The sequence below is a fragment of the Apodemus sylvaticus genome, chromosome 20 (assembly GCF_947179515.1).
Source record: "Apodemus sylvaticus chromosome 20, mApoSyl1.1, whole genome shotgun sequence".
Taxonomy (NCBI): Eukaryota; Metazoa; Chordata; class Mammalia; order Rodentia; family Muridae; genus Apodemus; species Apodemus sylvaticus.
The window spans coordinates 28768555-28840643 of NC_067491.1; the positions used below are offsets into that span (position 1 = coordinate 28768555).

At 37.1% G+C, this 72089-nt stretch overlaps 1 protein-coding gene across 1 annotated transcript; it reads left to right on the forward strand.

Moving 5' to 3' along the window:
* The first annotated feature begins 6801 nt into the window (after positions 1-6801).
* Slc6a15 (solute carrier family 6 member 15) lies at positions 6802-35238 on the forward strand. The gene is made up of 11 exons (XM_052165627.1): positions 6802-7090; positions 11179-11336; positions 11684-11810; positions 13228-13409; positions 19463-19573; positions 23408-23649; positions 23751-23943; positions 27689-27881; positions 29452-29611; positions 33551-33713; positions 34867-35238. Exons 1-11 carry the CDS (start codon positions 6802-6804, stop codon positions 35236-35238), a joined length of 2190 nt encoding a protein of 729 aa, XP_052021587.1.
* The last annotated feature ends 36851 nt before the right edge of the window (positions 35239-72089 follow it).

Consider the following 72089-nt stretch of genomic DNA (forward strand, 5'->3'; position numbering starts at 1 on the left):
CTTAAAAAGAAACAAAACTGATTCTACATATCTTCTTTCAGAAAATAAGAGAAAAATCATGACATAAAAAGCTTTTTATAAAAGCATTAAAACTATAAAAGCAAAATATAAGAAAAACATTACAAATTCATGTTCTTGAAAATATCTGTAGTAAAACATTCACTTGTCTGTGTTTCTGTACTTATGATCACAACTTATTAGGAGGAGAATATTCTTTGGTAGATGTTGTACCCACACTTATCTGTGGATGTAAGGACACAATTTAAAATGGAGTAAGGAATTATTCTGTTCTAGTAAAGTGGCCATACTACGTTCTTCTCTACAGTTGATGACCTCACTAACCCCAGAAAGCTGGCTAGTACTGGGCCTGATTTTCCCTCCTGTTGAGAAGCCTCAAGTCCAACTAGACTGCATTTATTATTATTATTATTATTATGATGATGATGATGATGATGATGATGATGATGGTGGTGGTGGTGATGATGATGATGAAAACTTGTGAGTGTCACACTTGCTTCTTTGTTTGTTGTGGTTCTTAGGTACTACACCTATGTAGGACTGTCAATCACCTTCCCTTAAGTCAGGGAAGCAATAGCACTTCTGGAACTGTGGGAACTAGATCCCAAGTGAAAAAGGTTTCAAGTGAGGTACAGCTCAAGTCATCTGCATCTTGTATCCTACGGGTTTGGTATGTTTAGCAGTGGATGTCAACTCTCAATTTCTAAGAGGAAAGCAATGATGACATAGATGTCTATATTGTTTTGAGAGTAACTTGAACAATCTTGATTAACCATTTGATAGAAGGTTTCTTGTGCCTGGAAACAATGCACAGATGAGCAGTTTTTGGAGAACTCTGTCCCAAATGATAGGTCAATATCTTGGTTCCTGTATCTATGGTACAGGGGACACCACAGAAAAGGAGGCAGAGATATTAAAAGAGTCAGAGTACTGAGCAGTCTCATCTGAAACAGTCTTTCCCAGAAATAGCTGCATAAACAAGACTGGAGCAAAGACAATATCCATGGACATGATAACAGAAGTGAGTAGATTTTGTGGGGTCCTACCTCTAGACAAGAAACTGCTAGGAGGAGAAGCCAGTCTCTTCCAGGCATGAACCCCCTTAATGGTTATCAAATTCAGAGTTCAGCCTTGAAGTCATATACACAACAAAGAGAAAAATGAATTCAGAAGACTGTATTTATATTTGCATTAGCTCCTGCAATCCCACCCCCACACACTCACAAATATTAATCAGACAAAAAGAAGCTATCCTATCTTGAGATGGAACAGGTATGAGAGAGGCTGGAGGAAAGAAACCGAGAAATAAAATTGTTACAATTCACTTTCAATTAAAATATATTAAAAAAATAAAATATGCTAGATCCAAGTCTTAAAAGTAATTTTCACAGACTTACTTTGCATGCATTAAAAATGGAAACTAACTAGGGTATATCTATCAAAGGGTATTATAAAATATTGGGAGAAATGATGAATAGTCTTGTAAATGTAGTGATAGGTCAAGCTAATGAACTGGAAAATCCAAACTTTCGGTTGCCATTGTTACCAAATAAATTTATGTAATTGATGTAATACTGTATAAATAGCAGAAAATTTAGTTTTACTTGAGTGCTTATGTTTAAAACTTTTATTTTACAGTTCTCTCTCTCTCTCTCTCTCTCTCTCTCTCTCTCTGTATGTGTGTGTGTGTGTGTGTCTGTTTCTTTCTCTCTTTCAATCTGAAGATGTGTATGTACACAACACCACTTACATGGATAGATGAGAGGACAGCTAGTATGCGTTGGTTCTCTTCTTCTTGAATGTGGGTCTTTTATAACAAACTCAGCTAATCAGCTGATGAGGCTTAGTGGAGAGTGCATTCACTAGCTAGGCTCTCTCACAGGTTCTTTTGCTATTTGGTAGACCTTGATAAGCTGATTTCAATACATACATGGGACAACAAAGACCCAGAAGAGTTAAAACATTCGATAACACCAAGAAAATTTAAAGTAATTGTGTTGTAAATATTTAAAAATGTTTTAGGTCAAAATTTAAATGTTTCAAAGGAATTTTATACTGACAAATTTTATATGAGCAATATTAATTCAATTAAAAAATGCAGTGATGGGAAAATCTAAATATAAATTTAAACCATGAAGCTCTCAATCTGTTTTACAAGTGGGTCTAATACACAGATTAAAATAAAGATAAAATAATTTGATCTTTAAAAATGCTGTGTCATTTAGAGTTTGTGTTTGCAGGTGGTAGGAAGGGATGCTAGCAAAGAAACAAGTGAACAACAAGAAAAAGATACTGGCGCAATGTCAGGCCTCATAGACACAATGGGGTGCTTGGCAATGAGGTGGAAAGGGCAAAGAATGAAAGAACCTCTGAGAGTAAAATAGCAGGATACATGATTTTAGAAGCACTGTGTTCTTCCCAGGACATCTTTGCTGGAACTTACGGAGCCAAACACTTTTTGATAATGTGGTGTCCCATTATTTACAAATAAGGAAGATAACCAAATAGGACAAACCTGGAGCATCCTTTTCAAAGACAGTCATGGTAGCTTTTTCTTCAATGGTCACACTTCAGTTGTAACTGTATTAATTAAATGTTGTTTCCTGTGCTATTGAAGTTGTGTTAAGGAAGTTCTTGTCTGTAACTTGCAGGCCATTCCCTGTTTTGCTCTAGAAGCTTCAGTGCTTCAGATTTTAAATAAAGGTCTTTCATCACTCAGATTGATTTTATAGAATGTGAGAGATATTTAAATTTATTCTTCTGAAGGCAGATATCCAATCTTGTTAGCACTATGTGTTAAACGGGCTTTTTTCCACTTTCATCAAAAATAACGTGGCCACGGCTATGTGTGTGTATTTTTGGGTCCTCTGTTGTATTCCATAGGACTAGATATCTATCTTATTCAAATCCATGTGAATTTCGTTGTGAGCCTGGCAAAATGACTAATGAGTCATTTTCAAATATGGTGCAGAGGCTTATAGGTATTTTTTTGTTTTTGGTTTAATCTTCTGTAGGATAGAGTAGGTAGTCTGTGTTTACAATTTAGACAGTGGGAGGTCAATATCTTGGAAAGGCTACATCTAGTACAAATACAGTGATTTGAATGCTAGTTTGTTGCCTGACTGGTTGAAGTAGAGAAACTCAGGCCACTATATTGGAGGTCATTGTGCAGGAATATGGAAAGTCAACTGGTGCAATGACTGTCTATGAAAATCTAGCTCACATCAGTGGACCAACGAATCATCACAGTTATGCTAGTGATTCAACATGATAAGTCATTCATCATAATGACTTATCTGTGAAGATAAGGGAGGGATTCTATGTTGGCATATAATTTTAATAAAGAAAACATTATCATACAATAAAATATAAGTGAAATTGGCTGGGTAGGGTTACTTCTGAGACTAAAGTTTATGCTTTAGAAGAGAAGTTGGAAAGCATATTTTTGGAAAAGGGTTCTTTGCAAAATTCATGTTTTGTTCATGTTCAACACTTGCTGTGTTTGAAATCAGTAAGTTTGGAAGTGATCCAGTATGTGGAAATAGAATATCGTATTTAGAAAAAAAAAAACAAAAAACAAACAAACAAAAAAACAAAACAGCTGAAATATGGAGCTTTTATCCTGAATGTGCAACATGTTAATTATAGGCTATTACGTTTATTTTTGGTTGTGAGCCTAGCCTTAAGGGCTGAGCCATCTCTCCAGGTCCTTTGAACAGTCATACTTGTAAAAATGGGCATCTATTGCAGCTTATCGTGGTGGTATTTCCACAAGAACAAGAAGGGGAAGATCCAATTTCTGAAGGCCTGTTTTTTAGAAGAAAATTTAAAAATTATTTTGTTTATTTATATTCCAGATGTTGTTCTGCCACCTCTTGGTCCCCTCTCCCAAAGCTCCTCATCCCACTCCTCCTTCTTCTGGTTTCCCCACCAACCAGGCCTCCCCTGTCCCTGGGGCCTCAGGTCACTCCAGGTAAATCTTCTCCAACTAGATGCACCTTCTCCAACTAGGTGCCTCTTCTCCAACTGAAGACAAACCATGGAGTCCTATATATGTGCAAGGGGGTTGGGTGTGTGTGTGTCTCAGACCACCTGTGTATGCTTCCTCGTTGCTAGCTCAGTGTGTGGGAGCTCCCTGGGGTCTAGGTAAGTTGAGACTGCTGGTCTTTCTATGGGGTCTTCCTCTCTTTCAGCTTCTTTAATCCTTCCCCCAATTCAACCCACGAGTCCCCAAATTCAGTCCAGTGCTTGGGCTTAGGTATCTGCATCTATCTCAGTCATCTGCTGGCAGAGCCTCTCAGGAGAGCCATGCTAGGCTCCTATCCCATCTCTTCTCCATTTTTTGTCCCTGCAGTTCTTTTAGACAGGAACAATTCTGGGTCAGAAATTTTGACCGTGGATTAGTTACTCCCTCCTTTCATTTGAAGTCACATCTATGCACTGGAGGTTGACACCTAAAGTTTTTTCCCCCCAGTGTTGGGCATTTCAGCTGACGCCACTCCCACTGAGTCCTGAGAGTCTCTCACCTCTTGGATCTCTGGTACTTTCTAGAGGGTTTCCGTCCCCCAAAGGCTGCATATTTCCATTCACTCTGCTGGCTCTCTAGGCTTCTCACCTGTCCTGTCCCCTAATACCTGATCCTGTACCTCTTTTCCCTTCTTCCTCCTCTCTTCCTCCCATACCCCACCCTCCATTTCCCATGATTATTTTCTTACCCCCAAAGGCCTATCTTTATACACTAGATTTAATTGTTTGACACTAATATGTCTCTTCCCACGGGCAAATCAATTTTTATAAGATTCCTTTATAATAAAAAGAAAGCTCATATGAGACCATGAAGAGAGGAAGACGTTGAAGTCAGTATTTTCTTTTGGGTTACAAGTGCCCTGGGTAAACAGTCCTATCTCTTGAATGAAGTAACAACAGCATTTTTTACACATTTATTTCTACCTTATTCTTCTCATTTTACTTCCCAATTTTGATACCTTATTTTACATTTTAAACTGTATGTAATTCTATAAATTATAAATCCTATTTCTTATTAAAGTTCCGGCTTCTGTACGACTTTTTATTATGGGTGTTTTCACTTTTGTTTGGCCAAATCTCATGATCCTGTAAACCAGTTTCCTCATGGGCTGCTACACAGGAGTCCTCCCTTGTCTGACAGACAGGAACATTTGCCAATAGCATTCATAACATTGATGACAAAGTAATTTGTGGTTGTTTAAATGTGATCCCGCCTCTCTCATTTGTACTTCCATTCTATATTTTTCTTTGTGCTTCTGAATCTTCTTCAAGTTCTAATTGTCTCTTGTGTCTATAAAATACTATTTCATTCATCATAATGACTACTGTGAGGATAAGGGAGGGGTTCTACATTGGCATATATTTTTAATAAAGGAAACATTGTTGTACAATAAAATATAAGTGAAATTGGCTGGGGACGGTTACTTCTGAGACTAAAGTTTATGTTTTAGAAGAGAGGGTGGAAAGCATATTTTTGGAAAAGGGGTCTTTGCAAAATTCATGTTTTGTAAGTCATACTAGCAAGTCTTCTGTTATTCTTCTGATAGTAAATAAGTGTTAGACAATACTTACAATTGAAATAATTTGGGATGTTGGATGAAACAGATATTACAGTTGTGCTGAAATGGAATAAGGGCATACCAAATGTAAGGGACAGTCTATAAATAGGGGCAGAAAGTTATGACATTTGTGGCAGATCCCCTACCCTTTACCACTTCATACACCAAGCAGTTTTACAGGATTCTTATTTAAATGTATATGCAACATTCCCTATCCCTTGTACATGAAAAATCAGAAGAAAAGTGCATATAGCATATCTGTTTGTAAACAATGCTGACCTCTTTAAGGATGACAATATACGAGCAGTTTTCTTCAAAGATGAACAGACAAGGTTTATACTTTTGTCATTTACTGCTTCAAAAATGTAAATGATAAAATAACTTTAAATAGATTAGAAGAGAGAAAAGCTAACTCACACCAGTGTAGAGCATTAATGAGTAAGACAGATAATTGGTTTTTGTTCATTGTAGCAAGTAGGTGAAATCTTATCTAAATACTCTGTTGTTTATTTACTTAAGATATAGTTTTCTCTTTATTCATTAGAAGATCCCTTAAAAGTAGGCACTGCACGGTTCTTTATTATAATTTATAGGATAGCTTCATAGTTAATAATAAGCACATTAATGGGCTCATTGTAAGTAATAAGTCATTGGAGGAGATGGCTGAAGACTGATTTACAAGGTAGACTTGAAGTTCATATATATATATATATATATATATACACATACATATATGTGTGTGCTTATATATGTGTGTACATACATATATAATTTGTAATAAGAAAACAATAGATGTATAGTAAAAGAACTTCTTGAATTAAAGTATATTTTTCAAAGAAGGATTTAACTAAAAGAAAATGTGTGTGAAACCCATACACGTACTAATAAATGCACTTTTGAAACTATTAAACTTGGAATTACCAAGATCAATCAAGTTTTATAGTTTTAGAAAGAGACTCTATCAGAAAATGAAGAAGAAAGGATGTTGAATTGTTTATATTTCTCATTATTAAATATCACATTTCAATTTTTTATTTCATAGGTGCATACGGAGTATTGGGATAAGATCCAGGATCCATAGGAATTTCTCAACTTGAATCAAGGACTTACATGATATTCTTCTCAGATTTACTTTGTGTTAAATAGCATTTAAAATATATATTTGCCTCAAGGGCATCTTTAAGAAGAGTAATTTCCAATGCCTAAGAATAGCAAAGTGGTAAAGAGAGATTTGGATGATGATGTTATTGAATCTGTCAAAGACCTCCTGTCCAATGAAGATTCAGTGGAAGATGTTTCTAAGAAGAGCGAACTAATTGTTGATGTTCAAGAAGAGAAAGATACAGATGCTGAAGATGGATCTGAAGCTGATGATGAAAGGCCAGCTTGGAACAGTAAGCTGCAATACATTCTGGCCCAAGTTGGATTTTCCGTAGGTCTGGGGAATGTGTGGCGGTTCCCATACCTCTGCCAAAAGAATGGTGGTGGTAAGTTACATTCTTTTGCTTTAACCATGAGTTGCTACACCAGTAAACGGCAATCTGTTATTTCAGGTAGCTCCCATTATTGCTGTAGTCTCATTAATTCTGAAATTATGAATTCCATTGCAAAGCTAGGGAGTTACATTTGTGGGAAGTCAGCCCAGCTCTGTGTTCAGATGAAGTTTCCATAGGAACAGATTGGCGTCCTACAAATACTCAGGGATTGCTTAAGGTAACACATTCTCAAACTTACTCCCTGGATACTGTAAACATTGCTGAAGTACTGACAGGATTTTTTTTTTAAAAAAAAAAAAAAACATGTGCTATTTATGCATGCCAGACTTTTGCTTTCAATAAGAATCTAAAGCCATCAACACTGAAGGAACATGGATGTTCTCTCCATGACTTAAAACATCTGAATTTTAAGTTGTCTTATTCTTTTCCAACAGCAGAAATAACATGTAATTTAGAATGATTGTGGTCTTTAAATTAGGGCTCGCACTTTTAGAACTCATGAGAAGAAGTTTAACCAGATAATTACCATAGTGCCAGTTATTCTTTGTCCTTAGAGATTTTACACATTAATTCTAGTCCTGTAACGCAGCTTCAACAGATACTTTAAAAAAGAAAACATTCTTAATTTTAAACAAAGACTAGTCCCATCATTATCAACACTTTATAATGCAAATATGGACACATAATTATCAACATTTTTAAGATAAAAAATGCAGTCCAAAAAATCCACTGGGGGGAAAAAAGTCAACACAAAGGAAGAAATCCTTATAACTCTGTAGTACAACAACACCCCCCCCAAAGAAACCAAAAACCAAAAGCCAAAACCAACCAAACAAACAAACAAAATCCATAAGGAAGCTCTTCATGTGTTTGAGTGAAATGCTTTTCTACCACACATGAAATCATAGATTCAATTCTCAGCTCAAGGGTGAGCGGATAAAGAAAGGCAAGTAGTTTTAAGATTTTATAACATGTGCATATGAAATTTGTATGCATAAAGTAATATGTGGATAAAAGTATATATTCTGGTTGATGAAGATGGCTCAGTAGAAAAAGTACATGGTATGTGCACGCATGAGGAGCTGAGTTTTGATTCCCAGAACCCACATGATGGCCACACCTAGTGACTTGCATCTGTAACTCTAATGTTCATGGCAGGCAGTCCTGTGAATCCTTGGGACTTGCCAGCTCGCCAGTCAAACCAAAACAGTAAATGCCAATCTCAATGAGGGACTTTATTAAAAAAAAAAAAAAAAGCAAAGATGCCTTTTGATAGGCAAAGATGCTTGAACTGGACCTCCACCTCTGCACGCTATCATGCCAACACATGGAAAAAACCCAAACTGCATATTCCATAAGGTACACAGTTCATCATTCAATCTTAGAAGGATTATTTTGATATTTTATTGGGTCTGTGATAGTTGGGTTGACTGAAAACATATATGGTTTTATTTGACTATAATTATAATCCTCACACATCATGTCAAATGAATAGAAGTACTCACGTGCATTTTTTTCTTAGTTGCTAAGATAAAATGCTAAGGTAATATGGTGATTAAAGTGTGTTTGAGATGGTAGGATAATTCCACGAGGAACACAGAAAACTTTAACAGATTTACCTGCCTGAGAGCCAAGAATTTAATTTTACATGAAGCGTGTCACATACCACTCATTGCTCAGAAAACAGTATTTCCCAACAAACTGATAATATCACATGGGAATTATTTATGGTGTCAAAGATTAGCACCTGTGTAGAACTTTTTTTTTGTAACAAAAAAATATTTGTTTGCCTCCTTGGGTATTTTTTATTTGTTTGCTTCTTTCTTAGTTACTTAATGTTCATTTCATCGGCTAAGACTGGCAGAAGTAAATTCTGATTTTGAGACATTCCACTTTCTACATCTTACTGGATGTTCTGTTAATGAAGGCAGCCTCAGCTTAGGGTCAGGTTTTATTCCTTTTAGTGTGACATCCACCTTGATGGAAAGTGATTACAGAGTTGGCATATAGTTATTAGTTATTAGCAAGAGAAATCCCTCTATTCTCTTGATCAAATAAGTCAAGATATTTTTTCTACCATTGATTTCTTGCCTAGAAGTGAAAATGAAGAACAATATTGCATGTCTTGTGAGACAGGCTGGATTGAAAAGGGACAAAGAGTGTGTATCATATTTTCTAGAAATTGGTGAGTCTCTTTAAAAAGCACAAAACAACTGAAAAACCTTATTCACAAATCATTTGAAGCATTTTGTGAATAAGAGGGAAAATAAGAAAGAGGTCTAACATATATGTTGATTTATGTAGATGCTACATTTAATTCACAGGGCTGAGCTTAATAAGTCTTAGGATACAGAGGATTCCTCTCATTTTGCAGTCACTGTGACAGATAGACCTGGCTCTTTTCCATGTTTCAAGCTGTGTGAACTTTTCCATATCTTGCTCATTTCTTCAGCCTCAGTTCCTATGCATATAAAATGGGACTGGCAATTGTAGCACACTATATTTGCGTGTGTGTTCATGTGTGTGTATTTGTGTGTGTGTGTATGTACATGTGCGTGTATATACATGTATGTATTTGTGCATGTGTGTGATGTACATGTGTGTGTATTTGTGCATGTGTGTGCTAGTGTGTATGTGTGTGTGTGTGTGTGTGTGTGTGTAGTCAACTGGGCATTTGTATAGGTGCATGTTTCTGTGCACCTAGGAAAGTAAAAGAGCACATTCAGTGTCCCACTTTGTCTGTCTGCCTCATTCCTTAGTCACAAGGTGCATTCGTCAATGAACCCAAAGGTAGGCTGTCAGCCTAGAAATCTGAATATATGATGTCCAGTGTGTAGGTCATTTCACACTAATTTGTGATGTTTTCATATTCAAATGTATGCACATAACTTTTTCTCACCAATTAAATATAACAAAGAAATTGTCAAGCTATTCAATTGATTTAGATTAAAAAAACAGTTATTTGCTCATCTGTGGGTGTTTTACTACAAACATAACAGCACATACTTTTAATGAGAGAAACAGTGCATGTTAGTTTTACCTCCTAATCCCTCTAAGCGTGCTTTCTTTCAATTTTGGAAACAAAAAGAATATGGTTCCTGAAATGCACTTTTTATGTGTACTTTTTATATGAAAACAAATCATATTGTGTTTTTAGAAATGCTTTGTTTTAATTTTTGTATCTTCCAGACTAGGTATTTGCTCTTCTTTGGTATTACTTTATTTATAATTCAAAAACAGTTAATCCTATCAAATGCCATTGGTCTCAATCTCTGCTTTTGGAATGCAGGACTTAAAAGAGTTTAGGTTAGTATTTAGTAAATAACATTGTAAACACCATGTTAAGATGGATTTGAGTTTGTGAAGTCTATTGACAAGAAAAGCTACTTCAAATACCTGATCCTTTATTTTCCAATGAAGCTAATTAACTTTTCAACAAAATAATAGTCGGATTGTGGGGGCTGGAGAGATGACTCAGCGGTTAAGAGCACTGACTGCTCTTCCAGAGGTCCCTAGTTCAGTTCCCAGCAACCACATGGTGGCTCACAACCATCTGTAATGGGATCTCATGCCCACTTCTGGTGTGTCTCAAGACAGCTATAATGTACACACATACATAAAATAAATAAATAACTCTTTAAAAAAAACAGTCGGGTTATTTATAATTGCCTTTTAATAAGAATTATTCTACCAGGAACTACAATTTAAAAATTTTAAACTTTGCTATTATTGCGTATATGTGTGTTTGTGTGTGGTACATGTATGCATTGGGGGAATATGCATACAGAGTTCAGAGGAGATTTTAGGAGTCTGTTTTCTCCTTCCACTGTGGGTTCAAGGACTTGAACTCAGGTCATAAGACCCATACAGCATGAGCTGACCTGTGGAGTCACCTAACTGCTCTGAGGAACTTTCTAGAGCAGTCCAGTGTAGGATTCAAAGTTTTGAAAGTTTAAAGGTTAGTTATGTATCATAAAAAAAGCTTCAAATATTGTCTTTCATGAAATGATTCCAGTCAATGTACATTCTACTATCACTATTGAAAATATGACCCAGTCTCTTTGTTCCTGTCTCTCTAGGTGCATATCTTTTGCCGTATTTAATCCTACTTCTGGTGATAGGAATTCCACTCTTTTTCCTGGAACTTTCTGTGGGTCAAAGAATTCGGAGAGGCAGCATTGGGGTTTGGAATTACATAAGCCCTAAACTGGGTGGGATTGGATTTGCAAGCTGTGTAGTAAGTTTCTTTCTGCTCTTACCTGGGCTGATTTGGATTGATATAATCTTGATCTCTGTAAACTCCGAGTCATTGTCTGCAATCATGTTCTAGAAGCTACTAGGATATAGAGTGTTTACTATGCAAAACTATCTATGACTACAGATAACATCTGGATTTGATAACACATTTTAAAAGTTCAGCTCAGAAATATTGTTTTAAAGAAAAGATCATGCCTTTCAGTGACAAACAAACCAACAAAAAATAAGATGAATACTTAAAAATTGTTAGGTGGGGTGAATTCCACCTGAGGTTTTAACGGGAGTGACAGAGGGTGCATGGTGTAATCACATCCTTTTCTTTTGCAGGTGTGCTATTTTGTAGCTCTCTACTACAATGTCATCATTGGCTGGACATTGTTTTACTTTTCTCAGTCTTTCCAACAACCTCTTCCCTGGGATCAATGCCCCCTGGTGAAAAACTCATCTCATCATTGTAAGATATATGCTATATTGTCTCCTTATTTTTAATGTTTTAAAGATTAGTAGAGGCAAAAACTTTCTTTTCTGCTTTTTAAATTCCATGGTGAGAGGAAACAAAACCCTTGAAAGGAACATCACAATAGGATTTCTTCTGCATTTGGAATGACCACTTCAGAGAGATAAAGTGGACATCATTTAATTTTACTGACTCTTTTCAGATTAATTTAATGCACTTAAGGCTTTAGGGTTTTAGGTTAAACAGTTTTGCAAGCTTTTTGTTGTAAACCCTGAATATCCCGGGTAAGCCTCATATTTATCAAAATCTATGAACGGGAAACAAAAGACCGATTGAACTGAGGTTAGCTCTACTGTTTTCTAGTTTCCATTTTTTAAACCTTAGAAAGTAGAGAACCATTTTCTATAGAATGCACCTTACTCTTGAACTTAAAACTTTTCTATTAGTCATACTGAAGAAAGTAAAATGTAACCAGTGAAACATTTTATCTAGTATATAGAAAATATTACCATTTGAACTTGCAATGTATACAAGTATTGTTTTGTTACCATTACAATTTACATTAATTTTTCATGCAGCAGTTCTGAGGCTGCTGTTAGAATTTTACACTAGAGTGCATATCACTTTATTCTAATTTTTTAACAAAATCCCTTTTTACCAGCAGCTCCCGCATCTGACTGAGTAGGATTAGTTTGTCTGATAATTATGGTTCTGGGAGTAGAAACATGAATTATTTGTTTTAATTATTTCTCTAAGCAGTTCACGTATATTTTAGGAATTCTTAATACATATCAAAGAGGATACCCATTTACTGATTTTACAAAGTTTGCAAATTTTTGCTGCTCATTGCACTCTGGATTGCTGTTGTGAGGTTGATGTTTTCCTAGGAAATGCTAAGACCTGTTGAGTTGGTCTGCTGCTATGTGTTATATGGTCTGCTTAATTCTGTTCCCGAAGGGCTGGGCCTACAAGTGCCTTCTCATACTTACAAGCTTTTGTTGTGTAAACCTTGTTCCTCTATTCAAAACTATTGGATAAATAATATTGACTCCAGCCAATTGCTGGAGACAGTAGAGGTTCTTTGGGTTTGGTGTCAACTTGTTGGGGGTGGCGAGAGGTGAAAGGAGAGCAGAGGAAGCCATCATGTGGGGAGATGGACCATGAGCACATGGCCAGGAGAAACAGCGAGTAACTAGGGTACACTGCTGGGCAGGTAGCCAGGCCAGCAGTAAGAAGAGCAGATTAGTAGACAATTACCTCCCAGTAATAACCATGGTCTGAGTCTCATTTATGTGCAAGCTTAAATTGGTTATAGTACAAAGAACTGGCTAAAGAGCTTGCTGAACACAACCCAGTATTACTCATTACTCTAGTTTGAATGATAACATTTTGTCTTTATTTTTTGCCTCCACAGATATTGAGTCAGAATGTGAAAAGAGTTCTGCCACCACCTATTACTGGTACCGGGAAGCACTGGATATCACCAGTTCCATCTCTGAAAGTGGAGGCTTGAACTGGAAGATGACTGTCTGCTTGCTGGTTGCCTGGGTCATGGTTTGTCTGGCCATGATTAAAGGCATTCAGTCCTCTGGAAAAGTTAGTATGTTAGAATCCCTACTGATTCTGCTAAGTGCCATTTATGGGTACTGTCAATCCCTTTCAGCTATACCCCCAGATTTAAATGACAAACTGCTTGACTACTTTGTCTAGGCATCTACAGATTGACCAAAAGCAGTGCTTTTAAAAAAGTCTCTAAAAATGCATAAGTAACAATTAAAGTGTTTTATAGTGACATTTAATATCATTTATAATAATTTTTTATTCTGGCACTTAAAAGTCTGTTTATTTTGCTACTTATTCATTATCTGCTGCTTTAGCTCTCTGGGTACAATCCAGTTCAGTCATGGAAACTGCGGTAGTGAAGAAGTTCCTTCTTTCTCTTTGTTTATTTTTATCATTTCCTTCTTTCAGATTTTGTTTTAAGAAGTAATTGTGCAATGAATATTCAAACTATGAACGATTGTGTATTTCTTAAAGTTCTTGCTCTCAAGTAGTTGGAGTAATTCAGATCAGCAACACAGAATAAATGAAAGACGACAAGGGCGCGCCTTCCAGCCCAAATACAGATTTAAGAACACTGTGGTTGAAAAGGACTTCAGTGGAAGTGTGAAGCCTGTGTGGTTTGCTGCTTTCACTTTAAAATGATGCATTTGTTTTCAAAAGCTTTAGAGTCCTGTTATTATCACTGCCACGGTTTTAAAGCCCGTTTCATGTCTCAGCTGCTTCATAGCGAGAATTCAGTGTTGGTTCTTCTTGCTAGTCCCTGATAGTGTGTGTGTGTGTGTGTAATACATTTTCTTTTAAAAGTGTAGCTGTAATTATTTATCTTTACAGTCTAACTAGACATCATAGGTTAGCAGCAGTAAAAAAGAATGACAATCAGACTACTATTATCAATGATAAGAAAAGTAATAATAATAAAACATGCTGATAATTATAATAATAATGATGATGATTGACATCAGCACAGGTGAGTTGAGGAAAACCAGTATTAGGCACTGATGTTCTTAGTCCATGGCTTTTTGTTCTGGGAACTGTAATGGTTTCTATTTTACATAATACTAAAAGCTCTAAGATGTAGTTACTACTTCCAGAGCTATTTTACAGATTTTTCGAAAGAGACTGGAGAAATTGAATACTTAAAGTTCTTGTGAAATCAGTCTGAAGACTTGAATAGGCACATACATATGGAAAGGAGAAGAAAAGGAGAGAGAGAGAGAGAGAGAGAGAGAGAGAGAGAGAGAGAGAGAGAGTTAGAAGAGAAAAGAAGAAAAAGATTGCTTTTTTGTATTATTGATTTTCTTTCTTTTATTGTTTTTCTGAGACAGGTCTTCCTATAGAGCGCAAATTTTCTTGAACAAGGGTCTTCCTACCATCAATGTAGTAGTAAAATAGCCATGTGTCACCTTGTTTTGCTGCCTTCTGTCTTTAATTGAAGAAGCTGTGGGGTAGGACACTATGTCACTTCTTAGTATATTTATTTCTACCAAATGCTAGCTTAGTAATGGGAATGAGGATGGACAGAAGTTGGTCACTTTTGCCTGCTGTTAATTTAATTTCAGTAAGAAATATTGATGCCATTTTAGCCTGTAAATCACAGTTTACAGGCTAAACTGTCACTGTCCCTGTATCTGTCTCTCTGTCTCTCTGTCTCTCTCTGTCTCTCTGTCTCTGTCTCTCTCTCTCTCTCTCTCTCTCTCTCTCTCTCTCTCTCTCTCTCTCTCTCTCTCTCTCTCCATTGTGGCTCTATATCATTTTGCATGGCAGTGGGTAACCCAACTAAGTGTCTTTAACTCTTTAGTTAAGTGTTACCAACTTAGTAATTTTAGACAGTGCTTTGATTGAGTATACCTTGACTGTGTAGGAGTCACTGAAGTTAGATTATAAGTAAAGGAATAATCTGTTAAACCATATCTAATCACATGCCCATAATTGCCAAGGTAATGTTATATGGGAAGAAGAGCCACTTCCAGACAGACACAGACATCGAAAATCTGTCATCATTATGTTCACTAAGGTTTCCTGAGTTTGTGTCTTATTGTAACATAAAGAATAATTTCTTCTTTTAATGAATATACTAATTTCTTCTATCCTATATTTATACATTTACAATTGTATACATGTATGAACTGCAAAGTTGATGCTATAATTGTGGAGGAGAATGTATGGTAATTCAAACTAATTGACATCTCTGTCATATTAAATATTTAACAGTTTTTATAATGAGACTATTTGAAATTTACTCTCAGTAATATTGGTGGTACTTTCTTGTTTTGTCTTTGATATCAAGTAATATAAATGTATTAGTAGAAAGGGGTAGAATTTACATAGTACAGGTGATTTACTACTTCACTGAGAGACCCTTAGGGAGAGAGTAACATTGAGGCAGAATTTGAAACAAGGGCATGTTGCATTGTACAGGATGCTGTAGTAAAATTCTAGTGGTCTCTTCCACTGAACCATTTATACTTATCCAGAAATGATGGTCCAGATGGGCGAAAAGCTAGTAGTGTTTAAATGCACACAGTTCTTTCATATGGAATAATAGGAGGAGCATCACAAACGATGAATATAAAGCTCTGTATATGCATTAAACAACCAGGCAAAAGCCCAGAGAAATAGTTATGAAAGAATTGGGTAAAGAGGAGTGCTAGAGTCTGGCTTGTGCAAATTGTCCCTGCCAAAAGATGAGAATTTGTTATATAGTTTCTTAGACATGCAAATACATGCAGGGCGTGGAGGTAGGGATACTAACTGAAGCTTGAGGGACAAGAGTAGGAGGTTGGCTCTGGCTATGTAAACAGGTCCCACATGCAACTGCACCACCGACTTCTGATAGCTTTTATTTTCTTGCCTTTACTAGGGAGAAGAGAAATTGTTGGTCTGTGATCACAGTCAACAATCATAGTCACCTGTCTGAAATCTAAAATAGATGGAAAATGTAAAAATGACAGTTTTTACATTTTAACTTGAAATATTTCAGTTTTTCCTTAAGAACACACCAAATTCAGATTAGTGTATTTAAGAACATAAATGTATATTAAACTAATAGAAACAGAAATAATTGGGACCAGTTATTAAGAACAGAATTTTAAAATATTTTACAACAAATATATCACATTTTAGAAAGCTTAAACTTTCTATAACAAGTTTCTCTTTTATTTTATTTATAGTATTTTTGAGTACAGTATTTATTTAATGTAGAGCATTTTTGATGATCTCCTGTAAGCTGTACACTAGTGAATACTAATATTAATTGAGCAGTCTCTGTCCTAAAAAGGCCATAGTGTAAGGGGCCTGGCAGACAATTGCTGTACTAAGTATAATAATGGAGACAAAGGGTACATCTTTTGGCAGTTATGAAATGATCCTGGAGTCTGGGAGGCTTCATGAAGAGGGTAATTGGGGAGCATTGCTGAGACTGTTGGGGGAAAGTTACTAGAAGGTTTAGAGACAGTTCACTGTAGGTGCAGAATCAAGCACGCATCAATCCAAGAGGATGCCAAATGCTCCCCTGTGACTCTGACAGTCTGAGGAGTGGGAGGGAGATAAAGCAAGAATTGTAACCTGGTTGCTGATGGACACTGACGTGTCTGCAGAAACTCGTCAAACCATGGGCTGTTATATAACGAGCACTGTAAAGATCTGAAGATTTTAAACAATTCAGCAAACAATAACATCAGACTTCTAGAAAACTTCCTACAGAGGAGCTGTGGATGTTGGATCTCCGGGATGCAGAGGGGAGCTGACAAGCAGAGTCTGGAGGAAAGAGGAGCAGGAAATACACTGAGAATCAGGAAAGTCTTCCAAGACAGTTAGGAAGCAGCAAATTGAGTTTGCTTTAAAAATGTGCAGGGATTTCATGTTTTTGGTAGCCGCGACATTGTGGAGAGCTATGATCACACGAGACCCAGGGGCCTTGCAGATTGAAAGTATGCTATTCATCAGAGACAAACTGAAGAGTAACTCCCAGTTCTGAAATCACCTTAACAAAGAGAAACTAAGAAATGAAATTATATTATCAAAGCAGAGGACAATCTAAGATTAATCCAAGATTATTAGAAAGATGCCTGTTTGTACTAATGAAAATAGGTAAACATTGGCTTTCTACTAACTTGTTCCTGAAATCTGCACCATGTTTAAGTATGACTTTCAGAGGGTAAACTACAGAAGAACACACAAGCATCTTGCTTTATGTTGCAAGATCCTTAGAGTTACTCCATTCACACACTCCCTACTCCAAGGCTTCCTGTGCTTTGAGAGTTTCCCTTTATTCCCCCAGCTTCCCTTCCTTTCTACTTTACACACATTCATATCGTGTATCTATTCTGTGAATGCAAGTATTTTAGGCGTTCAAGATCTGGTAGTGACCCGGAAAGGCATGGTCTCCATTCTCACAGAGCTTATATAACAGTTTGATGGACAGAGTATGATAAAACGCAATCAAGGTAACTTTGGCAGGGCTACATTAATGTCACAGAAAAAACTGCACCTAATGGTAATATCTCCAAGGTGATATCGCCTCGGATTTGGCATCAATGACAGCAGATGGTGGATTCGGTTTGGAAAAAGAAGTGCTCAGGATGACTTCTGGGCGACGATGGTTCTGACTGGAGAAGACAAACAGGCTGTATGCATTCAGGCTGTGGCTGATGGTGCTGAGCCTACCAGGTGGCAAGAGCTTGAGGACCTGGGCTCTGCAGCAAGAAAACATATCAGGTTAAAGCTTTGCAGGGATGAGGAGCAATTAGCAATTTGTTCAACGCTATTAGAAACACGTAGGTTTAGCAGAAAACAACACAGCTCGTATGCTGATCTGGAAACCATGAGCATATCACCGATTGTCTTGGAAATTTATGCATCTTTGACCTCGGCAACTGGGTGTGTAGGGCCATTTTCTGAAATGGAAGGGCCACAGTTTGGAGAGAAATTTCAGAAGTTTGCTTTTCCAGTGGGGAAGTTTTAGACATATTAGATCCCCATGTGGCTATTTCAAGAAGATAGTTAATGTCTAGTAAACGGTTTCCTTTGGGTGTTAGCAATTTCCCGAGTTCCTCAGAGGCAAACATTGCAGAAACAAATAGATAAACAATTTACAATGAATTCGAAACATACAAATTACTCAGTACATTGGGAGCTTTACAGATTCTCCATGAAACATTATTCAAAATATGAGTAAAACATTAACCAGGACTTGTTAGGAAATTCATGACATTTCTTTCCTAAATATTGCTTTCAAATATGCATTACAGACAAGCAGCACCATTCATCCTACATATTTCTGCACTAACTGAAGGAAAAGTAAGTCAGTGTTTCTCTGTGCAGGCACACAACCAAATGCTATTCAGCCATTGAGCAAAATTCAATCCTGCTGTTTGAAGCAGCATAGATGATAAACATTTTATATATTTTTAAAAATTCTGCACACACACACACACACACACACACACACACACACACTACATATTATTCATCTACTAAATGGGGGTGAAGTCCTATAATTTAAAATTTACAGAAATGTATGTGGAACATATCTTAGGTGAAGTAAACCACTAAGAATAAGCTAGATTCTAAGTGTTCTTCTGTCTGGATGCTAAAGAAGTCTGTAACATAAAATTAGAGGGCAGAATAGTGTTTATTCTAGAGGTGGAGGAGGGAAAAGAAGGATAAAAATCTGTTGGGATCCAAAGGACAAAAGAAAGAATACAGTTTAGTATTCGGTCACAAACGGCAGTGGATATTATTTGGAACATTTTACTGTGCATCCTAAAATAATTACAAGAGAAGAACTTAAAGGTTCGTCTTGAAATGTTAATTATCCTAACATTGCTGTTAAACATTTTATATATTTATTGAATTATGCTGCACCCATCAATATAGGCGACAATATGAATAAGTCTAAACAAAGTTTTGTTTATGTCTCAAATGAGATTTAAAGAAGGCTGAATTCAGAACAGTCTTCTTAAAAAAGTCCTTTAGAAGTTGTTATCAATAGTGTTAAGCAGACAGTAGCTATCAAGAGGATTGCTTTAACTATTAAGAATGCTCACTAGACTGTCTCAACTACCGCCATGTCCCTTTGTTTTCAGATCATGTATTTTAGTTCTCTGTTCCCCTACGTGGTACTTATGTGCTTCCTGATAAGATCTCTCCTTTTAAATGGTTCAATTGATGGCATCCGACACATGTTCACCCCTAAGGTATGTATATCTCATTTTTCATTACATTTATTGTAAAAATGTCCCCATAGCATTGTTTTAGCATCAATATATTAGATTTCTAAAATATAGTATGTTAACCACTCCAGAAAAGTGGCCTTTCTGTATTATAAGTAGATCCAATTGGATCTACTTCTGCTAGACCAAATGGACCTACCATTCTGGTTCCTGAGTAAGCTTGTCATTATTTAAATGTGAAATTTCTTTCTCCTTATTAAATAGCTTACAGTTTTTACACTAATAAATTTGGGAAACTTTGATCTACATTTACCCATAACCCTCTAATTGAGGGATTCCTATCACACTTGAGTAACTAACTGATCATTTGAAACATCAGCAACCATATCTTCCATTAGAAGAACTAATGAAAATATTAATCTCCTGAGTGTTACCAATAATCTAAAATCCACAGGCTCTGGGAAATGATCTGACTTTTTCCTAGAAGATTGTCTCATAGAGAAGTAGTGTTTTCTGGGGAATGTTTTACCCCCTCTGGAGTCTTAGTTATAATGGTACGTTTGGGAATTTTTATAAACACACACATATTTCTGCAAAATTTTTGTGAGCTTCATAGAGAGCGTGAAATTCATTCCACAATTCTTTGAAATAGAAATAAGCTTATTACTGTATATCTTGACCCTGGTTACTCATAAAAACATGTAGACTTAATCATGTCTTGTTATTTTTAACTGAACAGAAAACAGAAATAGGTTTGGGAGTATATGTGTTTTTGTGATTCACCAAATGAAGCTCACCATTAACTTGTTAAGATTCTGGTAAGGAAGTCATAAGATGCTGTTAAAACACTTGGGACCCTGGAGGTTATATAAAGGATGAATGTGATGCTGGGGTGGTCCTGTAAGCAGGGAAGCAGAAGGGATTAGCTTCTGTGGAATTCTTTGTCAGCTGCCTTGTTAGGAGGTAAAAGAAGCTGTGTTCTTTGCATGTCTGGTTCTGAGTTTGTATTCATTTTGTAGGAGCAAAAATGCTGATGTGGGCGTCTGGTTTTCTTCTGTAGTTCAAAAGTGCTATTTAATATTTGGTGCCCTTGAGAACTTCCAGTGCAGACTGCTTTAAATTCATAAACTTCAGCCACCTTAGAATTAAAATCTGCTTCAAGCCTTACATACTTAATAACCAAAACTATTTATATTCAGAACATTGAAGAAAATGTTTCCTGAGTTCAATGCAACTCATTCTTTGGGTAAACTTCTGAAAACTACTTTCTAAGCTCTCAACTGGTTGTAATACAGTGCTGCAGCTTTATTTTAGTGTGTACTTTAGAACTGATATAAATTTTTAAATGGAGTCAGTGTTTAAACTTTCATCATAAATCAACATTTTTAGTTTGGGCTAAGGATCCACATTAAAATTCTAGTTCCTTTCATTTCCTTTCCTCTTTTCTCTTTCCTTCCCTTCCCTTTCCTCTTCCCTTCCCTTCCCTTCCCTTCCCTTCCCTTCCCTTCCCTTCCCTTCCCTTTCCTTTCCTTTCCTTTCCTTTGCTTTCCTCTTTACTTTACTTTCCTTCCTTTCCCTTCTCTTCCTCCTTCCTTAATTTATTCCTTCCTTTCTTCTTTCTTTTATTTCTCTTTTTCAGTTCATTTCCTAGTTACCATTGATGAAATGGTGTTAGTTTACTCTAGGGCAATGGTTTTCAACCTGTGGCTTGCAACCCTTTTGACAAACTTCCATCTCCAAAAGATATTTACATTATGATTCACAGCAGTAGCAAAATTTCAGTTGTGAAGTAGCAACAAAAATAATTGTATGATTGGGGCTCAATGCAACATGAGGGACTGTATTAAAGGGTTGCAGCATTAAGAAGATTGAGAACCACTGGTCTCGTGTGATGCTATAACAATTATAACAATTATAACATACTTTTTGTTAGTTTTCAGTCATCCTTTATAGTCCCAAACTTAGTTCAGACTGGTCTCAAATCTATGTCTCCTGTTTCAGCTTCCTAGTTTCTGGGATTGTGAGCATGAATTACACTCTTTGTTATATGTTATTTTTAATTTGTGTGGTTTATGGAGGGAAGAATGTGACTAAGCACACAAACCGCAAGTGGAAATTCAATTTGGATGCAGGCTAAATGAAATCTTTGGAAATGTCTCTCTCCTGCCATCTAGTGGCAACTCCATGACAGATAGTTCAATGCATTTGGAATTAAGAGTCAAAGTGATACAGATAGCAACATAGAAATATCCCACAAACTACGTGAATGTATTAGTTAATTACTTAAATGAGCACAACCATTATAATTGACAATAATTCATAAAGTATTAAAATGATTAAAAATGAATGCTGATTAGAATGAACTGAAGCACTACATCCCAATATCTGAGGAAAACTGGCAGTTTTAGAGGTCACATATATTACTATTTATTTTTGCCTCTGACGTGCTATGTATTACTGTCTGGTTTCTTATCTTTACAAAGCCTCAGTCATTAGATTTAACAGCTACATGGGCTACTGTGAATATTAAATAAGAAAAAAGTAATGAAAAGTGTTTATCTGTATTTGCCACTTACAATTTGCATACACTACCAATATTGGACAACTAGAATTCGGCTGATTCAATGGAGATGATTTTGTTTTTATTCTTTTTACTGAAAAAAGCTGGATCCAGAGGACGACTATGTGACTTGGCTTGCTCTTTCATTAAATTACTTAGTGGGAGCACGATCTGAAACTTGGTAGATTTCATAGTCTTAGCATTGCCCCTTGATATTACCTTCAATAAGAGCAATTTGACCTTAATGTTAGAAAGAGAACGAAATACCAATTAAGCATTGTTTTGTGACTGGAAGTAAATTTAAATGAATTTAAATATCTACTGAGGTCCCTGTCTGCTGTAATTAATACCATTTTTTCTTTAATTCTTTTATTACATTCTGGAAAGATTTGTTGATTTTTCAGAGAAGTCAGGCATGACCTTATGGAACTTGTTGGTATATTCAGAGCACTAATGATGGAATAGGCTTTCTTCTATTTTCTTTTCTTTTTTAATTGAATGTATTCTTTATTTACATTTCAAATGTTATGCCCCTTCCAGATTTCCCCATTCCCGAAAACCCCCAACTCTTCCTCCCACCCCCTGCCTCCAAGAATATGCTACTCCACCCATCCCACAACCCCCCAACTCGGATTTCCTCACGCTGGAGCCTCTATTGAGCCTTTACAGGACCAAGGACCTCTCCTTCCACTGATGCCTGACAAGGCATTCCTCTGCCACACTTTTGACTGGAACCATGTGTACCCCTTGGTTGATGGCTTAGTCTCTGGGAACCCTGGGGCATCTGGTTAAAGAAATGACTCTCATTAAAATTCATTAACAACACCAACTGACAATTGCAGTGGCAGCCAAGTCCTACCCATTACATACTGCTTAGCTCCATTGTCAGATTTTCATTAGAAAACTCAATATTTGAGAGATGATGGTGATGTGAAGTAACTATGTCTCTTGTGCTGGAAATTGGTTTATTATGCTTTGAAAAGACAAAGATACATAATGGAGAATTATCAAAGACTAGAATTTCTCTGTCATACTCTTCTGTGATGATTTATTAGAAAACACTGACAAGTTCTTTTGTAAGTAGATCTCCATGTAAGGGCTTGATAGATACTATTTTCTTTTGCATTCTTAGATGTTTTCCTAGAAAACATAGTTATTTATCTTATCACACCATTTTATTTAACTTTAGGTATATTTATATAATATATATTTATATTAAAATGATATAATTCCATATAAGCAAACTTCTTAGAACTAGGAATTTATTACTGATTTCTGTTCTCTTCAATTATAAACAGCTTGAAATGATGCTGGAGCCCAAGGTTTGGAGAGAGGCAGCGACTCAGGTCTTCTTTGCGTTGGGTTTGGGATTTGGTGGAGTCATCGCATTTTCGAGTTATAACAAAAGAGACAACAACTGCCACTTCGACGCTGTCCTTGTGTCTTTCATCAACTTTTTCACTTCAGTCCTGGCAACACTGGTGGTGTTTGCAGTTTTGGGGTTCAAAGCCAATATCGTAAATGAAAAATGCATTTCACAGTATGGATAATTAATCTCCACTAGCATTTAATGCCATAATTCTCTATAAGATATGGATCAAAGAACCTGGGTGCTCATTCTCCATCTGTTGTACTTTTCAGAAATTCCGAGATGATCTTGAAACTTTTGAAAATGGGAAACATTAGTTGGGATGTCATTCCCCGTCACATCAACCTTTCAGCTGTCACCGCAGAAGATTATCGTTTAGTTTACGACATCATTCAAAAAGTGAAGGAGGAGGAGTTTGCTTTTCTTCATCTCAGCGCCTGTCAAGTTGAGGATGAGCTCAATAAAGTTAGTAGGCCATGTCTGAGCAGTCAAAAAATTATCATTTAGTTAAAGTATGCTTCATCTGTAGATTTCTTCAAGAAAGGGGATTGCAAAAGGCCTAGGGATACAGTTCCTAAATTCTCAGATAACTCTGCATCTCGTAGAATATGTTTATTTACAAAGATTCTCATTATTTTATAAATCAGTCTCATTGATTATTGATATATGATAAGACTACTATGCAGTCTTAGCATAAATAAGTTAATATCCATTCCAGAATGAAGACTAATCTGATACAGACTTTGCTATAAAAAATTAGCGCTGAATTTGAATTTTGATTCCTGAGTTCTTGTCAAATGAATGATAATTTTGGTTATTTTGACAGTTCAGTTAAACAAATTCTGGTTAGATTTTATTCTTAGAGTATAATTTATTTTAATCAATAATGAATTGGGGGAAAAATCAATTAATGTTCTTCTGCTGGCTGCTACTCTTTGCTTACATTGCCAAATAGGAAGATAGAAATTAGCTATTAGTTGTTTTGAGTAGGACAGCTAATTATGACTGGAACACAACATAGAGATCCCATACTGTGTTCAAAGGAATAAGTAATTTTGAAAACCTTGAATTCTAAGAAAATATAATTTCTAGATTTTAATAATTAAAAAAATGACATCAGCTGAATTAGTGAAATAACACAGCTACCTTATTAGAGTTTTACATTTTTAATAAGATGTGTCACTGTGTGTGTGTAGGGTAGGGTAAGCACATGAGGGCACTAGCTCTTGTGGGCATGTGTAGAGAGGTCTCAAGCTGTCAGATGTGTTCATTCATCACTTTCCTTCTTTGTGGCTTGAGACTGCATCCCTCAATGTGGCTGGAACTTGACACTGTGATCCACAGGGATCTGCTTTCCTTGTCTGTGTGTGCCATCGGATGCTCCCCGCTGTGCAGCCGTTATATAGACACATGGCAGAAGACCTGACTTACAAGGGTGCTGGGGATAAGTATGAAATCCTCATACTTGTATAGCAAACATTTCCCTCACTGACCTATGGCCTCATTTTTTTCATTAAAATTTTATTTTTTTCGTCCTTGGGTGTATATTAATTGTACACAGTACATAAGAACATTTTTGTTGGAAACTTTTATTCCTCTAATAGGTCTTCCTGCTCTTTTTTCCCCCTGGCCAGGTTGCTAATAATTCTTTCATGTACATGAAACTTCATATATATAAATGTATATATGTGTGTTTATATATGTATATATATGTGTGTGTGTGTATATATATATGCATGTATGGTGATATGTGTGTGTGTGTGCTACAGAACAAAGTAAATATTGATTTATGCAATCAATAAATGGGCTACTTTTTTCTCTAATTGCACACACAATAGACACACACACACACACACACACACACATATATATATATGATTCAAGAATAGAACAAATTCAAGATCAGTCTTCCTGAAACTAATGTGCAAGTGTGCATTTGATATGTTGGCTTGGAGCTCTATAAATGAATATCAAGCATGGCAGAGCTGGACTTTACTATATATCTGCTTCATTTTTGGAGGAAAATTCTTAGTGGCTTCCATACGGGTTGGCCTAGTTTTATTCCTGCTGATGGTGGATTTAATTCCTTTTCTCCACAATCTCAGCAGTCTTTGTTGTGACTTCTTAATGACTGATATTCTGACTTGAGTCAGAGGGAATCACAATATAGTTTTAATTTTCATTTCTTAGATGGCTAATGAAGTGAGTTCTTTGAACATGTTTATTTGTACTTAATCTTTTGAGAAATGTTTATTTAATTATCCCATTTATTTCTTGGGCTATTTTACTCTTGTCATTTAGTTGTTAATGGTCTTTGTATATTGTGGATATTAACCATCAGTTATTTTGCATAGCTAGCAGACTGTCTCTCATCTATAGCCTTCTAGTCACTTGATTCTTTATTTTCTTATACAGAAATTTAACTTCATGATATCTATGTTTTCAGATGTTGGCATCATTTGGCATGCAAATGTAGTTCTATTTAGCAAGTCTTTTTATATACCCATAATTGCTGTGTTTCTCCTAACATTTCTCTAACGGTTTCAGTGATTATGAAAGTTACCTCATTAACCCCAATATTTTTCTGAATATTAGAACATAGTCATGTTAGATTTAGATAAGATGTATATAAAATGAATATTTTATTGACAAATGTGTTTTTTTATTCTAAAATATATTCTTTTGTAAACATAGTCTCTCATAAAATATATTTTGACCACAGATTTCTCTCACTCCGCCTCTCCCAACACCCTCTCTCTAGCCACCTCAGCTCTCTCCTAGATTCACTCCCTCTCAGCTTTCCACCTCAAAAAATAGCAGGCCTCCAAGAATCTACAACCAAACAAAATAGAGCAAGACAAGGCAAAAGTCCTCATATCTAGGCTGGAGAAGGCATCCCAGCAGGAAGAAAGGATGTGTGTTCTTATAGTGAATTCATTTTTAAAATATTTATTTATTTAAATTTATTTACATTTCATGTGTTATCCCCTTATCTGATTTCCCCTCCTCCCAGAAACCTCCTACACTCATCCCTCCTCCTCCTCCTGGATCTATGTGGGTATTCCTCCACCTACCCACCCTCCACCTCCCTGCCCTTGATTCTCCTACTCTGGGGCATCTATAGAACTTTCATAGGACCCATTGATGCCTAAAAAGGCTGTCCTCTGCTACATATGCAGCTGGAGCCATGTGTACTCCTGTACTCCTTGCATGGGAGTTTAGTTACTGGGAGCTATGTGGGGTCTGATTGGTTGATATTGTTGTTCTTCCTATGGGGTTGCAAACCCCTTCAGCTCCTTCAGTCCTTTCTCTAACTCCTCCACAGGGGACCCCACACTTAGTGGTTGGCTATGAACATTCGTTCGACTCTATTTGTAAGGCTCTGGCAGGCTCCTCTCTGGAGATAGTGATATAAGGCTCCTTTCAGCTTCCTTTCAGCATCTTTTTAGCATCCACAATAGTGTCAGAGTTTGGAGACTGTATTTGGGATAAATCCCCAGGTGGGGCTTACAGTGTGTTCTAATCACACCTTTCCCTCCTTGAGCCCCTTTCAGCTGCTACCCACTTCCTACCCACCCAACCCTATGCTCCTTCATCTCTTTCTATTAGAATCCAAAACCAAAACCAAACAGACAAGCAAAACACAGGCAAAAAAAAAAAAGGAACAAAAAATGTGTTTCTTGTTATTTTTCTTTGAAATAGATTTTTATGGCTGAAAATTTGCATTCCATAAATAAGGAATTCTTTTTTATTCTTTGCATTCCTTCACATCAAATTTTTACTCTTTACATTATCTGTTTTCTTTATTCTAATTGGCTACGTCACAGTTTCATAAATATTTGCATACATATATGTATATTGTTTTTTATTACAGCAAATCAATATTTATATTCATAAGCCCTAACAAAATTAAAAATACCACATACATATTAATGCACTATATTATTCCAGGATGTTTGAAATAATGAGCAATATTTTACAGTTGCACATTTTGTTCAGCAACACTGAACTATATTTCACTCTTTGGTTACTCAGTGTCATCCATCGGGGTCCAGGAAATAAGAACTTGATTTAAGGAATAAAGCTTATGTTAGTGTATTTCTTTGCAGTAACTCTGGCCATTCCATAGTGTTTTACCCACCTTCACTGTTGAGAAGTATCTCCTGATCTTGCTCTTGGTTAGTGGCTTTTTTTCTTCTATGTTTTGCAGGCTGTGCAGGGTACTGGCTTGGCTTTCATTGCCTTTACAGAAGCCATGACACATTTCCCTGCATCTCCCTTCTGGTCAGTGATGTTTTTCCTCATGTTGATAAATCTCGGTCTTGGTAGCATGTTTGGAACCATTGAAGGGATCATCACTCCTATTGTGGATACATTCAAAGTGAGGAAGGAAATACTCACTGGTGAGATTTTACTTTTTACTGCAATGTAGCCCATTTATGTGGGTGAGAGGTTAGAAACTGTAATTGGACTGTGTTATCTCTTGGATGTTATTAATAGATTATAATTTATAATAATACAATAGTAGGCATAATTATTTTAGCATATTAGTTATTTAAGGACAAAAGATATACTTAATATAAGTTATATTTATATTTCTATATTTTTCAAAACATAGTTTGTATTTCTGTCCTAAATTGGTTACTTGTCTATTGCTGTGATAAATCACCATGTCCAAGGCAACTTATAGAAGAAAACATTTATTTGTGTTTGACACTTGAGTGGGTTAGAGGTGCTGAGGGATCAGGCAGTTGGACCAGCAGCTGAGAACTCACATCTGGATCCACAAAGAGAAAGTAGAAAGAGCTATGCATTGCTTCTTTTAATTTTACTCATCTATGTTAAAAGGGGATTGAGACATGTAATATAGCCATTTTTTAGTTATCTTAAGTGCCAAAAAGCCTAAGATAATGGCTTTAAGTTATGTGGAAAAGTCTCATGGTTACAAATGCATCTGTAAGTTTTTATATTATTAGCAAGTGTCCTTAAGTTTATGAATCTGTTCTTTAGATATTAAGCAGGAACCAAGTTTTAAATAGTTCTTCCTAGTTGTTGATTGGATAATTCAGGCCTATATCCATCATTTTACTTTGCACATTCAAGCTGTTTAGGCAAGATAAATATGTAAATATGGGTTGACAGTGATGCTTTTTACAACTGAATTTTCTCTCTGCTATGCTTTACTGATAATCATATTTCAATCAAACATAAAACTATGTGTGTTTGGTAATCTAATTACAATCCACACTAAGCTCATTATTAGTTCAAAGTTGCATAGGAATTTGAAAACTACAGAAGTTTAATAAATGTAGTAAGTAAATGTAATAGTTATTATTTTCACTTGGTAGGTGGGATTTCATAGAATTAAAGATATGAGTAATGTACTATTAAATTTAGTAGAGGTTAACAATATGTAACCCAACTTCCAACATGTAATTTTCCATAGAGTCAGAGAAATGTAGTAAGTAAGACCTATGTCTACATTCTGCCTGGAAGATCACTTTTCTATTAATAATAAACATAGGGTATGAAAACTACAGAAGTTTAATAAATGTAGTAAGCATCTATGTCTATATTCTGACTGGAAGATCACCTTTCTATTAATAAGAAACATAGTTTATTATTAATAGATTATATGATGAGAGTCATATAAAGTACATAATAGATTATTAAAAATAAAATAAATAAAATAATAAAACAATTTAAGTTTTTAATACAATTTCCCCTCAGTTATTATTTTCACTTGGCAGGTAGGATTTCGTAGAATTAAAGATATGAGTTATGTACTATTAAATTTAGTAGAGGTTAACAATATGTAACCCAACTTCCAACATGTAATTTTCCATAGAGTCAGAGAAGCTAGTATGTACAAAAATTATAATAATTGAAAAATGTTATTTGATTATAATATTTTATAACGATAGACTGGGTTTGGGGGAGAGGCTAAATTTTATTTTAATTTCTTTTCTTTAGTTATCTGTTGCCTCCTAGCATTTTGTATTGGCTTGATATTTGTGCAGCGCTCTGGAAATTACTTCGTTACAATGTTTGATGATTATTCTGCTACATTGCCTCTGCTAATTGTGGTCATCTTGGAGAATATTGCTGTAAGCTTCGTTTATGGCATAGATAAGTGAGTATACTTGATTGAAAGTAGTTATTTTTCAGCTCTATTTTGAAAAGTTCAATCAATACTTTATTTAAAAGGGAAGAAAAATGGAGAGATAAATCTTCACCTAGTCAAATAGTTCACAGTCTTTTGTTGATCAGGCAGTTTACTGATGTGCCTAAGGGCTGAGAATTGAATACAATGTACGATTGCCTAGAATTCCAAGCATTGGATTAATTCTTATTACCAAAGAGTAACTTCCACACTTGATAAGAATTTCATATATTAAAAGGACCTTAAGTTTCTTTGACCTGTTGTTGACCATATTTCATACATGGGGGAAACGTACCTTACTCAATTATAACTTGATTAGCAGCAGGTGTGTGCTTCAGAGTTACCACTTCTGTCCAAAGCTTATGCTTTAGTTACTTTGTTGATCTTTTTTGAGAAGTGGAGAGAGAGAGAGAGAGAGAGAGAGAGAGAGAGAGAGAGAGAGAGGGGGAGGGGGAGGGGGAGGGGGAGGGGGACGGGGACGGGGAGGGGGAGGGGGAGAGGGAGAGCGAGAGGGAGAGGGAGAGGGAGAGGAAGACAGAGACACAGAGCCAGAGAGACACAGTGAGTTAATGGTCTATAGTAACAGGCAGAATTGGGAAAATGATACATATATCATTTGCTGCATAATAACTTCAAATGTAAGTAACTGAATTTTCTGTATATCTAAATTTCAATAACACACATGTTAGGGGAAAAGAATGAAATATCAAGCTCATAACTGTCGAAAAGTGATCTTTGAAATACTTATTCAATACAAGTCATTTTAAATGTTAAAATGTTTGTTTCTACCTGACATGTAGATTAAATGATGAGTCTTATATAAAGTACATATTGGATAAAGACTCAAGTCCTCTTTCGGTGACTTAAATTGCATTACTGGTATTGAATGATTGCTTTGACAAAGCTCAGGATGTCTTATTTATTATTGCCCAAAGCTATAAGCCAGAAAGAATAGGAAATTTAATTTAATAATCATGTTTCATGTATCAAAAGTAGCAATAGAAATATGAAATGTAAATAAAGCTTCATGCTTTCATGGCAGTTGAAAACCATTCTGGGTCAGTGAAATGTGTGGAGACTAAGGTGACTGGGGAGATGGTTCAGTGAGCGAAGCACTTACAGCTAGGATAGAGAAGAAAGTTCGTGTGAACATGTTGGGCATGATGGCTTTCCCGTAATCCATGGTCTCAGAAAACAAACAAAAGAGTGTTCCCTTCCAAAGCCAACTCTACGCTGAGGAGAAAATGAGGAGGAGATAATTGATTTAGTAAGATAGATTAATCAGGATCACTGCAAGAAGAAAGAAGAGATTAATGAGAGGAGGAACCCAGAACTCATAGGTATGAGACATTACAATGCCGAAATAGAGGTGTCTTAATTCTTCCTTCCTGAAAATTCATGAAAATGAATTTTATTTAAATGTATTCAAGTCTCACGGAAAGTAAGTAAGTCATTTCAAAGGAAAGAAAATGAGGGTCTGAGACACAGTAAAGAATGAAAAACTAGAAATATTTCACAGGATACTCAAGTGAAGGTTTAGAATTGATGGAGACTTCAAAAGGATAGAATTTTGGGGTTATTTAAATTTTCAAAATTATGATAGAGAAAAAAGTAGATTTAAAAACAGGCCTGTTGGAAGTCAGGATAGAATTGTGCACAAATGAGGGTCAAAATAAAAGGAACTTAAAAGGAAGCACAGTGGTTAATTGCACGGAAATAGAAAATAATTTTTATTTTTATATTTTTTATAAAATGAAGTAAAGAAATGATTGGTTTAGAGGAGGGAATGTAGCAGAAGTTAAGAAAAGACTTTGTATGGCTGGAGAGATGAGTCAGCTCTTAAGAGCACTGACCGCTCTTATGCAGGTCCTGAGTTCAAATCCCAGGAACCACATGGTGGCTCAAAACCATGAGACCTGATGCCCTTTTCTAGAGTGTCTGAAGACAAGTACAGTGTACTTATATATGATAAGTAAATAAATAAATCTTAAAGAAAAGACTTTATATATACATGCACACATACATATAGGTATATATCATATATATTTATTTGCTCTGATATATATAACTTGCTTTTATATATCCATATTATTTATATATATAAAGCATTCTCTAATACATATATCTCTATATTATATATAATATATTTATATCTAATAAATGTACTAATACATATGTTTTATATATTAGAGGAAGATATGCATATCTATATTTATTAGATGTATATATATATACCAGAACAAATACAAAAACTATACTGATGAAGCTGACCTGAAATAAGTAATTTTGTGATTGTTGAAGGGGTACACAGAGTTCTTCATAAGAAGATGTAATAGCTGATACCAGATCTCTAAGTTTTTAGTACTAGAAAAAATACATAGCATTATACCAAACAAAACTTGATTTTGATAAAGCAAAATCATTTGTAGTGAAAATATGCTTGTCAACAGAAATTCTTTCAAATGTCATTTGTAAACAAGATATGTTTATAATAATGTAAAGAAAAACTAACTTTTTACTTGGGTAAGCTGACATTTGAGTGTAGCAACTTTTGATAATTACAGTTGTCAAAAAAAAGTAAGTAAAATTATTATGATCTCACTGTAGAATTCACCAGAGATCTGGAGTTAGATTCCTAGAAAGTCTGTAAGAAACATCAGTACAAGATCTAGTGGGTGACAGTTAAGATTCACTTCATTTATTTCTGAATTTACCACTCCATTACATTTTCATTCATGTGTGTGTGTTAAACACACTACAATGCACCCATGGGAGACAGGGGACCATTTTCAAGTACTTGGTCTCTCTTTCCATTGTGTGGTTTCTGGGGACCTAATTCAGGCCATTGGTGGCCAGACCCTTTACTCACTTAGTCATCTTGGTTGCCTCAAGATTCACTTTCTGCTAAGCATAAAGGAAGGTGACTACTTTGCACTGGTTGTATGCTGTTAGAGTATTGGTCCTGTATACCTGATGACTTTTTCTCTATAAAGTATGGCACAATAACCAGACAAAGTCAGAAAAGTAATTCTGACCAGCACTCTGCTTTTATGGTTAACTTGTGAAGAGTAAAGGAAATAGGTAACTTTGTAAAGAAGAAGATGGAGATGGCCTCATACAATTGCCACTGAGAAATTATAGGACAAAATAGACAATCCTTATAAATACAAAATATAGGGGAGGAACTTGAAGAATGTTCCCATTTTGTAATTCATTTACATATCGTTCAGAATGACACTACTAAAAAACAGTGAAAATTCCCAAAATATATAAAGACCCATTAGAGGTATTTAATGATATCACATAATCATTACTGTTTTTGCTAAATGATAATGAAGATGATTAATATAACAGCTCATTTCACATTCATAAAATAGATAATCATCCATAGTACACTTCAATAATTGGCCAAATGTTTACATTAACCAAATAATTATTTTGTTAAGTAGATATTTAATGTATAAATCATCTTTTATTATGAATTTGTGCATAGTTGTATTTATGCATATATTGAAGTTATGTCTGTTCTTGTGCTTGTGGCGGCCAACGGTTAACAATGGGCTCTCCTATTTCATTGCTACCCATTTTATTAATTATTTATTTATTCTGGAAAGGGTCTCTCACTGGCTGACAAGTAAGCCCCCAGGATTTGCTACTCTTCACTTCCCTAGCACTGAGGTTTATTTGCATATTTGTGTGTCTTGGATTTTATGGGGTTGCTGGAATCTAAACTTGGGCCCATGGTAGGCTTGGGCTTGAATGGTAGGCTCTTAGTTCAAAGAGCTATCCCTTTATTCCTTGAAGCTGTGATAAGTACAAAACTTACTGAAGTGTTTAAATATAGACTTCTGTCCAGTTATTAAGACAATGTAATAAAATGGAAGAATAATTAATTTTTTTTTTACTCAGGTTTCTAGAAGACCTCACAGATATGTTAGGATTTGCTCCAAGCAAATATTACTATTATATGTGGAAATACATTTCTCCTCTAATGCTACTAACATTGCTAATAGCTAGCATTGTGAATATGGGATTAAGTCCTCCTGGATATAACGCATGGATCAAGGAGAAGGTAAAACACAAAATAAGAAGGTTTATTTAAAGTGACAATATGTCACCACTCTGTATTTTGTTTTCACATATTTGCTTTGTAGATTTTTTTTTCTTTTGAGTGTACTCTTTGGTTTGGAGATGCTAAGATTTATACTATGTACCTCCCACAGCTGTGATGCTTATAATACACTATGAACTTCTTATGAACAAATGAGACTGTCAGTCTTTCACTTACTATTAAACCAGATCTCTTCACCTTATAACTGAAGAACAGTGGTTGTATAGCTTTTGACTCCTCAAAACAGAAATCTTCCAGAAATATTTTTCTATAGAAATTCATTACATTTCAGCTACTTCCAACATTCAAAATACATATTAGTGATATAGATATAATTTATACATATACTGAATCAGGGATTTATTACAATAGTTTCCTATGACCAGACTCTATGGAAGGTCTGTTTTCTGGTAGAACTAGTCACATTGGCTCAAACATGAGACCTGTGTTAGCTATTATAGACCAGTGTGCTTACTTTAACTATCCTGTGCTCAATAATTCTAAAAAAAATAAAAAAAAGAAAATCACAATGGAATTACAGACCAGCCTGCCATCCTTATCAAAACTCTTGGAACCAGATGTGCTTCAAAGTTTAGGTTTACAAATTTTTGAAAGATAGTATAGTACAAATATTTATTGCTTAGTGATGAAATACACCAAAACAGTGACTGAGAGGTCACAGAATTACTTTCAAATTTGATGGTCTTCCTAGGCTAACAGATGCAGTTGCATTCATGTTGAGGAGTTGGATTCTCTCTCTCTCTCTCTCTCTCTCTCTCTCTCTCTCTCTCTCTCTCTCTCTCTGTGTGTGTGTGTGTGTGTGTGTGTGTGTGTGTGTGTGTATGTATGTATGTGTATGTCTTTCTCCCTCTGACTCCCCTTTTCTTTATCTTATTCTTCGGTTCTATCAAGCTTTACATAGCTGGAATTCTAGCCACATTATGAACTTTATTATCATTGAATTGGTTGAATGTCACTTCCATTACTTACTGTCAGTCAGAGAAAGCAATATAAGTATCCCAAAATTTAACATATAAACCCCAAATCAATGTATCTCCTTCCTATGAGCACCTAGAAAAACTGCTGACATGTATTCTCTCCCTGGCCTTTCCAGGCTTCTGAAGAATTTCTGAGCTACCCAATGTGGGGCATGGTTGTCTGTTTCTCTCTGATGGTGCTGGCAATACTTCCTGTCCCAGTGGTGTTCATCATTCGTCGCTGCAACCTCATAGATGATACTTCTGGTAACTTGGCCTCCGTGACCTATAAGAGAGGAAGAGTCCTGAAAGAACCTGTAAACTTGGAAGGAGATGACGCAAGCCTCATTCATGGAAAGATACCAAGTGAAATGTCATCTCCAAGTTTTGGTAAAAATATTTATCGAAAACAAAGTGGTTCCCCGACACTGGACACTGCTCCCAATGGACGCTATGGGATTGGGTATTTGATGGCAGACATGCCAGATATGCCAGAGTCTGACTTGTAACTGAGAGAATGCAAGGGTTGAGCTTGGCTAATTTTTTTCAATGAGCATTGGTTCTACTATGAGAAGTATTGGGCTTCACTTATCACAAGGTGATCTCAGGTGTCCACAGCTGTGATCTTTAATCCCAACAGTTTAAGATAGTTCAAGAACAATAACCCTCAGTTTACAATTGTAAAGAAATAATTGCCGACAAAGCTTACATTGACTGAGGCCATATTTTGCCAGGATTTTTTAAAAAGCACTTTGGCATATTTTCAAGTATTTTTATCTCTTAAAAAAGGTGTTACCTCAGTTTCTAATAATTTCTGGATTTAATATTATTGGCAATTTAAGAAACCCTGGTATATCTTATAATTCATAATTTTGCCTTCAGAGTAAGTTCCAGTATTACCATGAACAGTTGTGCGAGCCGGTGTCTCTCAGCATATTTCTGTGAGTTCTGTAGATACTCTGTACTTAATTTTGGTAGAATTGAAACCTTCTTAGGCACCTAGTTGGAGAAAACTGTGAAGTATTTTCTTAGTGGCAGAGACCAATAGTATCAAATGGTAAGAAGGCACTGAGGCTGTACGAGAGGTCAGGCCCAGATGTGTGTGACTGAGGGTACCATGCGGTAGCTGTATATTTTGTGTAAAATAGGTGTGTGGAAATGATCGAAGGGAGTGACGCCATACTCTCAAGAATTATACAGACTGCATTTTTCTTATGCCATGTGCCTAAAACCTACTTAATATTTATTGTGGTTTTGAGATCACTTAGAGTATATTTATATAATATACTTGCGATACATAGAGATGCATATCAGGACTCTAAGTGCTGATTTGAAAACTTGAAGCAAGATAGCATTTGATTTCATATGTTTCTGTTTTGCTTCATTTTATGCAAATAACAAATTCTTTTTTTAAGTGATTGTTAAAACTGTATGGCATTACATTTTAACCTACAAATAAACAAAGTTTAAACAACGCTGTTCGTTTCTCTCATTGATTTTGCTTGGATCACCTGAACTGGATTATGCTTCTTACAACTACTCTCAGCTAGATTGTCTTGCATTTCAGCCAGGACTTAAGCATTTTATAATAATCATCACATTCCAAGTCAGATTAACAAAGTCACAGGGCTGAGAACACTTGCCAGACAAATAAACAAGAATTTAATGACTGAAGGGTGCTTTATCGTAGTCTTACAATATGGAAAAATGCATATAGCTTCTAGCAAGCTGTGTATGCAGTTGAGTGCCTCAACTGTTTTCATGTCTGTGATTATCTAAAGAAAAGCACATGTGCATAAAATGATTTTAAATTACAATGTTATTAATTATAATTTTATTTCTTACATCCCTGCCCTCATTTCCTTTACCAGATATTAAACCCAACATATTGTACAATCTAGGCAAGTACTGTACCACTGAGTCAGAATGCTTTACCAGTCATGCTAATATCCATCATTTAGATTACCCATCCACTTTCATTTGTCACATGTAACTGTAAGGTTTTTTTTTTTTTTTTTTTTTCTGATTTTCTCCCCTACCGTGATGCTGGTCGCCTATTGTTCTCCCCTTGGTTTCCAACTACATTGGTTACAAAAACAAACAAACAAACAAACAAAACAATGACAAATACACATGTAAGTGAAATGACAAAGTCACATGTATCTGACTTTCTGTTTCTGAATCATCTCACACCATTGGATCCCTCTTGGTTGGCACAGATGGTAGTATTTTTTTTAGGCTAAATAATGTTCCCCTGCTTTTTACATGTCTCAGTGCTTTGGTGGACATGTACATTCCTTCAATATGCTTAGTCTTCCACGAGATGTTGCAGCAGACAGAGCTCTGTGACGGTATGATTTCATTTCTCTTATGGTAAAGTTTGTAGTTTGGGATCCTTCTTAAACAGATCTCTGTCCTCTACTCACAAACACGAGGAGCATTAGTCAAGAAGTTAAAGCAAAGTGAAATGCCCCCTTTTTAATACTGCCATACAATCAGTTCTTTAATTGTCCTTTCGAGTAACATTTGCCTTGATTTCAACATTTGTTAAATAAAAGTGTGAGCAAGGTATGGTAATTCCTGTCTGTGAGGCCAGTACTCAGAAGATGAGGTGGGGGGTATTGTGATATCAAATTCAAGCTTATCTACATTGTGAGATAGGCATAGTGCTAGATAGATGTCTTGCCTCTTAATAAATAAGTAATTAATAAAGATAGGCATCACACCTCATACACACTGAGTCAATGCAGCATGGTAATTCAAACCTAAGGACAACCCTCATTTAATTATCCATTCCTTATTGCCAGTGAGAGATGTAGCTGTCCTTTCTTAGCAACTGTAGTATATAGCAGCAACAACAGTAGCAACAACAGATAATAATTTAAAATTGCTTTCTCTATAATCCAAAGTTTGAAGTTAATTGTTTTTCTATACTACCTCTTAAAGATGCAGCCTGAATTTATATTGAGAAGTGGCAAAGCTAAGGGAAGTCCCCTTGAAGCTACAAAGTAGACTGAAAGTGGTAGAATCCTTACTGTGGTGCTGAAAAGAACATGAAGGGTGAGAGGAAATACCCTTTGGGGTGGGTTTAGGGTCTCAGTGTGGGAGATATTGTCTCAAGATGACTAGATTATGGAACATAATTGCATGAGGATGTATTTGTGTTTCTGTATATTTGTGTATTTTACAATAGCATTTGCTTATGATTAGTTTTCTTTGTGTTGGTGAAGCAATGAATTTATTAGATTTGCCTCTAGTGCATGAGTGAGAGGTTACTTATTGAAACATGAGAATACTGAAGCAACTTCATTACTACAAGCCTTACTCCATCGTGGATAACAGCATGGACAACATGGGGTTCCCTTTCAATCAAGCTCCTCTCCTTTTTCTATTACAAGTGATGATATACTTTATAGGTTACATTCAGTTTTATGATCAGGAAGATAAAATTGTGTTGAGATTACTCAGTGGATTGACTCCCTCCCTGACTGCATGAGCTTAATTCCAAGAACCCACACAGGATAGAAGGAAAAAACCTCCACTTGTCTGCTATGGCATCTTATCACAAACACACACACATACACACACAGATGTAGAAAGGCACTTTTATCTTAATTTTATTTTTATTATATATATATAATAAAACTATCTATTTCTATCTATATCTATATCTATTCTAGGTCCTTTTCATATACACTATGACTTCTAGTTTAATGTTTTATGGGATTTCTGAGTTTGTGAAGGACTAGGTCCCTGTACTGATATCTCTTTCTTGTGCCTATTTCAAACATAGCAAACATTCCTTCTTTTTGTTTATGTTTCTGATTTGTTAGATTTTATTCTATCTTATTATATTATACTTAGTTCATTATCATCCCTTGGTAGCCCGTTTATTTTCTAATGAGAGACAGATGGTGGATCCGCATTAGAAGGGAGGGGAGAAACTGAGGAATGGAGGGAGAAGAAATGTTAATTATGATATATATGATAAAAATGTTTCCAATGAAAAGAAAAATCATATTTTTTCTATACAATAATGACAAACATGGTGAAAAAAAGTCACAGGAACACTTCCATTTACAACAGTGTCAACGAAGACAATATACCCAGGAATAAACCTAACCAAAGAGAGAAAAGACCGCTACAATGAAAACTTTAAATTTCCAAAGAAGTTGAGAGAGGTGCTAGAAAAATAGGAAGTCCTTCAATGTTCATGGATTGGTAGAATCAATATTATGAAAATGATTATTCTATCCAAATCATTGTGGATTCAATTCAATCAAAATCCCTATAACTTTCTACACACAAACACACAATGTTTGAATGGTATATATCCAATATTTCTATCACCTTGTCACTTTAATCTCAGCCCAGCAGCCCCCTTGTTCAAAGTTTGTGGGCACATTCTTTCTTTCATTATGGGTTATGTTTTACCCAGGAAAGTATTTCTCAGTTCCACAGACAGATAAATACCCTTTGGTAGTCATTTACTACCAGGTATCAGAGCAGGCTTAACAGATAAAACAGCCTGGAATATGGAACATGCTGGAATATGAATTTCCACATTAAAACTTGTATATTTCTTTTTTCTTATAATCATATTTTTTCTTTATTATAAATGCAGTTTCTTTGCTATAGAAATCCTGGAAAACTTGAAAGAAGTATTAAAAATACTGAAAATAAAGCAATTCTTGTTGTAAGAGACCTATCAAAAGATTGATACATAGTTATAAGAATAAAATGTACTCAATAAAAGCAATTGTACTAGTTACAAAAACACATCTGTTCAGTGCCCAGTAAATTATAAGTCCATTATAACCTAACCTGAGAAAATGATACCCCAGTGTTCCTTGACTTGAGAATGTGACAAGAGTTTATTCCCTGAAATTATACCATGTCATGGTATCATGACATGGCATTATATCATGTCATATTAGTGCATGATGACATGAAATCATTATACTTCTGTGTACTCTAAAATCAATTTATATTACTCTAGTAAACCATGATTTGAGATTATTGTGCCTACCTTGGGATAAACTAAGAGACCCATGAAAGCATGTTACATTGGATTAAACTCTTCTGAGATCATGGCATTCCAGCAGACTCAGAATTAAAAGAATGATTACTAAGTGTACATTGACCTGAAATCTCAGCGCTATAGTCTACCAGGTAAAGGTCAGTTGAATCTAAACATGTAGACACACACTTATAACACTGAAATGAGGAGACAGTAAGAAGGAGTCCTAATAGGGAGGACATTAGTAAATGTATTAAAAGTAGTATCTAATTTTTAATTTTACAGTTGCTCAATCCACTTCTGGGTTGAAAAATTTGAATTCAGCCATTTTATAAGATCTTCCTTAGATTTTTATCATATCAATCATTTTTCATGAACTACTTCAGGAAGAACCTGAAATAGAACACAGCCAACCAATATGTTCTTCTCAAGAGCAGTTATGAGTCTTCTTTTCCTTTACCCAGGTGTAGTGATTAGTAAACCAAATCTATGACTTATTTTTAGAAGGCAGCTAATCATTTACATAATGCTTACCCTAATATCATATGATATGTTTTTTATCTATTTTAAAAATTTATTTACTCATTTACTTTACAACCTAGTATCAGACCAGTACCCTCTCACCCAAGTCCTCCACCAATTCCACATTTCTTTTTTTTTTTTTTTTTTTTGGTTTCTTTTTTTTTATTCGATATATTTTTTATTTACATTTCAAATGATTTCCCCTTTTCTAGCCTCCCACTCCGCGAAAGTCCCGTAAGCCCCCTTCTCTCCCCCTGTCCTCCCACCCACCCCTTCCCACTTCCCCGTTCTGGTTTTGCTGAATACTGCTTCACTGAGTCTTTCCAGAACAAGGGGCCACTCCTCCTTTCTTCTTGTACCTCATTTGATGCGTGGATTATGTTTTGGGTATTCCAGTTTTCTAGGTTAATATCCACTTATTAGTGAGTGCATACACTCTTGTTTGACCTAAGAATTTTACATCTCTCTCTCTCTCTTTTTTATTTTCTATATTCTGTTTACATTCCTAATGCTTTCCCCTTTCCCGGTTCCCCCCTCCCCACTGCTCTCATAAGCCCTCTTCTCTCAGCCCATTTCCCAAACAACCCCCTCCCATTTCCCCATCCTGGTACTCCCCTACAATGCTGGATCAACTCTTTTCAGAACCAGGGCCCTCTCTTTGCCTCTTCTTGGGTATCATTTGATATGCTAATTGTGTCTTGATAATTCAGAGCTTCTGAGCTAATTAATATCCACTTAATCAGTGATTGCATTTCATGTGTATTCTTTTGTGATTGGGTTACCTCACTTAGGATGATATTTAAATTATTCAGATCACCCTATCACTACTTCCTTGTGGATCAAGATTATATAGGACATAAGTTTCTGGGGAACAAGCCATAACAGATCCTCATCACTGTTCATAGAAGACTATTGGTCTTTGGGGTACTCAGTTATCTAGACTAGGAACAAGAATCTATTTTCCATAGTGAAAGTCCCAGTTTTATTCACAAAGCACAGATATCAAGCCAGACTGAAAGATGCCTTTGAACCAAACCAAGGAAGCTCCTGCAGGGTTGGCATGGCACTCAGTTCATCCTAAACACGTGTGACATTTTCTCATGTATTTTACGATTTCCCATTTTGAAATCAAAAGTTTGTGGGTGTAGAGGGTTGTTAGTTAGATAGTAATAAAAATTCCAATGTAAAATATCAAACCTCTAACAAATAGTGTACCGCCCACCTGATATATTAAATTATAGCATTTTTGTCTCACTCTAAGTACAAAAAGAAGTCAAGACTCCTCGGAAAGAAACGTGTTCAAAATCTTACAGTGAATGAACGTCTCAGCAATTCAAGTCTATTATATCATTTCAATGTCTCTGTCATATCCCCTGATTATCTTCTCTCACCACAACAATTTACAATCTTCTTGGTAAAAGTTGTAAAATAACATCCAATGTTCTGAATTGTGAGGAACTTATATCGACTGAAGGACAACTATAACTGTTAACTAAATAAAATGTTCTAATTAATATTCATACATACAACATCTTATGTTATCCCATTATTGCCTTTAGAAGTAAGTATCATAATTTTGGGTGATTGCTTGTTTTCATGACCATATTTTAAGATATAATTCATTTAGCATCAATGTGAATCCCTTTTTCAAAGTAGAGAATTCAAAAATCTCTGAATTAAAAAAAATCAGGACAAATCAAAAATGATTTCAACACTTTTCTTTCGTTCATGTATATGTATCAGAAGAACAAATTGTTGTGCTTAAAAAACTGATTTTATTTGCTTTCAGTATGGTAATGAAAACATTGGAAGAACTTTGCCGGCCTACAGCATTAAATATTAAGTGTAAAATTGTCCAATTATCCATGACACATTTTTCTCTTCTCTGAACTTGTCCGTCATCATTTTTGGGCAAGTTACAATACGTGGGAGTTTACCATTGTTTAAATAATGTAAGAACCATGAATGATGTCTTACAGGGTAAGCAATATAATTCCACCTTTAAGTTCCACATGAATCAAGATAATCACAAAGTCAAACATACAAAATCAAGATTCCCTTTTATTGTTTAGGCAATTGTAGTGAATGGAGCATAAAAGGAAAAGCAGAGAGCCATTGAAGAAGGCAGTTTCTGACAATGTCCCATTTATGAATTCCTTTGTCCTCTTGACACTGGCAGTTGGGACTTCCTGATATGGTCACTGATGTTAAAAATTGGTGGGGAAATCCCATATTTCATTGCCATAACTTGTTTTATTTGGAAGGTTTCTCCTTTCAACGGTCCACCAGTATTATTAAATAAAAGTTTTCCTGTCCCTTCTATTCTTGGATTAATTGTTGGAGGAAAATTGAATTTGTGTTGCCCAAGGGTCTACCCTACTGCCTTAAACAAAACTGTCTTTATTCTTTCACAACATGGACAATAGCCACAGCAATGGAATCCAATGAATACGTTCTTTGTTGTTCCTGAAGATGAGTACAAAACGTTGATGTTCTAGAAATGTACATACTTGGAGGATGCTGATGAGACAGAGTGGAATGAGCTAACTTTGGAGAAACAAGTCTGGCCTCCAACCAGCTCATGCCTTTGGAAGGAAATCTCATCACCTTTGTTTTCCCCCAAAGTAATTTTCTTATATGAAAATGAGAAAGAAAGCAAGACATGAAGATATTCTTTCTAGTGAGAGTCATAGTATAAACTATGTTTTACTATGATAGAAAGTGATCAATTCCACGTTTCTTTTGAGAAGGAAAAGCCCCTCTCTGGGTATCAGCCCCTCACTAATCTCTAGTGGGGTTAGGTTCAACATCTTCCATTGCGTCCAGACAGGGCAGTCCTGTGCCAAGGACCCACAGACAGGAAGGCAAAAGACTCATGGACTGTCCCTGAGCCTGTTGGTGGGGCACTTGCATGAAGACCAAGCTGCACATCTGCTACATATATGCAGGGAACTTAGGTCCAGTCCGTGCTTGAATTTTGCTTAGTGATTCATTCTCTGCAAGCCATCAAGTGTCCGGGATAGTTGACTCTGTGAGTCTTCCTGTGGAGTCCCTGTCCTCTTCAGGTCCCTCAGTTCTTCTTCCACCTTTTTTGGTAAGAATACCCAAGCTTCATCTAATGTTTGGGTGACTCTTTGCATCTCTTTCTTGTCTTACTTGTCCCATAAATTTCCAATACAAGTTTGAAGAACACAACCTGAAATAGATTTTTTAGTAATGATAAACTGTTTATTCTAGGGGATAAAAGAAAATTCATCAAAAATTTAAAATATATTTGAAAATCATTAACTAACTAAACAAAACAATAAAAACATAAAATAAAACTAACGAAACAATAATATTGTTTGGATGCTATTTATCTCTTTCTATTTTGAACCAGGTATGTAAAGGCTCTGTCATTCAATTATCTTCCAGAAGAGGGCAATAGCACATTTCCTTACCACTAGATGATTCTAAGTATTTGTTATGTCCAAGTCACTGAAAATAATAACTTAGTATTGGAAAGTGGTTATTTTTAAATTTTGATAAAATCCTTTCTTTTCTTGACTATTTTTATTATAAATATTTACTCCCATGTACCTTATAAACTGAACATTTTATTTTTATGAAGCAATGACACTGAAAACTAGAAAAGGACCAATATTACTAATTATTTTATCATTTTTCCTTTTGTGAAAATTAATTTTTCTCACATAATACATCCTAAGTATGATTTTCCACTCTCTACTTCTCTAGTGTCTCTCCACCTGCTCTCTCATTCAAATATACTCTTTCTGACTATTAGAAAGCAAACAAACATTCTTAGGAATTACAAATAATATAATATAATATAATATAATATAATATAATATAATATAATATAATATAATATAATATAATAATTTAATGAAAACTATCACATCAGCAGAATGAAACAAAATGAACAAACAGATAAAAGAAAGCCCAAGGAAGGGCACAAGAATCAGATATAGTGGCAGACACCCACTCATTCACACACTTGGAATTATCATAAAGTGACTAAATGGGAAGATATATAGGTAAAGGTAGGGTAAAAGAAGAGAAAAATATGAAGAAAATGAAATAACATAATAGAAAAAAAAGCCTTTACATGATGTTATGAAACAAGGAAATTCCAATGATGTGGTTGAATAAATTTTCTGTTGGCCATTTACTGTTGGGCATGCAGCCTTTCCTTAATACTAGGTTGTTTTTACAAGTGAGATTGCTTCTTGATTAGTGATGGGTGCATATGTCTACTTTTCCTTTCAGCTCTAGGAACCACCTGCCATAGACATGTTCAGGCCCTGTGTCTGCATGGAGCCTCCATTTCTGTGAATTCATATGAGCATCAACCCCACTGATTTAGAGAGCCTCAACATCTTGGTGTTCCCAATCACTTCCAGCTTTTACAATCTTTCTGCCTCTTCTTCTTTCCAGGGTACCCTAAGCACTGAGGGAGAGATTTAATGATGATACCTCTTTAGGCTAAGTGTCCAAAGTTTCTCACTCTTCCCGTATTGTTGGTTCTGAGTCTCTGTCCTTTTTTTCTATATTTTGCAGAAGGAAGTTTCTCTGATGATGACTGAGTGAGGCACTAATCTATGATGACAGCAGCTTGTTATTAGGAGTCATTTTATTGTCATGTATTTTTAGAAAAGCCGTAGTATTTGGTTTTGTTGTAGGTCATTGGACTATCTAATTACAATGGCTTATTTACCCAAACAGTGATGGGTATGGGTTCTATCTCAAGCAGTGGGCCTTAAATCAAATTAAATTGTTTGTGGCTACTTTCACAAGCTTTGCACCACCACTGCACTGCATATCTTGCAGACAGGACACCATTGAAGATAGAATTATTTGTGTTTGGGCTGGTGTTTACCTTTTCACTTGGTAACATGCAAAATAGCCTCCTGTACCTAACACATAAGTGAGTAAGGATGAAGGCTGTACTTAGGTACCAATTATACATCTACATGTTCTATGAATCACATGGATGTTGTCTTCAGCAATAAGGACTTGCAGTCAGTTTGAAGAGAACAATCTATTCTCTTGACAACAGTTTCAGTTGTTTGACAGTTGCTATGAGGCCTCTTTGGGCAACTCAGTTAGATATTACCCATTTCTCATACTGGTAACAGAAGATGTCCAGATGGGGCTCTGTTTACCTCATTATTTGATGATTTTTTTTAGATTGCTTTTTATCTGTATGTAAAATTGGAAGCTTCACCTTATTAGGTTTCCATATGACCCCTCAAGTAGCCCTTAATTTCAGCTATCTCTCCTTCTATTTCCTTCTTCATCTTACTCCTTCATGTTCCCCACTTGAACATACTGTTCCAGGCCTATCTTCATCCATCCTCCATCCATCCATCCATCCATCCATCCATCCATCCATCCATCCATCACTATCTATTCTATTTTTCTTTTCTAGGAGGAACTATATGTTTCTTGAATACCAAGGGCACAAATCGCATAACAAATGACTCCCATGAAGAAGTATGGAGAGGGTCCTGATCCTGGAAAGGATTGATCTAGCTTTGGAGGGGAATATAAGGACAAAGAAAAAGGAGGGAGGTGATTGGAGAATGGGTGGAGAGAAGAAGGTTTATGGGACATATGGGGAGGGGGGTCTGGGAAAGGGGAAATCATTTGGAATGTAAACAAAGAATATAGAAAATAAAAATATTAAAAAATTAACCTAACAGATAATATCCACATATAAATATATACCTACCATTTTTGCCTTTATGGGTTTGAGTTACCTCACTCAAAATGATTTTTTCTATTTCTATCCACTTACTGCAAAATTTCATTATTTTATTCTTTTCTAATGGCTGAGTAATATTTCATTGTTAAATGTACAAAATTTATTTATTTATCCTCTGTTCTGGGGCATCTAAGTTGTTTCCAATTTCTGACAGAAACAAACATGTTTGGCAAATGTCTATGAGATATGATGAAATATCCTTTGGGTATATGCCCTAGAGTGGCATAGGTGGATCTTGAGATGAATCTCAAATCTTTCTGAGGAACCACCACACTTATTTCCATAGTGGTTGTATGTATTTGAATTCCCATCAGCAATAGAGGAATGTTCCTCTTCATTGACACCACTGTCATCATGAGCAGTCATTTCTTCCATTGATCTGAACCACTCTAATTTGATTCTAGGTTGTTGATTTCTTTACATATTTTGGGAATCAGTCCTCTATCAGATATGTAATTGGTGAAAATCTTTTTCCTTTTTGTATGCTGCTGCTTTATCTGAGGGATGGTGCCCTTTTTCTTATAGAAGCTTTTCAGTTTCACAAAGTCCCATAGATTGCTTGTTGATCTTATTACTGGTGCTAATGATATTCTGTTCAGAAAATCTTTTTCTGTACCAGTAATTTCAAAAATATTTCATATTTTCTCTTCTATTGGTTCTGTGCATGTTGTTTTATGTTGAGGTATTTGATTTATTTGGAGTTGAGTTTTCTGCATAGTGAAAACTTGATATATATTTAGATTTGTCTACGTGTTTGACATAAAAGTTGGCCAGCCAGGAAGACCACAGGAGGAGGATTCTGTGGGCCTCTCTCACTGTGGAATTTCCACCACAGTGGTACAGATCAGTCCCAAAATCCCTGCAGGAACCTGACCCCTCAACCCCAGTGTCTTGCCACGCAAGGTATGGGGGACCCTAAGTTTGAACTGGAGTCACAGCTTTGAGCCTAGAGAGGCCCAGTGGATATGACTGAGAGTCCCAAGTTCTAGTCTAGCCATACTGGCAGGACCACTATAACAGCACATATGGTGGATTCAGGCAGCTGGCCCCTGAAGTGCCCCAACCCAACATGCCATCTGCACGGGAACCAGAAAGGTTCTCAAAGTTAAAAAATGAAAAAAGTTGGCCAGCAACATTTGTTGAACATTGTTGATGTCTCTTTTTAAATTTCTATTTCTATGGCTTCTTTACAAAAATCAGGTGTCTACAGGTATGTGGATTTAAGTCCGAATCTTCAATTTCATTCCATCAACCAATCAATGTGTAGGTTTTTGTATTATGTTGTTTGTATTACTATATCTTAGAAGTACAATTTGAGGTTGAATCTCCAGTGAGTCTTAAATTATTTAGGATTGTTTTACCTATCCTTGGTAACCAAAACCACAAAAAAAGACTTCTGAGAAACTGAAAGAGAATTACAGACCAATTTCTCTTTTGAACATAAATACAAAAATTCTCAATAAAATATTTGTAAATCCAAGAACATATCACAAATATCTGCCACCATATCTAAGTAGGCTTAATCCCACAGATGGTTTAAAATATAAAAATTTATATTAGTCCACTGAATAGTCCAGTGAAGAAGTCCACTGAATAATTGGAAAATACCACACTTTCAATTCATTAGTTGCAGAAAAGGCCTTTGACAAAATAAAACACACCTTCATTAAAAAGTTCTGGAGATATAATAAATACAAGGAACATATCCCAACATAATACAAACAATTTACAGCAAGTCCATAGCAATCATCAACTTAAATGGTAAGAAACTTAAAGCCCTAAACCCAGAAACAAGACAATGCTGTCCATTCTCTCAAGACCTATTCAATATAGTAGTTGAAATCTTAGCTAGAGCAATAAGACAACTGAAAGAGACCAAGGGGATACAAATGCTAAGTAAGAAGTCAAAGTGTGTTTTAGGATAGCTTACCTAGGAAACTTCAAAAATTCCACCAGAAAATTCCTACATCTGATAAACCCATTCAGCAAAGCAGCTGGAGAGAAAAGTGACTCTAAAAAACTGGCAGTCCTCCTATAGCTAAATAACAAGCAAGCTGAGAAAGAAGTCAGGGAAGCAAAACTTTTTATAATATTCTCAATTAATATAAAACATCTTGAGGTAATTCTAACCAATCACATGAAAAACTTGTATGAAGAAAGAAATTGAAGATGTCAGAAGATGCAAATATCTTTCATGTTCACAGATCAAAGATTGACACAGTGAAAATGGCTATCTTACCAAAACCAATTTACTGATTCAATGCAATTCTCATCAAAGTTCCAACACAATTCTTAACAGATATTGAAAAGATTATCTTTAGATTTATATGGGAACAAAATATTATTTATTCTTAAGAATAATAAGAAAATACAGATACTGCATAAAATGATACCTTCTTAAATGGAAGCAAGTTAAAAGGTAATAATAGATTGCTTTTGTAGCTAATTATTATGGGTATTATATAAAATAAGATAGTTAAAATTGTGATTAAGCATTTTTCATTATTTTTTTTTCATTCTTTTTTTTATTCGATATAATTTATTTACATTTCAAATGATTTCCCCTTTTCTAGCCCCCCCCACTCCCCGAAAGTCCTGTAAGCCCCCTTCTCTTCCCCTGTCCTCCCTCCCACCCCTTCCCAGTTCCCCGTTCTGGTTTTGCCAAATACTGTTTCACTGAGTCTTTCCAGAACCAGGGACCACTCCTGCTGTCTTCTTGTATCTCATTTGATGTGTGGATTATGTTTTGGGTATTCCAGTTTTCTAGGTTAATGACCACTTATTAGTGAGTGCATACCATGATTCACCTTTTTGAGTCTGGGTTACCTCACTTAGTATGATGTTCTCTAGCTCCATCCATTTGCCTAAGAATTTCATGAATTCATTGTTTCTAATGGCTGACTAGTACTCCATTGTGTAGATATACCACATTTTTTGTATCCACTCTTCTGTTGAGGGATACCTGGGTTCTTTCCAGCATCTGGCAATTATAAATAGGGCTGCTATGAACATAGTAGAGCATGTATCCTTATTACATGGTGGGGAATCCTCTGGGTATATGCCCAGGAGTGGTATAGCAGGATCTTCTGGAAGTGAGGTGCCCAGTTTTCGGAGGAACCGCCAGACTGCTTTCCAGAGTGGTTGTACCAATTTGCAACCCCACCAGCAGTGGAGGAGTGTTCCTCTTTCTCCACACCCTCTCCAACACCTGCTGTCTCCTGAATTTTTAATCTTAGCCATTCTGACTGGTGTAAGATGAAATCTTAGGGTTGTTTTGATTTGCATTTCCCTAATGACTAATGAAGTTGAGCATTTTTTAAGATGCTTCTCCGCCATCCGAAGTTCTTCAGGTGAGAATTCTTTGTTTAACTCTGTACCCCATTTTTTAATAGGGTTGTTTGGTTTTCTGGAGTCTAACTTCTTGAGTTCTTTATATATATTGGATATTAGCCCTCTATCTGATGTAGGATTGGTGAAGATCTTTTCCCAATTTGTTGGTTGCCGATTTGTCCTCTTGATGGTGTACTTTGCCTTACAGAAACTCTGTAACCTTATGAGGTCCCATTTGTCAATTCTTGCTCTTAGAGCATATGCTATTGGTGTTCTGTTCAGAAACTTTCTCCCTGTACCGATGTCCTCAAGGGTCTTCCCCAGTTTCTTTTCTATTAGCTTCAGAGTGTCTGGCTTTATGTGGAGGTCCTTGATCCATTTGGATTTGAGCTTAGTACAAGGAGACAAGGATGGATCAATTCGCATTCTTCTGCATGCTGACCTCCAGTTGAACCAGCACCATTTGTTGAAAAGGCTATCTTTTTTCCATTGGATGTTTTCAGCCTCTTTGTCGAGGATCAAGTGGCCATAGGTGTGTGGGTTCATTTCTGGATCTTCAATCCTGTTCCATTGATCCTCCTGCCTGTCACTGTACCAATACCATGCAGTTTTTAACACTATTGCTCTGTAGTATTGCTTGAGGTCAGGGATACTGATTCCCCCAGATTTTCTTTTGTTGCTGAGAATAGTTTTAGCTATCCTGGGTTTTTTGTTGTTCCAGATGAATTTGATAATTGCTCTTTCTAACTCTGTGAAGAATTGAGTTGGGATTTTGATGGTTATTGCATTGAATCTGTATAGTGCTTTAGGCAAAATGGCCATTTTAACTATATTGATTCTACCGATCCATGAGCATGGGAGGTTTTCCCATTTTTTGAGGTCTTCTTCCATTTCCTTCTTCAGAGTCTTGAAGTTCTTGTCATACAGATCTTTCACATGTTCGGTAAGAGTCACCCCAAGATACTTTATACTGTTTGTGGCTATTGTGAAGGGGGTCATTTCCCTAATTTCTTTCTCAGCCTGCTTATCCTTTGAGTATAGGTAGGCCACTGATTTGCTTGAGTTGATTTTATAACCTGCCACTTTGCTGAAGTTGTTTATCAGCTGTAGGAGCTCTCTAGTGGAGTTCTTTGGGTCACTTAGGTAGACGATCATGTCGTCTGCAAATAATGATAGTTTGACTTCCTCCTTTCCAATTTGTATCCCTTTGACCTCCTTATGTTGTCGAATTGCCCGAGCTAGTACCTCAAGTACAATATTGAAAAGATAAGGAGAAAGGGGGCAGCCTTGTCTGGTCCCTGATTTCAGTGGGATTGCTTCAAGTTTCTCTCCGTTTAGTTTGATGCTGGCTACCGGTTTGCTGTATATTGCTTTTACTATGTTTAGGTATGGGCCTTGAATTCCTGTTCTCTCCAAGACTTTAAGCATGAAAGGATGCTGAATTTGGTCAAATGCTTTTTCAGCATCCAATGAAATGACCATGTGGTTTTGTTCTTTGAGTTTGTTTATGTAGTGGATTGTATTGATGGATTTCCGTATATTGAACCAACCCTGCATTCCCGGGATAAAGCCTACTTGATCATGGTGGATGATCGTTTTGATGTGTTCTTGGATTCGGTTGGCAAGAATTTTATTGAGTATTTTTGCATCGATGTTCATAAGGGAAATTGGTCTGAAGTTCTCTTTCTTTGTTGGATCTTTGTGTGGCTTTGGTATCAGCGTAATTGTGGCTTCGTAGAAGGAATTGGGTAGTGTTCCTTCTGTTTCTATTTTGTGGAATAGTTTGAAGAGTATTGGTGTTAACTCTTCTTTGAAGGTCTGGTAGAATTCTGCACTGAAACCATCTGGTCCTGTGCTTTTTTTGGTTGGAAGACTTTCTATGACTCCTTCTATTTCTTTAGGCTTTATGGGACTGATCAGATAGTCTAGTTGGTCCTGATTTAATTTTGGTATTTGGTATCTGTCAAGGAAATTGTCCATTTCCTCCAGATTCTCCAGTTGTGTTGAGTACAGGCTCTTGTAGTAGGATCTGATGATTTTTTGGATTTCTTCAGTTTCCGTTGTTATGTCTCCCTTTTCATTTCTAAGTTTGTTAATTTGGATACTTTCTCTGTGCCCTTTGGTCAGTCTGCCTAAGGGTTTATCTATCTTGTTGATTTTCTCAAAGAACCAGCTCCTGGTTTTGTTGATTTTTTGTATGGTTCTCTTTGTTTCTACTTGATTGATTTCGGCCCTGAGTTTGATGATTTCCTGCCTTCTACTACTCCTGGGTGAAATAGCTCCTTTTTGTTCTAGGGCTTTCAGGTGTGTCATTAAGTTGGTAATGTATGCTCTCTCCATTTTCTTTTTGGAGGCACTCAGGGCTATGAGTTTTCCTCTTAGCACTGCTTTCATTGTGTCCCATAGATTTGGGTATGTTGTGTTTTCATTTTCATTGTGTTCTAAAAAGTCTTTAATTTCTTTCTTTATTTCTTCCTTGACCAAGGTATCATTGAGTAAAGTATTGTTCAATTTCCACGTGTATGTGGGTTTTCTGTTGTTTCTGTTGCTATTGAAGACCACTTTTATTCCATAGTGATCAGATAGGAGGCATGGGATTAGTTCTATCTTCTTATATTTGTTGAGGTCTGTCTTGCGACCAATTATATGGTCGATTTTGGAGAAGGTACCATGAGGTGCTGAAAAAAAGGTATATTCTTTTGTTTTAGGATAGAATGTTCTATATATATCAGTTAAATCTAATTGGTCCAAAGCTTCAATTAGTTTCATTGTGTCCTTGTTTAGTTTCTGTTTTCCTGATCGGTCCATTGAGGAAAGTGCAGTGTTGAAGTCACCCACAATTATTGTGTTAGGTGCAATGTGTGCTTTGAGTTTTAATAAAGTTTCTTTTATGTAAGAGGGTGCCCTTGCATTTGGAGCATAGATGTTCAGGATTGAGAGTTCTTCTTGTTGTATTTTTCCTTTGACCAGCAAGAAGTGTCCCTCAGAGTCTCTTTTGATGACTTTGGGTTGAAAGTCAATTTTATCTGATATTAAAATGGCTACTTCAGCTTGTTTCCTGAGACCATTTGCTTGTAAAATTGTCTTCCAGCCTTTTACTCTAAGGTAGTGTTTGTCTTTGACCCTGAGGTGTGTTTCCTGTAAGCAGCAAAATGTAGGGTCCTGTTTACGTATCCAGTCAGTTAGTCTGTGTCTTTTTATTGGGGCATTGAGTCCATTGATGTTAAGAGATATTAAGGAATAGTGATTGTTACTTCCTATCATTTTTGACGTTAGTTTTTAAATTTGATTGCTTAACTTCTTTTGGGTTTGATGAAAGGTTACTATCTTGCTTTTTTCAGGGTGAAGTTTCCCTCCTTGTATTGGTGTTGTCCTCCTATTATCCTTTTTAGGGCTGGGTTTGTGGATAGATATTGGGTGAACTTGGTTTTGTCGTGAAATATCTTAGTTTCTCCATCTATGGTGATTGAGAGTTTTGCTGGATATAGTAGTTTTGGTTGGCATTTGTGTTCTCTTAGAGTCTGCATGAGATCTGCCCAGGACCTTCTAGCCTTCATAGTCTCAGGTGAAAAGTCTGCTGTGATTCTGATAGGTCTTCCTTTATATGTTACTTGGCCTTTTTCTCTTACTGCCTTTAATATTCTTTCTTTGTTTAGAACATTTGGTGTTTTGATTATTATGTGACGGGAAGTATTTCTGTTCTGGTCCAGTCTGTTTGGAGTTCTGTAGGCTTCTTGTATATTAATGGGCATCTCTCTCTTTAGGTTAGGGAAGTTTTCTTCCATAATTTTATTGAAGATATTTGCTGGCCCTTTAAGTTGTAAATCTTCACTCTCATCTATGCCTATAATCCTTAGGTTTGGTCTTCTCATTGTGTCCTGGATTTCCTGGATATTTTGGGTTACAAGCTTTTTGCATTTTGCATTTTCTTTAACTGTTGAGTCCATGGTTTCTATGGAATCTTCAGCATCTGAGATTCTTTCTTCTATTTCTTGTATTCTGTTGTTGATATTTGCATCTCTGTCCCCTGATTTCTTCCCAAGGCTTTCTATCTCCAAAGTTGTCTCCTTTTGAGTTTTCTTAGTTGTTTCTACTTCTGATTTTAGATCCTGGATGGTTTTGCTTAGCTCCTTCACTTGCTTGTTTGTGCTTTCCTGTAATTCTTTAAGAGATTTTTGTGTTTTTTCTTTCATGACCTCAGCTTGTTGACCAAAGTTCTCCTGTATTTCTTTAAGAGATTTTTGTGTTTCGTCTTTCATGACCTCAGCCTGTTGACCAAAGTTCTCCTGTATTTCTTTAAGTGTTTTTTGCATTTCCTCCTTGTTGGCTTTTGTATTCTCCTGGATTTCTTTCAATGATTTTTGTGTTTCCCTTGTAAGGGCTTCTAACTTTTGATCCATTTTCTCCTGAATGTCCTTCATGTGTTCCTGTACCAGCATCATGACCAGTGATTTTAAATCCAAATCTTGTTTTACTGGTGTGATGGGGTATCCAGGACTTGCTGGTAGAGGAGAATTTGGTTCAGATGTTGCCATATTGCCTCGATTTCTGTTAGTGACGTTCTTGCGTTTGCCTTTTGCCATCTAGCTCTCACTGGTGTTACTTGGTCTTGTCAGTGCTGGACTCACCAGTGCAAGCTGCCCCTTCCCCGTTGGCCTCTGGTGCACAGCTTACACTCTGCACTGCCTGTAGACAGGGTGCTGTTGTCCAGGCTGTTCAGATCCCGAAGCAGGCACCTGAAGGCTCCCGCTGGGGCCCGCAGGATTTATTGGAGCACACCGACTTCTCCCAGCTGGCCGCCCGGAAGCCCCCACTAGCCTCTTGAGGGACCTGGAGATGTGGCGGCCACCCAGGCTGATCTGAAGGGAGAGAGTTGACCTGAGGGCTTCTGCCTGAGGCCTTGCCCCAGATTGTGTCTGTGGGCCAGATGGAACCCGTGTGCACCCCCAGGGAGCTCCGAAGGTGTATGTTGCTGTGACCTCCCCTGTGTTCCGCTCACTCCGCTGGGCAGCAGATTTCCCCAACCGGGCTGGCGCACACTAGGTTAGCCTTGTCGCCCGGGCCCTGAGTCCAGGCAAACGCCTGGGAGGCCAAGGTCCGAGCAAAGTTCCCCTAGGGCTATGACTGTTATTTGGGTCCGCCAGGTGACCCGGATGGCGGGCGTGCGCGTCCGCGCTCCCCGAAAGCACCGGGAGAGTCTGTTGTGCTAATAACCTCCTGGGCGGGTTGACACACAGATGGCCCACCAAGCTGCCCTGTTCTTGGGGTCAGTCCTGTGCCTTTTGGGGCCTAGACCCCCGTTTTGTTAGCCTCAGGCTATGCTTGTTAGCAGTCTCTGCCCTCCCGAGCACTCTGGCTTCTGTAGGCAAAATGGCGGCGCGTGCGCCGGCCGGGGCAAAAAAACTCCTGGCTGGGTTGGCGCCCCGATGGCCACTTGAACAGCCCAGGGCCTGGGTGCAGGCCAACGCCCGTCTGGCTCAGACCCCTGCGGTGTTGGGCCTAGGATTATGTTTGTGTACCTCAGTCTGACCGATCTCTGGAGCCCGGGATCAAGATGGAGGTGAGTCCGCATTTTTCATTATTGAAGCATTTATTATGTGAATACATCACTATGGGAATGTGGATTAGGATGAACAAATTATCATAAATCACTCTAAAAATAATAGAAACTTTTTTTCACAGTATAACTAAATTAACTTATTCACAAAATTCTGAACAAGCTCAGAAGAAAATGATACTTCTATTGTTAAAATTTTAGATGCAAAAATAAACAAATAAAATAACAAAAATTTAAAAGTTTGTTTTAGAAAAACTTGTTCAGCTCTCTCTTCTAGGCCAGCAAGATGCCCAAAGAAAAGAAAGCCAAGGGGAAGAAGGTGGCCCAAGCCCCTGCAGTTGTCAAGAAACAGACAGGAGACCAAAAGGTTGGCAATCCTTTGAGAAAAAGCTGAAGAACTTTGGCATTGGGCAGGGCATCCCAAAGAGATCTAATATGTTTCTTCAAATTGTTCCACTACATCAGGCTGCAGCAGCAAAGAGCCGTCCTCTATAAGTGGCTCAAAATACCTTGTACTTTCTGGGTTTGTGTATCAACTTGACACAAGCTGGAGTTATACAGAGAAAGGAGCTTCAGTTGAGGAAATGCCTCCATGAGATCCAGCTGTAAGGCATTTTCTCAATTAGTATTCAAGGTGGGGAGGGCCCCTTGTGGGTAGTGCCATCTCTGGACTGATAGTCTTGAGGTCCATAAGAAAGCAAACTGCGCAAGTCAGGGGAAGCAAGCCCATAAGTAATATCACTCCATGGTCTCTGCATCAGCTCCTTCTTCCTGACCTGCTTGAGTTCCTGACTTCCTTTGGTGATGAATAGCAATGTGGAAATGTAAGCTGTATAAACCCTTTCCTCTCCAACTTGCTTCTTGATCATGATGTTTGTGCAGGAATAGAAACCCTGAGTAAGACATACCTCCTGTTATTAGCCAGTTTACCCAGGCCTTGGATAGGCAAATAGATTCTCAGCTGCTTAAGCTTGCCCTCAACTACAGGACAGAAACAAAGCAACAGAAGAAGCATAGGCCACTGGCCTGTGCTGAGAAGAACGCTACTGGCAAAGGGAGCATCCCAACTAAGAGATCACCTGTCTTCTGAGGAGGAGTCAATACAGTCACCACCTTGGTGGAGAACAAGACGTCTCAGCTGGTAGTGAATGCCCATAATTGAGCTGGTGGTTTCCCTAGCTGCCCTGTGTCGAAAGATCAGGGTGCCCTACTGCATCATCAAAGTTGTGATGCCTGGTCCACAAGAAGATATGCACCACTGTTGCCTTCACACAGGTTAATGCAGAAGGCAAGTGGCTAGGCTGGTGGAAGCTATTAGGACCAATTATAATGACAGATATGATGAGATCTGCCTTGACTGGGGAAGCAACATCCTGGGTCCTAAATCTGTGGCTTGAATTGCCAAGCTGGAAAAGTCAAAGGCTAAAGACTAGCCACTCAACTGGGTTAAATGTACACTGAGTTTTCTGTACATAAATATAATTACAAAATTATTTTCCCTCAAAACATGTTCAGGTTCTTAATGATAATTGTCCACTTTGCCATTTTGCCTTTTAGAATACAGAAATTGTATTCAGAAAGGGAGCTAAGTACTAACCACATGTCAAGCAGAGTTCACCTGAAAGACTTTATAAGTGAGGTCTCTTTTATTCCTGCAGTGTAAGTCAACACAACAAGCATCATTTTAGCCTTTAAGATAAAAAACCTATGTCTCAGCTTCACGATGATTATCAAGTAGCAGAGCCATGCCCCAGGAAATCTGAGGATTAACCAATATTTTTACAAAAATTATCAAAATTTGGAATGGGTTTCTTTTTAGTAAACTAGGATAAAATAAAACCTAGGTTATTAATGCTCCCATATCTACACTTAGGACTTGTGAGTCTCTCTGGGTAAAGGAGACATTTCTTTTTTTTTTTTTTTTTTTTTTTTTTTTTTTTGAAGTTGAGCATTTTTTTTTATTCGATATAATTTATTTACATTTCAAATGATTTCCCCTTTTCTAGCCCCCCCACTCCCCGATAGTCCCTTCTCTTCCCCTGTCCTCCCTTCCACCCCTTCCCACTTCCCCGTTCTGGTTTTGCCGAATACTGTTTCACTGAGTCTTTCCAGAACCAGGGACCACTAAAGGAGACATTTCAAATGTTGCTTGTCCCTCAACTAAATCTTTAAGGATGAAAACAACTTAGTTATAAGACATGGAGTCTAATTCATCAGATATCAGAGTAGCAAAGTATGCTTGTGTTTGGCTGGCATTTGCTGGCAAGGATAATTTCCAATCTTTGATTTTCAGACTTTATATTGCTTTACCAGTGAAATCTCTTTGAAATAACAGGGAGTTGAATCTGGTTTTATAATCCAGGCAACTAGCATGCATGTTTTAAAAGGTGAGTTGAGATTATCCACATTTGAAGTGTTATCCCAATATTAGCTATTCTTAATGCCAATAGCTCTTGGTTGTTTGCCTGTTTGATTAGATTGTTTCAGTTATTTTTTCTTCCTTATCTTATATGCTTCCTGGCTTGTTATGCTGGACATAGTTGGTTCCTATTTAGTTCTCATTTATTCATCATTTCTTCTAATCAAATTTATTCATTCCACTGATTTCATGGTTGAGACTCTCCATCTCAGTATTGTATTTTTGTAGAATATTTTTCTACAATTAACATGTAAATATTGGATTGTAATATTTGTTCTATACCAGAGCTCCATACAAAGTGGCCAATTTCAAGATATGTAGAGAAAATTAAAAGTGGACTGAGCATAACTTTTTGACTGAATGTAAGAAAGTTCAAAGGTCCATCTTTGCTCCTGTGACCAAGCAGACATGTCAGCCAGGTATGCAGGGAACACCAGAGTGAAAGATTGCTTGGACACAGCACACCAGGGCTCCACCTGCACCTAGGAGCTAGTCAACCCCACAGTCATCTGGGCACCTATCCTGCCAGGTAACATCTGACCTGCAGGAGTCCCACAGTTGGAGGGAGTCCTGGGCGTGGAGCTGGGGCACCACCATCCTTGTTCCTGTAACTGTGTGGAGGGGCAGACTTGTAGGCAAGAATCACTTGGGACATGCTCCACCAGGACTCCCCCTGCACCCAAGGAGCTCAGCAGATCCACAGCCAGCTAGCTGGGCATCTACCCTGCCAGGGGTATTCTAATCTGAAGGGAAGCAGTTAAAGGGAGTCCTGAGCTTGGAGGGAACGCACCATCATCTTTGCTTCTGTGACAGTGTGGAGGGACAGACTGGTATGCAGGGATCACCAGAGTAGAGGATCCCTTGGTACACACCCCCACCAGGACTCCACCTGCATCCAGGAGCTCAGCAGCACCACAGCAATCTGTGCCAGGGGAAAGCCAGTCACGCAGGGTTGTTGAGATAGGCTTGCAGGCAAACAGGAGGGGCAAGCGCCAGCCAGTGACAGTAGGACCAACTAACACCAGACATAACCAGATGGCAAAAGGCAAATGTAGGAACTTTGCTAACAGAAATCAAAGCAATATGTCACCATCTGAACCCAATTCTCCCACAACAACAAGTCCTGGATACCCCAAACACCAGAAAAGAAGGATTTAGATTTAAAATCACAGGTCATGATGCTGATGGAGGGATTCATAGAGGGTTTCAAGAAGGACACAAATAACTCCCTTAAAGAAATACAGGAGAACACAAGTAAACAAAAAGAAGCCCTTGAAAAACTAAAAAAAAAAAAACCAATAGCAAAACAACAACAACAAAAAAAAACACAATAAAACAGGTGAAGGAATTGAACAAAGGCATCCCGGATCTAAAGAAGGAGGTAGAAATGATAATGAAATCACAAAGGGAGACAACTTGGGACATAGAAAACCTAGGAAAGAAGTCAGGAGTCATGGATCCAAGCATTAACAACAGAATACAAGAGATAAAAGAAAGAATCTCAGATACAGAAGATACCATAGAAAGCATTGATACAACAGTCAAAGAAAATGCAAAATGCAAAAAGCTCCTGACCCAAAACAACAAGGAAATCCAGGACAAAATGAGAAGATCAAACCTAAGGATTATAGGTATAGAAGAGAGTGAAGATTTCCAACTTAAAGTTCCAGTAAATGTCTTCCACAAAATTATAGAACAAAACTTCCCTAACCTAAAGAAAGAGATGCCCATGAAAATACACGAAGCCTACAAACTCCAAATACATTTGACCATAAAAGAAATTCTTCCTGTCACATAATAATTAAAACACCAAATGTATTAACAAAGAAAAAATATTAAAAGCAGTAAGGGAAAAATCTCAAGCAACATATAAAGGTAGAGCTATCAGAATTACATCAGACTTCTCACCAGAAACTATGAAAGCTAGAAGATCCTGGGCAGATGTCATACAGACCTTAAGGGAACTCAAATGCCAAACCAGACTGCTATATCTAGCAACTCTCTCAATTACCATAGATGGAGAATCCAAGGTATTTCATGACAAAAACAAATTTATACAATATCTTTCCACAAATACAGCCATTCAAAGGATAATTAATGGAAAACACCAACAAAAGGAGGGAAGCTACACACTAGAGAAAGCAAGAAATTGATATTTTTTCAATGAACCCAAAAGAAGATAACCACACAAACAACAACAAAAAAAAAAATACATCAAAAGTAGCAGGAAGCAACAATCACTATTCCTTAATATCTCTTGACATCAATGGACTCAAATCCTGGTAAAAAGACATAGATTAATAGACATATGTAAACAAGACCCAGTATTTTGCTGCATACAGGAAATGTGTCTCAGTGTCAAAGACAAACATTATCTCAGAGTAAAAGGCTGGAAAACAGTTTTCCAAGCAAATGGTCCCAGGGAACAAGCTGGAGTAGCCATCCTAATATCCAATAAAATAGACTTTCAACCAAAAGTCGTCAAAAAAGACACAGAGGGACACTTTATAGTCATCAAAGGAAAAATCTACCAGGAAGAACTCTCAATTCTGAACATCTATGCCCCAAATACAAGGGTCCACACATTTGTAAAGGAAACTTTACTAAAGCTTAAAGCACACATCATACCCTACACAATAGCTGTGAGTGACTTAAACACCCACTCCCATCAATGGACAGATCAGGGAAACACAAACTAAACAGAGACACAGTGGAACTAACAGAAGCTTTGGACCAAATGGATTTAATAGATACATATAAAGCATTTCATCCCAAATCAAAAGAATATACCTTCTTCTCAGCACCTCATGGTACCTTCTCCAAAATTGACCATATATTTGGTCACAAAAAAGACCTCATCAGATATAAGAAGATCAAACTAAGACCATGCTTCCTATCAGATTACTATGGAGTAAAGGTGGTCTCCAAAAGCAACAAAAGCAACAGAAAGCCCACATATACATGGAAGCTGAACAATGATACCTTGGTCAAAAGAAGAGAAGAAATAAGGAAAGAAATCAAAACCTTTTTAGAATTTAATGAAAATGAAGGCACAACATACTCAAATTCATGGGACACAATGAAAGCAGTGCTAAGAAGAAAACTCATAGCTCTGAGTGCCTCCAAAGAGAAGGTAGAGAGAGCATACACTAGCAGCTTAACAGCACACCTGAAACCTCTGGAACAGAAAAAAACCTAATACACCTAAGAGGAGTAGAAAGCATGACATTATCAAACTCAGGGCTGAAATCAACCAAGTTGAAACAAAGAGAACTATACAATGAATCAACAAAACCAGGAGCTAGTCTATTCTTGAGAATTTTTGAGACTAGAGAGTCTTTGTATTAATCTCAAGCAAATATTTTCAAGTCTGACAATCCTGTGAGTAGGTAAGACTTCCATTTCTGCTCAGAGGGACTCGCCTGGAACCAAGGAGCAACCTGGGACAGGATCCTTCCAGTTTCCATCTGCACCTGGAGCTGATCCTGTGCCAGAGTGTGCTTCTGGGGACAGCAAACAATGACAGTGACTGCCTGCAGTAGGCTAGGATGGAGACATCTAAGAAGCCTGCAGCAGCTCCTTGTAGAAAAGAATGGTGTTTGGGACCCTGAGAAGCAGGACACACATCCCTCCAGGGGACCCACCATCTGAAATAAGGGACTCCCTGCAGTAGGCCTGGAAGGAGACATCTTCAGTAGCCTGCTCTTGTTACAGTTGTTCCTATTTCTCCTAACCATAGCCCTGGACAACAACTATATAGATTTCATTTGTGCATGGCTATTTTTCAGTTGGCCTTGGTGTGCATAATTATTCTATTATATCTGACTTTCTTACTTCTTTCTCCTTCTGCTCTGGTAAATTCTGTGAAGCTAGATGATCCCTGATATAATGATTCTTAAACAATTAAAATTTAGGCATGGGGCACAGTCCTAATGGCCCAGGTGCATGCTGTGTGTTCTCATCTTAGAAACGATGCAATAACTGCATAATGGTAGTACCAGATTAATGCTTGACTTGCAAAGAAGGTTTGATGACATTATTAGAGAGTGAATTAGAGCCAACATTGTCACCCCAAAAAAGAAAAAAAACTATTAAAGTTATGAAATAAGTTCTACACAACATTTGAGAGTGATTCCTGGAAAAGCAAGTATAGAATATGTTAAATCCTAGATTAGTAAAACTAAGTCAAAACACTGGGAGTTTTAGGAGAGTCATTGTGTGCTATGTGTAGAAGTGGAATGTTAGGGAACTATGGAGTTAAGGGTTAACTTGATTCTTTCTGGCCACTGCCTGGCAGCTTTGCCCATGTCATTTATCATTAGAGCTTTACAAGGAAATGCAAGTAGCTGGCCTCTGAGCTCTGAGCTCTGAAGTATAATAGTTAAAGTTAATGTTTAAATAATGATAAGTTTGCAATTATTATTATTTTGGCTATAGGCCTGGAAATAGGGAAGCTCGAAACTTTGGGGACCAATTGTAATTCTTGATTCTTTGTGGGACTTGGTTATTCTTTTGAATTTGATTTGGCAACAATTATACAATGTCTTTTTTATATGCTTTTGGACTATTAATAAAAGTCTCAGGCAAGAAGAAGGTGAGAGAGCATGAAAAGAGCTTGTGAAGAAAGAATGTGCAGTGTGTGTGGCGAGTGCATGTGTGAGTGAAAGGGGAAAACACAGAAGTGTGTATGAGCGAGAGAGTGCAAGAAAAGAAAAGCGCACAGGAGAAAAGCAGAGTGCACAGGAGAATGTAGAGTATGTGTAGTCTCAAACTGTGAGTGAATGAGTAAGAGAGAAAGAAATCCAGGATAGCTAAAACTATTCTCAACAACAAAAGAAATTCTGGGGGAATAAGTATACCTGACCTCAAGCAATACTACAGAGCAATAGTGTTAAAAACTGCATGGTATTGGTACAGTGACAGGCAATGGAACAGGATTGAAGATCCAGAAATGAACCTGCACACCTATGGCCACTTGATCCTCGACAAAGGAGATGAAAACATCCAGTGGAAAAAAAAGATAGCCTTTTCAGCAAATGATGCTGATTCAACTGGAGGTCAGCATGCAGGAGAATGCAAATTGATCCATCCTTATCTCCTTGTACTAAGCTCAACGCCAAATGGATCAAAGACCTCCAAATTAAGTCAGATACTCTGAAGCTAATAGAAAAGAAACTGGGGAAGTCCCTTGAGGACATCGGTACAGGGGAAAATTCCTGAACATAACACCAATAGCTTATGCTCTAAGATCAAGAATTGACAAATGGGACCTCATAAAATTACAAGTTTCTGTAAGGCAAAGGATACCATCAAAAGGACAAATAGGCAACCAACAAATTGGGAAAAGATCTTCACCAACCCTACATCTGATAGAGGGCTAATATCCAATATATACAAAGAACTCAAGAAGTTAGACCCCAGAAAACCAAATAACCCTATTAAAATATGGGGTACAGAGTTAAACAACGAATTTTCACCCGAAGAGCTTGGGATGGCTGAGAAGCATCTTAAAAAATGCTCAACTTCATTAGTCATTAGGGAAATGCAAATCTAAACAACCCTGAGATTTCACCTTACACCAGTCAGAATGGCTAAGATTAAATTTCAGGAGACAGCAGGTGTTGGCAAGGATGTGGAGAAAGAGGAACACTCCTCCACTGCTGGTGGGGTTGCAAATTGGTACAACTACTCTGGAAATCAGTCTGGTAGTTCCTCAGAAAACTGGGCACGTCACTTCCAGAAGATCCTTCTATACCGCTCCTGGGCATATACTCAGAGGATTCCCCAGCATGTAATAAGGATACATGCTCCACTATGTTCATAGCAGCCCTATTTAGAATAGCCAGAAGCTGGAAAGAACCCAGGTATCCCTCAACGGAAGAATGGATGCAAAAAATGTGGTATATATATTTACAATGGAGTACTATTCAGCCATTAGAAACAATGAATGCATGAAATTCTTAGACAAATGGATGGAGCTGGAGAACATCATACTAAGTGAGGTAACCCAGTCTCAAAATATTAATCATGGTATGCACTCACTAATAAGTGAATATTAGCCTAGAAAATTGGATTACCCAAAACATAGTCCACATATCAAATGATGTAAAAGAAGAATGGAGGAGTGGCCCCTGGTTGGTTCTGGAAAGACTCAGTGTAGCAGCATAGTGCAATACCAGAAGAGGGAAGTGTGAAGGGGTGGATGGGAGAACAGGGGGAGGGAAGAGGGCTTATGGGACGTTCAGGGAATGGGGGGCCAGAAAAGAGGAAATCATGACCACCACTTCTGTTAAAATTCCTGGTCAAAGAGTGACTTGCCATGAGCCAATAGGACACAGGAAATAAGGAACAGCAAGGGACAGGATCCTTCCTGTTTCTGTCTGCACCCTGGAGCTGATCCTATGCTACAACTGTCCATACCCAAATTCCTCCAGGAGAAAACTGGTCTCCCAGCAGTTCTGACACACAGGCTTGCAGGAGGGACAAGTAACAGTCACAGACAGCAAGACCTGCTAACCCCAGAGACTACCAGATGATGAGAGGCAAGGGCAAGAACGAGTACTATTCAGCCATTAGAAACAATGAATTCATGAAATTCTTAGGCAAATGGATGGAGCTAGAGAACATCATACTAAGTGAGGTAACCCAGACTCAAAAGGTGAATTATGGTATGCACTCACTAATAAGTGGATATTAACCTAGAAATCTGGAATACCCAAAACATAATCCACACATCAAATGAGGTACAAGAAGAAAAGAGGAGTGGCCCCTTTTTCTGGAAAGACTCAGTGAAGCAGTATTCGGCAAAACCAGAACGGGTAAGTGGGAAGGGGTGGGTGGGAGGACAGGGGAAGAGAAAGGGGCTTATGGGACTTTCGGGGGAGTGGGGGGCTAGAAAAGGGGAAATCATTTGAAATGTAAATAAAAAATTATATCGAAGAAAACAAAACAAAACAAAACAGAAACCAAGGCTACTTGGCATCATCAGAACCAGTTCTCCCGTCACAGTGAGCCCTGGTTACCCCAACACTTGAGAAAAGCAAGACTCTGATTTAAATTCACATCTCATAATGATGATAGAGGACTTAAAGAAAGACATAAATATCTCCATTAAAGAAACACAAGAGAACACAGGTAAACAGCTTGAAACCCTTAAAGAGGAAACACAAAAATCCCTTAAAGAATTGCAGGAGACCATAATCAAACAGGTGAAGGAATTGAACAAAACCATTCAGGATCTAAAAATGAAAATAGAAACAATAAAGAAATCACAAAGAAAGACAACCCTGAAGATAGAAAACCTAGGAAAGAGATCAGGAGTCATAGATGCAAGCACCAGCAACAGAATACAAGAAATAGAAGATAGAATCACAGGTGCAGAAGATACCATAGAAAATATTGACAAAACAGTCAAAGAAAATGAAAAAAGCAAATGTTCCTAACCCAAAACAACCAGGAAGTCCAGGACACAATGAGAACAAATGTAAGATTCCCAACATAAAGGGCCATTGTAGAAGAAAACTTCCCTAACCTAAAGAAAAGACACCCCAAAACCTGCAAGAAGCATACAGAACTCCAAATAGATTGGACCAGAAAAGAAATCTCTCCCATCACATAATAGTCAAAATGCCAAATGCACAAAACAAAGAAAGAATATTAAAAGCAGTATGGGACAAAAATCAAGTAACATATAAAGGCAGACCTATCAGAATTACACCAAACTTCTCACCAAAGACTATGAAAGCTAGAAGATCCTGGACAGTTGTTATACAGACCCTCAGAGAACACAAATGACAGCCCAGGCTACTGTACCCAGCAAAACTCTCAATTATCATAGATGGAGAAACCAAGGTATTCCATCACAAAACCAAATGTATACAATATCTTTCCACAGATCCTTCAAAGGATAGCACATGGGAAAAAATCAACATGATGAGGGAAACTACACCTAGAAAAAACAATAAAGTAATCTTCTTTCAACAAACCCAAAAGAAGATAGCCACACAAAGATAAAAATAACACCATAAATAACAGGAAGCAACAATCAGTATTCCTTATTATTTCTTAACATCAATAGACTCAATACCCCAATAAAAAGACATAGAATGACAGACTGGATACATAAACAGGACCCAACATTTTGCTGTATACAGGAAATGCACCTCAGTGTCACAGACAGTACGTCAGAGTAATGAGCTGGAAAACAAATTTCCAAGCGAATAGTCTCAAGAAACAAGCTGGAGTAGCCATTCTAATATAGAATAAAAGCAACTTACAATCAAAAGTTATTAAAAATGATAAGGAAGGATGTTGTATTCCACAGCTGCCTGCAGCTATTACGAACTGGGTTGCTGGATCAGAAGATGCGGGATAGATGAGGAAGGTGGAAAAAGAAAGAAGGGCCAGGACAATGTTTCACTGATTGAGGCCAAAACTTTAATGGCGGTCAGACCTTTTAACAGTTTGGACAAACCCTTTCCCCCAGACTCCGAGTTGAGTTCTGGTGGAAGTTGTCTAGCTTCTCCTGGAGGTTTTTGTCTCAACTGCTGTGGCAGCTGGGTGGGTCACCTGCCTAATTCAGGAATTCCTAGACCTAGAGGAACACTGAGCTTAACCTTTACTGAGCTTCTCCACCCTAGGATAAAAATTCCTGCTTTAACCTACTTCCCTATTATGTTCTAAAGGCAGATTCCTGCCTGAAGCCAGGGATTGTCCTTGACCAATGTCAAATTCAAGCCATGTGCATGACTGCCCCAATATGGCTCTGTACAGAAGGACATGTCATTCTCATCAAAGTAAAAATTTACCAGAAGAACTTTCAATTCTGAACATCTTTGCTCCAAATGTATGGGTACCCACATCCATAAAAGAAACCTTAGTAAAACTCAAAGCACACATTGCACTTCCCTCACTAAGAGTGGGAGACTTCAACACCCCACTCTCATCAATGGACAGATCATGGAAACAAAAACTAAACAGAGATACAGTGAAACTAACAGAAGTTATGGATCACATGGATTTAACACACCTATAAAACATTTAATCCTACAACAAGAACATATCTCACTGATAAGAACATGGAATACCCAAGATAAAACTCATGGATCACATGAAGCTCAAGAGGAACGAAGACCAAGGAGTGGATGCTTCAGACCTACTTAGAAGGGGGAAGAAAATAATCAAGGGACCTAGAGGGTTGGAGGAACTTGGGAGGAAAAGAAGAGGAGTAGGGGAAAAAGAGGGAAAGAGTCAGGTATGAAAGGATATGGTGAAGATGTACAGGGTATCAGGAAATTGGACAGAGTTGTATATCAATGGGGGATGCGGAGCTGGGAAGTAGCAAAGAGAAAGTCCCAGACTCTAGGAAATCATGATTCTTCCATGGGGCTGACATTAGCTGAAATACCAAACAAAGGGGAGGGAGAAGCTGTCAAGACCATGTCCAGTGATTAGGCAAAGATTCTGGTTGAGGAATGGGGCAACCTACCCACCTATAATAATTTTTAACCCAGAATTGCTCCTATGTAAAGGAAATACAGGGACAAAGGGTAGAGCAGAGACTGGAGGAAAGGGTATGGAGAGACTGCCCCACCTAGGGATCCATCCCACATGCAGACACTAACCCCAGACACTATTGTGGATGCCAAGAATTGCTTGCTGACGGAAGCCTGATAAAGCTGTCTTCTGAGCAGTTTTGCCAATTTTTGACCAATACAGATGCGGATGTACACAGCCAAACACTAGACCCCCCCCCCCCCCCCCCCGCCGGCTCCAGCTGGATATGTAACAGAGGATTGCCTTATATGGAATCACTGGGAGACGAGCCCCTTGGTCCAGGATGGGGAAAGCTAGGACACTGAGGTATGATTCAGTGAGTTAGAGGAGAGCACCCTCATAGAGGCAGGGGGAGGGAGAAGGGGATAGGGGGATTATGGAGGGAAACTGGGAATGAGGATAACATTTGAAATGTAAATAAATAAAATAACCAATAAAAAAGCCTCTAATCAAGAATAACAATATCTGGAACATTTTCATTAGGATGGTAGTAGTGATAAAATCATGCTATTATATTTTTATTATATATTTATAGAGAATACAATGACACTCTAGTCATCAGTGTTTGCTAATTAGGTTCAGAAAACATATGTTGGTATCATGATACTTGTATCAAGACAAATTTTATTCAGTTGCTTAATGTTTATTGAGAAATTAAATATCTAAGAAACACTATTGGGATTTGGAAACACAAAAACTGCTAGTCAACAGTGTTTAACATTCCACATTGCATGCTCAGTATGCAGACCTTTCTATCAGTCTCAGACCGTTCAGATTTGTCACTTCGCATCTGTGATCCTCAGTACCCTTTTGTGAATTCTCTGAGTAATCACATCTGAGCTTTGCTTGTTTGATCTGTTGTTCTTACTTCTCATTAGTCTTACCAATCACAGTAAAAGTGAAGAGAGGCACCACTAGGGAATCCCTTAGTTCATAGGTATATTTTTGCATAGAAACAACTCCAATTTATTCCTGTTAATTAGGACATATCACCCCAGCTAGTTGCTATCCTTTTTCTTTCTTGCTTCAGTGGCATGAGGAGTATGAAAGAGCTAGATATCATAGCAACTCCCAGAGCTCTGAAAACCATGGTGTGACAGAGTAAGTTCACAAGAATCACAGAATCTTGCTTGGGCATCCCTTCCCAACTCTGCACTCAGTGATACCACTTATGAGCTGCAGATCATTATTTCTATGATTGCTGGCCGGCAGCAAGCACAGCACATTCTGTAATCCTACACCTGATATTTACGTGGCTTCATAATTTCTTATAGAATTACATAGTGGAGCAGGCAAGCCTGTCTTCCCTAATATATTGTATGGGGGTCAGCATATATGAGTTGACTTGTATGTTAATCTCATTCTTACTATTTTATTAAGGATCATCATGGATGAATATTTCTACTTTTCCATCCCATATTAACATAGATTTAAATGGATTTCTTGATTTAAAAAGGGGGAACAATCTATGTTTTGAGAAAATTCCATCACTGGAATCTTGTTACCCTTTTTCTGATACAAGGTATCAACAGTAACCAAAGACAAAGGATAAAAGGGTGATTGTTTTTATGTGGATGTCCTTATACATAATTTTCTCATTTCAAGCCCTCCCTCATTTTGTGCTATGTGATGCTAGTATTGCTAACACCGCTACCCTGAGCAACAACAGCTCTTCTGTACAGGAGAAAATGATTTTTAGTTTTCATCTGTCATATTACTTCCTACACACCCTGGCAATGTCTTGTTAGAGGTTCAAGGTCCACCTATGGGAAAAAAAAACTTTTCTTTATAGATCTGAGCTCTAATCTGTACAAAGCGCTAGAGATTAATGACTTCAGCACTATCCACTAGGTAGCATCTTCAGTTTAGAAGGATAGGTTCCAGAGAGTCAGAGACCTGTTGCTTTCTCTCTGAAATGTGGTATTAGGACATTTCCTCAAACTAGGGGTGACAACTGCTAGTATTTGTTGTAGAATTTCAATGTCCTCTCTCTATGCTCTGTATGTTCTCTTTCAACCTTAAGTATCATGGCTACTGCTACTTTATATTCTCTTTGTGATATGTTTTTAACAGCATAAATCTTCTACCACATTTACATAAATTTTCTACACTGGATCTTCTATATTAAAGAAACAGGTATAATTCTTTTTTCTGAAGTTTATTAGCACACTGTATTCACCATCAAATTCTGAACAAAACGATGAATTTCATCAAGAGTGGCCAATGAGATGAGAGTCCATTTACCACAATAAATTGGCATCAGAATTAAAACTAATATTTTTCCAAGAAGAGACATTTGGCAGCTTGGTAAATGCAGATGTATTTAAATACTCCACAGTCATTTGTCAAAGAATCTCTGGTGTACTTAGGAAAGAAGGTAATTATATGTTCAACAAATGACTGGAGTTATCCAAAGCATAATTTTTCTTCTTTTTCTTCTTTTTATTTTAGTTCCTTTATGTCTTTCAACTTTAAAATGGAGTACAACTCACTGCAAATTTGTTGATAATGCTTAAAATTTTCGAGTCTAAAACTTCATTAATATTGCCGTTCTTAGGGTACCCAGAGACTGTCCTACCTAGCAATTCATCCTGCAAACAGTCACCAAACCCAGACACTATTATGGCTGACAAGAAATGCTTGCTGAAAGGAGCCTGATATGGCTGTCTCCTGAGGGACCCTGATAGAGCCTTACAGATACAGAGGCAGATGCTAGCAGCCAACCATTGGACTGAGTGTGGGGGTTCTCCAATAGAGGAGTTGGAGGGAGGATTGAAGGAGCTGAAGAGATTTGCAGCCCCATGGCAAGAACAATGACGATGTCAGCCAACCAAACCCCCAGGGCTCCCAGAGACTAAGCCATCAACCAAGGGGTACACATGGTTCCAGCCACAATGGTGGTGGAGGAATGCCTTGTTGGGCATTAGTGGGAGGAGAGGTCCTTGGTCCTATGAAGGGTTGATAGATGCCCCAGTGTGGGGAAAACAAGGGAGGGTAGGTTGGAGTAGGTTGGGTAGAGGGGCATCTGCTTGGAGGCAGTGGGTGGGAGGATGGGTTTTGGGGGTTTTCTAGGGGGCAGAGGAAATGGAAAGGGTATAACATTTGAAATGTAAATGAAGAATATATTCAATTAAAAATATTGCCTTTCTTGGTGTATTACAATTTTAAAACAGTGATATTCACATACAAGGCCAAATATATCAGTAATGAAAGATAACAGGGTGGTTGTTTTATGGGGAGCTAAAGCCAGAGCTTTACATTCTGTTACATTCTAGACTAAAACCCAGTAACTTTTTAATCATACAAAGAAGAATGAATAACAGTTAAGTGATATTTGTCCCACTTAAATAATTATAAAGGATTTGCCATTTTTTAGTTCATTTAATAAATTATTCAGTAATGATTTGAATTTATATTCAGAAATACTGAGATTTTACTTTTGTTACCTTAAAAGAAATGAAGCTTACAGTAACCATATTTGAATCTACATTTTGTCTCTGATCCTTAACATATACTGAATATATTCAATTCAGCTTTTATGCCCCAAATCTGAAGACCTTACTCCTAATTAGAATGGTGTTTTCTCTTCTTCCTTCGATAAAATTCTGATGAAATTTGGGCATCCCATCGAGGAATGCCTGATTTTGGTTACAACCAAATGATTACTGAGGTGCTGAGAAATATTTGGTTAATTTTATTACTTCTCTTTACCTGGAATAATGAGCCTACTAATAAGCAATCAATATTCCATCATCTTATTTAAGATGAATTCAGTGAGTTGATGATCTCCCTTTATTTCCTAAAATAACATTATAATCATAAGCCAACATTGCATGTTGCTTTCACTTTGGTTATTTTTATTTTTGGATTAAACTGTCAAATCTCACAAATTTCCTACGGAAAAAAAGGAAAAACATTTTTCCCTTTAATGATAAGTATTTAGAGTGTTCCATCTTGCCTTCAACCATGAAATTGTCAAGAGCTTTTATGCCCTGTGGTTATAGAGCATGAACTGAGCTCTGGTTCCCCCACATTAAGGTGTCTCTGTTCTTAGTCTTATGAAAGACACTTCCATTTATGGAACTCCTATTTTCTTTCCTCTCATTTGAGAAATTCACTCACAGTCACAAGCAAAGCCCACACTGGAAGAAGGTCTTTCCATTCACAGTACTCTCTGTAGATGTAATATGTACCCAAGTTTAAGACATGCCACTTTAAATTATCAGTGTTATAAGTCATCCTATTTAAGATAATTAATGAATAAATGTAGAGAAACAGACTGTTATGAACACAACTTTGTCAGGTACTCTCAGCATCACTGTCTCACCTGGGACTAAAGATCCTGACTTCTTTAGGTCCAATACATAAGTTCCTGCTGGTTTTCATGAACTGCAAGGAGACTTTGTTTTGCCTCCTTCTCTTCTAAATCCCCTTCAGTCTCCTTCAGTCTCTGTATCATCAATGAGAAACAGGAGAATAAGCTTACATTAAATGATGTCATTGTGCTTTTAGGCTAAATCTTCCAAAAGCAGGATTAAAAAAAAAGAGGTTAAAAAGTACAAAAGCAAAACAAATAAATAAACAAACAAAAAACCATTGTTATCTTGGCAAATGGTCTTGTCAGCTCATATATATCAGCTGCTGTTGATGCCTTTAAACATGATAATATTCATGCAATTTCCTTAAAATTCCCACTTGGTAAATTTTTCAATTCTCTTCTAATAGAAGTAATTCATAAATATCGGAGGAATTTGAAAAGTATCAAACATGGAAGTGAGTGAAATCAGAAGAGATACCATTTCTTGACATGTAATGTGGGAAAAGTGTTACATTTCCTCTAAGTAACATTAAAATTTTTGTTTCTGTCTGCTCCATTATTTCACAAGCCTAATACTGAAAAAGCCATAAAAGGAGCAAATGGAGCAATATTCTAGGAAATGCTGGTAAGAACAAACATGACTTAATGGAGTATGGGAAATATTAACTCAGAGGTTTTTTTTTTTTAAACTATTTGCCAAATTTATTCTGTTTACCGTTTACCACAGGATATTGGCTCGACAATCCAGTTGTATTCTGTGGTTAACATGGCTGATCTTGAAGAAAATTATAGGATCAAGAGTAAGGTTGGTTTTATGTTTTATATAAAACTGTTTATCTAAGTCTTCACGGAGTACTCTTTTCATAGGCTTT

Bases quoted from the DNA above. Each gene is read 5' to 3' on its own strand.
- Slc6a15 (XM_052165627.1), top strand. From the start codon at position 6,802: ATGCCTAAGAATAGCAAAGTGGTAAAGAGAGATTTGGATGATGATGTT. The intron at 7,091-11,178 runs GTAAGTTACATT...CTGTCTCTCTAG, and splicing joins CTGCCAAAAGAATGGTGGTG to GTGCATATCTTTTGCCGTAT. The intron at 11,337-11,683 runs GTAAGTTTCTTT...TTTCTTTTGCAG, and splicing joins TTGGATTTGCAAGCTGTGTA to GTGTGCTATTTTGTAGCTCT.